General features: G+C 36.7%; 3 protein-coding genes and 1 non-coding gene across 4 annotated transcripts; 2 read left to right on the top strand and 2 right to left on the bottom strand.

Moving 5' to 3' along the window:
* Positions 1 to 18335: 18335 nt before the first annotated feature.
* LOC116250909 (transcription factor IBH1-like) lies at positions 18336 to 19437 on the bottom strand. Its single transcript, XM_031624896.2, has one exon. It carries the CDS (start codon positions 19114 to 19116, stop codon positions 18661 to 18663), a length of 456 nt encoding a protein of 151 aa, XP_031480756.1. The 5' UTR covers positions 19117 to 19437; the 3' UTR covers positions 18336 to 18660.
* A 21520-nt stretch (positions 19438 to 40957) lies between these two features.
* On the top strand, positions 40958 to 50405 carry LOC116249943 (MACPF domain-containing protein At4g24290-like). The gene is made up of 8 exons (XM_031623264.2): positions 40958 to 40987; positions 41140 to 41772; positions 47416 to 47654; positions 47819 to 48020; positions 48100 to 48177; positions 48549 to 48729; positions 49069 to 49241; positions 49346 to 50405. The coding sequence occupies exons 1-8, from the start codon at positions 40958 to 40960 to the stop codon at positions 50042 to 50044; spliced, it is 2235 nt and encodes a 744-aa protein (XP_031479124.1). The 3' UTR covers positions 50045 to 50405.
* A 2393-nt stretch (positions 50406 to 52798) lies between these two features.
* On the top strand, positions 52799 to 52871 carry TRNAK-CUU (transfer RNA lysine (anticodon CUU)). Its single transcript has one exon. It is a non-coding gene; the product is annotated as a tRNA-Lys (tRNA).
* A 2704-nt stretch (positions 52872 to 55575) lies between these two features.
* LOC116251332 (probable sodium/metabolite cotransporter BASS3, chloroplastic) lies at positions 55576 to 60355 on the bottom strand. Its single transcript, XM_031625533.2, has 5 exons — positions 59872 to 60355; positions 58148 to 58243; positions 57415 to 57721; positions 57079 to 57326; positions 55576 to 56207 (listed from the first exon to the last, which is right to left on the bottom strand). The coding sequence occupies exons 1-5, from the start codon at positions 60258 to 60260 to the stop codon at positions 55949 to 55951; spliced, it is 1299 nt and encodes a 432-aa protein (XP_031481393.1). The 5' UTR covers positions 60261 to 60355; the 3' UTR covers positions 55576 to 55948.
* Positions 60356 to 66178: the final 5823 nt, after the last annotated feature.

Raw genomic sequence — 66178 nt, forward strand, 5'->3', positions numbered from 1 at the left:
ACATTTTAACCATTCATCTACATATTTGTTTCCTGCCTCAGTTAAACTTTTGGCTCCACGTCTTATCTTAAAACGGTTAATCCCCAATCTTTATTTAGCGTATTGGGCCAGTAATCCCTATAAATTTGGAATTCTTCGTTTCTCTCTTTTCTTTCTGAGAGAGAGAGAGAGAGAGAGAGAGAGAGAGAGAGAGAGAGAGTGGAGATGATAGATATATAATGAAGAACATGTGAACTTATATTAAAACACTATAAATATTTCCTCCTTTAGATAGGTTTGCATTGGTGATGCTTTTGAGAATGGGGCTGATAGATATGTATGTCATGACGAACATGTGAACTTGTATTAAAAAACTAAAAGACAATCTTTTGCACATCTTTCTGTAGCCGAGATAATGGGCTTTTTCTTGTTTTAGACACACACACACACAAAAAAAAAAAACACCATTTGGATGTGCTCAAAATGGTACAATTAGAAGTGAATATCAATCCCAACTACATCAAGTACAATAATGAGATATTTTTTCATTTTGCCGACAAAATTATAGGCATCTCATGACCCCTTCCTTCAGAGATGGAACAATGTTGGTTTGTTTCGGCATGCTGGACCACTGAGATTGCATCATATGGGATTTTCTTTTAATGAAAAATCATGCTCAATAAGGAGTTCATACCAAACTTCATATGAGCTAATTTTCTTACTCCATACTCCTACACATTCCTAATTTTTGCATTAGAACTTCAGCATGAAAAAGCAAGACACGTGAACAATAGAGAAAAAAAAATTAGGTCTATTTGACTTACTGTCCTTTGATTCCTGATTGCTGATCGGCCCACTAGTGTTGAAATTCATGTGAACAACATTATAGAGATCAGCTTCCCAGCCATTTAGAATCTATGGATAAAAAACAACAGGGAATACACAATCCATTTTAATTGAAAAACTTATTCAAACTGAAACTAAGACCAAAGAGTTTAATATTGACCTAAGATGGGGGTTCTTCATATCCACCAACAGAAGTTAAATGAGAATTAACTGTTTGCCTAAACAAATATGATGGGCTTGTGATACCTGGCAATCCACTCTGAGCATCTGAAACAAGAGAGAGAGAAGAGAGAGAGAGAGAGAGATAAGTCTTTGTACATAAAAATGAAGGAAAATGAATTTTTTCTCATGTGAAATTTCAATCCATATATGCAGCATGGCACAAATTTGAGAATGTATACAATATTTTTTACAGTTCTCTGATGTGCTTACAGCTTGGTAGTTCTGCACACAATCGCTTAGTGATATGCTTACCTATATGTATATGTATATGGATCATAATGTAAGAATCAACCATATATAATACATGATAAGAAAAGCAATTAAAATCAATGAAAGTTTCTGATCTGTAATGTACAGGAAAAATCATCACACCGATTACACGAAAAACCAATAATAACAATGAACAAAAAGAAAAAAAATGTATAAATCACATTCCACATGCAAATTTTCTGCAAGAAGAATCATTCCTACGTTCCCTCTTCTATGAGGAGCTTGCATGAGAACTAAAAGAGGTCTGTAAAGTGTAAATTAGAAAATTATCATATAATGGATCCATCAATTATGAACCTTAACTAAAACTACTTTGAAGAAAAAAAATTAGAAATCAAACAGAGCAACAATTTCATGCAAGATAAATATAGAGGTACGGATCTGTTACAACTTCAGTAAATTGTGTAAAATATAGAATCACTTGCCAGTTCTGTACAGTCTTTGGAGCACCAAAATTGAAAATTATGAAACATATGAGTGAACCGTAGCCAAGTCTACGCCTAGAAGTTGATTAGTTCTGATGAAATCCGTGCAACTTGTTATCCCCCATTGAAATGCCACTTTCTAGGTGATGAGGGCCCATATAAGCCCTCAATTCCAGCTTCCTGCAGGTGATTGAGGTTAATGGATTTCACATGAGCTGCCATTCTCATAATCCATGCCTATTCAAATGAAACAGCAAAAGAGAAAGTTAGAGAAACAGCAAGTGGAACCACAAGTCACCATAGACTAGGGGATGATGATAATACCATCAGAAATTATATCACAATTAGAGCACATGAAACGAAATTCAAGCAAAAATGCATGAGTTGTAGAGACTGTGCAGATTAGCTTGAATCTCATCTTAAATCAGGTTGAGCTATCTGGCCCCATCCTGTTTCTGTAACAGAGTAAGTTCTCCCGTTTTCTTAGTTTGTCTTGTGGCAGGTGTGCCCTTTCAACTTGTCTTCCGGTACTTTGCAGTAGGTAATCCAGAGAAATGTCTAAAGACATTGTCTTCCATTCTTTATATATGAGTTTTCATACAATAAAATCAAATATTGCATTCTTATACATTTTTTCATTTGAAGACATGACTGACGCGACACGTTTCTGGAAAGGCAAAGGAGTGTGGGTATAAACTGCCCTTGATCACCATGACCCAAAGCTATTTAATTTGTGAAATAACATGCAATTCATACTACGTATCAATGTAATGGCCTGAAGAAGGCTCTCCCCTCATGGGATCCATTCTTCTAGAGACAGGAAGAGAGGACAGAAAAAGTTGACAAATAGAATAGTTATTGATCTCTCCACCATGAGGCTCCAGTTATGAGTGCCCATCATGTTTCTGATGTAAAAGGAGGGAACTAGATGTTATTACTAATATCAACATAAAGTAAGAGGGGGGATTTATACCAATGGGTTTCCTCTCAAAATTACCATTAACAAAATTTATTTTGGAATATAAAAAGCTGGTTATCGAAGAAAGTGCTTGGAAAAAAAAGATATTGTGTTCTTCAAACACATATTCCTAAAACAGTTCAAGAACATCGTGTTTTTATTTCAAAAAAGATACTTAGTCACCATTTTTTTTTCATTTGACAAAACAACACACTGTAAAGCTGTCTTGCACACTCAAGCTCAAAAAGGTACTTTTGCATATTGCTACAAGGATATGGACATGGGCACCCTAAATGCTTCATTTTCCTAATTTCAGGATTTTCATGTCTCACAAGAATCTCGATGCATGCCCTATTAGCCATTTTTGGACGTGTTATTCACAAGCCCAACCATGGTCCATCAAAGCTTTTTGCAAGTAAGCTCGGTTTATGACAATTTAGGTCTAGGAAATGACACCTCTTGGTCATTCCCATGAAGTTGGATATCTAGCTAAAGTGTGTAGATGAGATAGGACTGAATTCACTGAAATCAAACACAACCACAGTAGCAATCAAATTTTGAAAGATCGAAAAGACTTAGAGCACCAAAGCTATAAAGTATTCATTGCCAAATCTAATTGTTCGCACCCCACCCCTTTTTCAAGGAGGTCGAAATGCGAGTTAGCAAAATCTTTTTAAAATTTGAGGTTTTGAGAAAATTTTCAAGAGAAAGGGATCCGCCCACCGGTACGAGGTCCAACCATTCCTGCCGCCTTTAACAGGGGTAATTAGACCAAGGACTAAGGATCATTTGGATCATATACGAGTTATTGATGCAAATCCTATATGCTTATGCATTGAGGTTTTTGGATTCAAGAACCGAAACTCATTTTCTTGAATAAATGAATTTGAATATTGGGGGTTTTCAAGTTGGTTTAAAAACCTTTGTTTTGGTGTTATTTGAAACACATAATTCTTGAGGATTTTGAAGATTTGGAATTGAGTTCTTTGTTGTGAACTCTAGATGATGATAATCATCTTATGATCAAAATTGATTTTGAACTTTTCTTTTGTCAAATCATGTAATTTGTAGAATTCATTCTTTTGAAAGAACATAGGTTCCAAATGGTTAGAAAATATGTTGTTTTTCAAATACATTTTGGCCAAAAGATTATGAATGCATTGCTTGTGTTTTCTTTTGAAGTTAAGTGAGGTTTACAAATTCTCATTGCAATATGACTTGGTCACTTTTTGCAACTCAAATTTGAATCACTTAATTTCTTGCGAATGTGTATGTGGTGCTATTGATTTTGAGTGAAAGTGAATGCATGAAACGAGAAGGGAAACTATATGGAACATTCATTCTTCACTCTCTCATAATCCCTCAAGATTTATTCATATGAAACATACATTCTTCACTCTCTCATAATCTCTCAAAATCTATATTGCACGTCATACAATCTATGCATGAAGATTGCATAAAATGTAGGACTTTCTCTATATGTGCTCATTATATGATTAAGCACATGAATTAGAGATATAGTCCATAAGCTTGAGGCTTGACATAAAATTCTCAAAATGATGAAAATATATAAATGATGTCAAGTTCAAACTTTGAAATGGATGGGAGACATGGATGACGTCCACTTTTGTCTCAAAATAACTAAAAATCAGACCTTGTGTTGATTTAAATAGCTGAAAATTGTGGACATTGATTCCAATAAGGACTTGTTTCTTAGATAGAAACAATGAGTTTTTCAAATCTATTCAAATTTCAAATTTCGTAGTAATGAAATCATCAACTCCTTTGGATGATTCTAGGATGATTGGTATTTCAAATATATAAATGATGTCAAGTTCAAACTTTGAAATGGATGGGAGACATGGATGACGTCCACTTTTGTCTCAAAATAACTAAAAATCAGACCTTGTGTTGATTTAAATAGCTGAAAATTGTGGACATTGATTCCAATAAGGACTTGTTTCTTAGATAGAAACAATGAGTTTTTCAAATCTATTCAAATTTCAGATTTCGTAGTAATGAAATCATCAACTCCTTTGGATGATTCTAGGATGGTTGGTATTTCAAATATGTAAATTTTGATATTCTTAAACCAATTCCTATGAAACATGGTCTGATTTCAACAACATACATACATCTTACGTATGGGTTTGCTGAAATTAAGTAAAAATGAAATGAAAATGATTTCATAGCCTTGCACTATGAAAATCAATCAAAACGATCATCCTTCTTAAAAACCAGTTTGGAAACGTATTCCAACCTGATTTTAAGAGAAGAAAAATGATTTTCAACAAGAGATTGGACACATGTATGTATATATATAACAACGTATATATATATATACATACCTTACTCTTCAAAATGAAATTTTATCAAGGGACCGCATAACTCATGAATCATGATGATTCATGGCTGGGTTCTTTTATGTAGGAAGATTGAAAACTTGTTTCAAAACTTCCCTACTACCCTTGATCAATTAAATTGAAAGACATGAATCAAAATGACTGATGGTTGGTATTTCAAATATGTAAATTTTGATATTCTTAAACCAATTCCTATGAAACATGGTCTGATTTCAACAACATACATACATCTTACGTATGGGTTTGCTGAAATTAAGTAAAAATGAAATGAAAATGATTTCATAGCCTTGCACTATGAAAATCAATCAAAACGATCATCCTTCTTAAAAACCAGTTTGGAAACGTATTCCAACCTGATTTTAAGAGAAGAAAAATGATTTTCAACAAGAGATTGGACACATGTATGTATATATATAACAACGTATATATATATATACATACATTACTCTTCAAAATGAAATTTTATCAAGGGACCGCATAACTCATGAATCATGATGATTCATGGCTGGGTTCTTTTATGTAGGAAGATTGAAAACTTGTTTCAAAACTTCCCTACTACCCTTGATCAATTAAATTGAAAGACATGAATCAAAATGACTGATGGTTGGTATTTCAAATATGTAAATTTTGATATTCTTAAACCAATTCCTATGAAACATGGTCTGATTTCAACAACATACATACATCTTACGTATGGGTTTGCTGAAATTAAGTAAAAATGAAATGAAAATGATTTCATAGCCTTGCACTATGAAAATCAATCAAAACGATCATCCTTCTTAAAAACCAGTTTGGAAACGTATTCCAACCTGATTTTAAGAGAAGAAAAATGATTTTCAATAAGAGATTGGACACATGTATGTATATATATAACAACGTATATATATATATACATACCTTACTCTTCAAAATGAAATTTTATCAAGGGACCGCATAACTCATGAATCATGATGATTCATGGCTGGGTTCTTTTATGTAGGAAGATTGAAAACTTGTTTCAAAACTTCCCTACTACCCTTGATCAATTAAATTGAAAGACATGAATCAAAATGACTGTGAATAAGAAAGAAAATAAAACAATGCTCAAGCTTATTCGTCCATCATTTCGCCATGCAAGGGTGGATCACATTCATAAAAACGTATCCATCCCTTGTAGGCATTTTCATCATACATGGTGCAGCAAAATCACTCTCTCACCATGGGACTCTCTCATGGTAGAGAGTTCAAAATGGTATTAAGTGGGTTCCTTTGAAAGGGACGTGGCCTTGAGGCCCATTTCAAAATTTGATACTTGGGTTCATATTTAAGAAAAACCGACATATGTATGCATTATGCATTAACATGTACATTGAAGCGTAGATTTCCCTTAGCTGGACATCATTCCCAGCCGTAAGTAAATGAAAATAAACCCTCCCACGAATTGCTGGAATTAAAATAAATCAACAATAAGCTAAAGTAGAAGATAAGTGAGTTAAGATCACCTACCTTACGGTCGGTCTTGATGTTTGTCCTTCGTCTTCACTTGTTTTCTAACTCAAGCAACTCTAAGCAAGAATCCAACCGTGGATTCAAGTTTAGCAAAGCTAGAATAAGAAATAGCTTGCTTGCTGGAATTTGGAGTGGTAAAGAGGGCTTCTCACCACGAAAATCCTAAGTAAGGGTTCACTTAAGCACCCTAACTTAGCAAAATCAATGGGGAGAATAGAAGAAAGTGAAGAAAAGAATGGGAGAAAAAGGGGAAGAGGGCTTGGACGAACCTCTTCTCTCTTCCTTGACTTCTCCCTCCTAGCTCCTTGGCTGCAACAATTTGATAGAATGCTCCAAAATTCCCCCTTGGTGGCCAAAGGGAGGTTTATATAGAGGAGGAGGTGAGTTCAACTACCTTCTTAACTCACATTGGGAACTTGCTTAAGACCTTGGGGACTTGTAAAATGAGTTAAATAGGCTTTAAATGCTCTAATTGACCATTTCTCAGCCCATTTCTACGAGCTAGGTGGGCTGCGCTAGGTTTGGTCAACATGAGTTCAGACTTAGGTGACCATCTTAACCAAAATTTTGGACGAAAATGCCCTTGCATAGGGTTTTGCCCTTATTTTGTACTATTTATTTATTTTTTGTTTGAAATCGAGCTTGTAAGGTTAAAACCTAGTTACTAAGCTCCAAATGCCATTGAATTATGATAATTCAATTTAAATTTTAATAAAATTCAAAAATTTTATCAAATTTGGTTCGAAAAGGGTATTTTCGTCCAAAACTTGATTGAAAATGGATTTCAACTGAATCAAACTTTCACTTGAGAAATTCAATTTAAATTTGGTATTTGATTCATGCATTTGATAAATTCAAATGTTTATTTGTCTTTCATAAACCAATTTAGGCTTTTTAATCTTAAGTTGACCGCAGAAGGGCAAAATTGTCCAAATTGATCAAATTCGACCAATTGACCAAAGTCAAAGCTCATTTGCGAGTAATTTGACTTTATTTGAGGTAATTTGATAAATTTGGGTCAAGAAAGCTCTTAATTGAGCTAAATTGTACTTTGACTGAGTTTAGTCAAAGTGGGTTTGGTTCGGTCAAAGTCTATTTTCGTCCATTAATTGGATCATGAGATAGACTTACGTTTTGATTGTGTTGAGCCCGTGGTGACCGAACCTAGCTGGAATTGGCACCACATTTGAGTGCACCCGGGTGAAACCTACTTAGATTAAGTAGGTTATGTGAGTTTGACCAGTCTAGTAATTGCTTCCTTGAAAATGATTTTTTTTCTTTAAGGAGGACCTAGTTAAAGAAGAGAGAGAGACATAAATGTCTCTCTTTTCCTAGGTTTCTCCTTTATTTCTTCTTGAAAATGACTTTTCTTCAATTAATTTGAGAGAAAATATTTATTTATTATTTTTTTTGACATGGAGGGGGCGTGGCCCCTGGGGGTTCTTGACCACACAGGCTAGGTGGGGCCCACACGTGGGTCCCACTTAGCATTCTAGACTGAATTAGATCCAATTCTTGGATGTAAGTCAAATTTGCATTTTGCAATTGGATTTGGATTTCAAATGACATTTGCAATTGGATTTGAATTTCAAATGACATTTGCAATTGGATTTGGACTCGTAATCCTGCATTGGGATTCGTGTCTCGGGTTAAATTCATGATTTGAATCTAATTGTTCTTTAGATTCGAAATTGGCTTTGAAATTGCAAATTTTCACAATTTTTTTGTGAAATTTTCACATTGCTTCAATTTTGATGTGAAAAAAATTGGGGTGTTAACACTAATACACCAATCTTGAAAAAGAAAATATATGAACAGAATGGATACTATGTGACTTACATAGAGTGGCGAATCAGTGGACCATCCAGACAACCCAAACAAATTATGCCAAGAGATGTGCTCAACTCATGACCATCACTAACTTGAGGTCTTAGAATTAAAACAACATCCTAGCAGGGCATGACAGAGCACCAAAAAAACGAATGAACAGCATAAAATCAGAGTCAAAGTCCTTCCCCAAAACAATCATATAGAAAATCAAGCAACTGAACACAAGAAATGAAGAACAACCTCGTACTTTAACTGGTAAACAAAGAAAGTAGCACAAACATGTATGAATGTCCTGCAAAAGAAAATGAGATGGTAGCCAAGAGACCTGAGATGAAATTGGAAAAACAATAGCTTAACTTAATTTGTAGCACGAAGGATTAAACTCGAACCCTTGTAACAACGACAACAAAGCAACTGCAGTAGTAAATCTCGTGATACATAGGGCTTAGCGAGAGAGAGAGAGAGAGAGAGAGATGGCTTGTGAAATGGCGTATGCAGGCTTATCACGTCTTAATTGACCCACTGACCGTGTGGTAACACCTAGAAAAAGGGAAATATAACTGAAGGCAAAGAGCAAGAACATCGGCTACTCTCTCAAGGCATGACAATGCAACCAGATCATGTTGAAGATGGGGTACTTGTGGCTAGGACAACCAGCAAACTATTGCAGGTTCATGCAGGACATTTCAACATATGGAACACCCTCAATGCTTTATTTGGGTGTGGGGAGACATATACCCTCACGATCAGCATATACATGAATACAGAGGGAAGGATTTACTCACCAGGCACCGAATGAAGAGGATAAGGCGGCGGATTTAGTCAGCAGAACACAGGAAAGATGGCAACACCGTGCCATTTTTTTTCTTGAGCAGTGCACAAAGAGGAAAACCATCCGGTAGATAACGCTAGTTTCATGAAGAGGCACCATCGACCTAGGCATGAGTAGGAGAAGCTTCTGGATTGAAGAGAATGAGGCTTTGTCGCATCACCCTCTCCACTCACTTTCATTCTCTCGCTCCATGTTGCGAACTCTAGCTACCTCCATATCCCTCTGCTAAAAAGTGGCATTGCACTTGCAAATCGTTGTTTGATTTGCTGTTAAAAAAGAAAAAGTTGACAAGTGATCACATCTTCTTTGACTGTAGCTTGATTAGCAGTTAAAACAGGAGACTTGCCTCAAAGGACGTTCAATACCAACATAACAACTTATTCCACCATGACAACTAAGCTTAGAATGGTGGTTTGGCTTTAGCCTTTGCAGAGGATGGCTGACGAGATGTAGGATAGCGTTTTTCCATATGGTTGTTTGGAGCATTTGGATGACTTAAAAGACAGACTGCAGGGAATCAGACTTCTTCTTTGGTTGTTGAAGCTCGTAAGATATGGTGCATTTGTTTAATAATGTTAATTAAGGGGCTCAAATATAAAGATGAGAACCTTTTTTTTAATGATTACTTAGGAGAAACTGTCTTCAACATAGAACGTCTACAAAAGCATCAGCCTTATGTTTCTAAGGTTCTAACTTACTTTAGGGCCTTGATAGTGTTGTGTTTGCATTGGTGCAGCCATAGATTTCGAATCTCACACAATTGGTTGCTTCGTGCCCGGCTGAAGTTAGATATCAGAAGTAGAAGTCCGTGCATGCAGTTTGCCTCCACAGCTTTGTTCAAGGGGGACGATAGTTGTGTTTGCAATGAAATATGGTAAGAAAAATTGAGAACATATATAAAGTTATGAAAATGGTTGCAATCTTCACCGATGTACTATCAAATTAAGTTTGTTTCTACCTTTAGGGATTGGTGCAATGAACTAAGCGGGGATGAGAGACAGCGAAGCTTAATTTTGAGTTCATGGCGTGACAATTTCTTGTGTTGCAAAAGGAGTGCTGATATGCAGGTATAAGCACAATAGAGACATCATTTTTAAGTATCTAAAGCAGGCATAACACTCTAAGGAATGAAGAAAATGATAAGAATTTTGGCTCTCTTGTTAGGTAGTAAGATGCAATGTTCTTTCTCCTTGCCCAACAAATTAAGTTGGTTTTTAAATATAAAATTGGTCAGTGAAATACTCTGCAGAACCACATCAATGACGTCAGTGAAGCTGTCATCATTACTAACACTTACATTTTTTTTGTGCCACTGATTAGTCTTGTCTTCCGGATACGACAAAATTCTATTGAAACTAAGAGTATGTAAAGAGAGAGAGAAAGAGATATTGATTCAAGAGTGATTAGAAACCAAAGTGGTGCTAGAAGTTGTTTTCCCTTGTAAGCAGCGATAATGCATAGCACAACTCAAATTTAAAACCTTTAGAAAAATCCTAAAACCCTCAAATTCCTAATAAAATATTGATGGGCAGCATTACGTAATAGGCCAAATTATATAGCAAGGAAATTATAATTGGTTAACTACAAACATTTCAAAACAAAAGCCTACTTAACAAACTATGACAAACATTTTCATTTCCAATGCGACACTGCTGGGAGCAGACCGCCCCTCCTTACTATTGAAATCATAAAAAGAAAGAACAATGTTCAAGGAAACAAGAAAAAACAAAGAACGTAAAAAAAATTCATTTGACCAGCTATTTTACATCATACGAATCCATAATTGAAGCAACTAAATATGAAATTGCCATTCACAATTTTGTTCTTTATTCATTCAAAAAAATAAAAGTATTTCAAGAAAATAAATCCTATTAACATACCCAGATGGGTCATGCCAGCACTATTTTTTGAGGGAAGCCAAATTATAGTTTCAAAAATTTGACATGAATCAAAATATAATGTTTCAAAAAATTATATAAGATAAATGAAATTTTTTTACATTTACAAGTAAATTTTTTTAAAAAAAAAAATTGAAGTGGGGCCAAAGCCCCCTGCCGGACCCGTACCCTGCTAGGTCCAGCTCATTTCCAGTCCCATATATACGGTACCTTAGCGGCAGCTATATAGTATATATATTATGTGCTGCACATGGGGTTGGCTTGCCAAAGCACAAAAAGTTAAGCTCACCTAAAACCACATAAATGTTTTTTATATCACTTACAGAAAATTCATTCGATGGTGGCAATTTTATTTTAATTAAAGAGTTTGTAAGGCCCAGAAATCCTTCTGTTTCCTCACATATATGGAATAAAAAGACAAAAGAAAAAATTTGATATTTGAGAGAACCACTAATTGTCCATGTGCCTCTTGGTTCCAAAAAGTAGTGAGCCCACCAACGCTAGCGCAATCAACCCAGTTAGCAGAAAAGGATGGCCACATGGGTCTGCTTGGGTCCCAAGAATAAAATGGCACATGAACAAGTTTTTGATGTTAGTAGGATAGATAAATAGTACCTTTTTTTCTGAAAAAGGGAAATTTAAACATTGAAAGTTATTATCTCGTAAAAGTATGAAATATACTAGAATTAGGTGATGAAAGAAATTACAAAATGCCGCCCAACAAATGGACCAATGACAAAGAGCGCCCCCAATTTTAAACCACAATAAATAGCTGGGATTTTAAACTTTCCACCTAATTTTCAAAGAACCGGTGATCATTCACAGAAATGTTAAAATACACAAATAAATAGCAACATTGGCCGTCAAAAGCTGAAGTGATCTATTAAAACATAAAAAGTAAAAAAAAACATGTCGTGCCTGCAAGAGGTTTCTCTACTTTTAAGATTTGTGGATTGCTTGGCAACAATGATAAATTGTTATTGACTTATGAATCTGTTTAAAAATTAAAGCAGCTTGATGAACGAATGTGTTAGATTACTCCATGAATTTGAGCAAGTTTATCTAACAATTTGTTACTATTACCAAACGATTCGTCAAGGACATTTGTAGTATAGGGCGACAGAGTTGCTCAACAATGTCCTCAACCTTTGCCATTAGGGTAGAGGGCGATAGTGTCCCTGTCCCATATATACAGAATGCTACTGCTGGCGTTGCTCCAAAAATGAGGTAGGAACCGCGCTATCTGATACACGACGCAGCGCAAGACTCTGAAAGCTCGTGGATAGGATTTATAGTCCTCCAACATCTCCCAGCATATCCTGATGCATTGCATTAAGCGGCCAAGATTGAATAGATCTCAAGATGGTCGAAGGATTTGAATTTTGAACTGATTATCCTCGTGAAAAATGTTTCCTGTAACAATTTTAACTCTTGACTGCTTTTTGGCAGCCACTGTCGAGCACAGTGTGCCGTTGGGGGCTTTGAACATATAAAACTCACAAAAAATTTCGTGCTATTTTTTCAAGGTTTTCAGTTTCTCATATTAAAAGAATTATATTATATCTTTTCAAGCCACCTAAGTTAGTTTTCTTGCTGAATTAACAGCAAAACGTTGTATTTTTTAAAAGAAAGGGAAGTATGAAGCACTTTTAAAAATTAAGGCTAAAAGGTGGTCTGTAATGAACATCACAATAAATGATAGACTGCGATAGGAAGAAATTGAATTGCCAAGTTGGGGAGGCAACATCGGCATCAGTCCTTACAGGTATTTTGTTCATTTACTAGAGACTTATGTCACCTTGTTCCTACTTGAACTTATTATTATTATTATTATCCCTTTTTTCCTGCCGCCTTAGTGCCTCGGCGGTTTGCCTTTCTCCCATGCGGCCGTTCATGCATCCTAGAGTTGATGGCTGTCGATGTCATATATATATATATATATATATATATATATATATATATATATATATATATATATATATATATATATATATATATATATATATATATATATATGTATAGTAACTTCGATTTTTTAGAGACACCCAGCTATCTAATAAGGACTGTTCGAGTTAACATGATAGATGGTTAAGAGAAAAAGGTGATAGATATTTTTACCATTTCACATTTTTGTCTTCAAATTTTTCTTTCAATCATTCATCTGCATTGATGAACGACTTTGGTAAGATACATGATGCCAAGGCTTAGGAAAGAGGGGCCAATAGCAGCATCAGCCCCCCCTCAAGTCTTAAAAATATAAATTTTAGACAGTTAAGTTTTGGAGGATTTTAATTCGGCCCTAATAAAAACTTTTCAAAAAAAAAACAAAAAAGTGGCTCCAAATCTTATTATATGGTTGCAGGACTATCCGAGTATCCGACCCTCCTAAACAAGAAATCCTAGCTCGGCCCTAATGACCCCCAGTTGGATTGTTGTTGCGTCTCAATTCGATCGTATAATAACTTTCGTAAAATTTTCCAAACATGAAGGTCTAGTCTTTAGAAGGTCGAGATGTAGATGTTTTCAACATGAAACAAAAAATTTTGTTTTTAACAAAAGGAAAAAAAAAACGAAGATATTTTCCATTGAAGCATGCAACTTTTTTGTTAGGATGAATTTAAAACGCAAGTTTTTTTTTTTTTTTTTACATTTAACAACTTAATGTTGGCTGACACGGTTGACACTGTTGATTAAAGTTAAATAATTGAAGCAAATTAGGAGTCCGTAAGGGGCAAAGCCGCTCTTCTTTTTTTAACTTTCAAGTCGAATAATGTGCATGTTACCATAAACTTTTAAAAATAAAATTAAGGACACGACACTCATGTCGACCAACTATGCTATGCCTTTCGGGTGGACCATACGTTTAAGGCGCTAAAAGGTTGGCGGCTACATATAACAAGACATGCACATGTGAGGAGTTTATAATCCGGTGACGTCCGGTCACCTCCATGGCATTCACATGTGGTGGTTACGAGATGCGTCAAGCCATCAGAAACAGGGTCTTGTCTGGTTAGACAACGAAGCCTACTATTTAGCTACAGCATGTTTGCCGGCGACTTATTCAGTTGGCATAGTAGGAGTAAGGAGCACGACGTACGTCGTAAAATCGGTAGAACGTCGACCGTTTAAAATCCATGTAGAAAATGTTACCCCACATATATGTAAGGTTGAACTGGAAATACCTCGCTCCTTCAAATTTACCGTGGTGAATAAGTTTTGTTTCTTGGTGTTTTCTAACAGGAAAAAACAACTCGTTTTTTGAGCACATTCTGATCTCATATATATATATATATATATATATATATATACAATCTGGAGTCATTTAGCTCACTCGTAAGAGCTGTTTGATCAGAAGACTGAGCTACAAACTTTTCGTTGCGATGGCCAAACTTTAGTTTCAAGTTTTAATAGAAGTAGAAGCATCTTTTTTCAAATAAACTTTTTTATAGATTAAATTAAAACTTTTAAAATTTATATGTAAAATCTTTAATTTTTAAAACATGCAAGGACGGCCATGGCTGCACCCTGTCTCTCTTCTCGATATATCATAATAGATGGCTAAGAGAAAATTTTAAATAAATAGACAAGTATATATATATATATATATATATAGGAAAATTGCTCCTTTATGATGAGATATTTTTTTTAAAATTTTATGTTGTTAAAAACCATTGCAAAGGATTCATTCCGTCACAAAAAAATCGTGGTCAAAACAGCTGGCCATCACCAACGCACTTTTCATGATAATTTTTAATGACAAAAAATAAAAATTCCATAGGACCACCCTACACACACACACACATATATATATGTGTGAGTGTAATCAAGTTCTTTTGCGTCACGAGTTTTATTTTGCATCACGACCCAAAATATTTTCTCTATCAAAGAGATTGCGTCAAATATATGCATAAGATCTGACTAATTACAATAAACCTATTCCGTATGGAGTGCATGTAATGAACTTGTGTGCGTATTTGTGTGTGCATATATATATATATATGAATTAATAGTAAATAACTATAATGCTCTATCTTCATTTTGTTCTCCCAACTGTTTAGCTCAACTAAATTAATTAATGTCGAACGTAATTTTTAATGGAACTAAAACCTAGAAAAAGAGAAAAAGAGCGATACCAAGGCAGTCACCAGAAACATTTGCTAGCGTCTGCAGTGCATGTAAACCCGAAAAAGGTTTTGCCAACAAGACAGTCGAGCGACAGGTGCAAGCAAACTTTCACTCCACACACAAAACGTCAGGTGACAACCAGACTGGATGCCCGTTGTCTGCATGCACAATTATAAGATCAAAACATACACGACTCCATGTGCACTTCCACACTTCTTTCTTCTTGTGAATGCCATCCAAAAATGTATCCATTTTCCTCTTTCTTCTTCTTCTCCTTCTTCTTCTTTCTTTTCTTTTCTTTCTTTTTCTTTTTTTAAAAGAAGGGAAAACCAAGTTGATCGGAAAGAAACTTCATGCCCTTCACATACTTGCTAGTTTGGAGACAGCAGATTCCTTGTCCGTTGCCTCTGAAGTGGACAGTGGTGGATGGAACAGCCAAAGAAGAAAAAACAAAACAAGGAAAAACTACTGAAGATCCTGTTAATGTGGAGCACATCCATGATGACAATGGAGAACATCAATCTGCACTGCAAGGTCTTGCTGCCAATTCCTTTTCACTATAAGTGCATGAATCTCCCTCCCTCCCTCTCTCTCTCTCTCTCTCTCTCTATATATATATATATATATATATATATATATAGGATGAAAACCAGGCCATTAAAAATTGCTTGCATTACTCTTTTTTTTTGTATAATCTAACCTTACCTTATATATTTGATCTTAATAATATTTTAATGAGAGTCATACACTAAGTCAGTTATTTTTTTAGTTTACCATGTTTTCTAGTAATTCATAAAATAAACAACTCTTTTGACACCACATTTTTTATAGTACAAAAATAAGTGTTTTTCTTACAAATAATTTGAATATAAACATGTTGAATTAATATTTACAAGCATAGTATAATGCTTATACATTGTTAAAATTTATTTTTGACAAGGATTTAGAAGGTCTGGTTTTTGTCCCTAACTTAAGTGGTTCACAGTGTATATATATATATATATACACACACACACACACAATGACCATTGTTGAATGAGAGCCAGGAGAAGATTCTTGTGTGATGACATGATGTATAGGGTTCTACATGAGCATGTTTCAATGCCCAAACTGTAACAGGAAAAAAGATTAGTGAACTGTAATACATAGCAATATGGCTGACTAAGAGGAAATGCTTTGGCTGCATCGTGGGTTGTCGTATAATTATAATAATTTGGGACAATAGGTACCTGTGTCTATGCTTGGGTACGGCAGACTAAGCAGTGCCCAAGTAAGATATGTGTGTGTGTGTGTGTGTGTGTGTGAAACACGGCTTCACAAGGAATCATCTGCCAACTCAGTTTTACTGGCGGAACATATGATATGAGCCCTACAAATTATCTAATAATAACATGACCGAACTTCAATTATGTAATAATAACATGGTAAAGGTGAGAAGACAAGAAAACAACTTGCGCATTATAAAAAGAAATGCAAAGAACCCTACAGATTTTGTATTAGTTTCAGTATATCTTAATACTTTCACCATTGGAGAATTGGTTATGCGTGTATAGGTGAGGTTGCATGTGATCATCTCCTATTCTGATATTAAAAATTGAACAAGAAGCTCCTAATTCTGGTAATTAAACTCCTAAATCTAAATGCAGAAGATCAGTAAGTTCAAGTATGCATGGTTTGATCTTCGATCAAACATGACGGAAACCGAAAATCTGGCTTACTGCTTACATTTAGTTTCTGCATCAATGTCGAATAACGTGTTTGTCACTGCATTTTCTTTCGGCCCACTCAGTCCAAGGTGAAATGAATATGATTTAAAAAGGAAAAATCCTATAGCAGTATATATATATATCTTCCTCCCAACCCTGCAATTTACTATGAAGAGACCTTGTCTTTCCTGAATGGAAGCATGCATTCTGAGTTGCAGATACAGCTTAGGATGATTATAAACTCGATATTGATGCCCAACTGCCAACCAGCAGAGGCAACATTGAAGATCTAGAAATGAAGACGGAAATTACTGGTAAAATTGTGTTTCAAACCCAGTCATTCAATTTTCAAATTATAAATAAAATGTAGAGTAAGGGAAGATTTCACATTTCTTCCACAGGAATTGGGATTTCACGATGGCTTCTGTGAATAAAATTTTACACCCTTTGTCCTGAACTCTTGGTCTCTTAGGTATCTATCCAGTTTATCATAGTCCTGTGTATTTCTAAGGGCAGATCACTATAAAGACAGGTGCCCAGTCCCTGTCACACCATAACCGGCATTGAGTTCCTATGAACAAGGACCTGACAGGCTACCTCTAAGTTGTAACATCTAAACACAAGGAGAGAGAGAGAGAACACCACCCTGATCCCACATTATCCATTGTAGGTCAATGCAAAGATATCCAATTAAATACAACCAGAAATTCCATAAATTCTCACGAGAAAAAAAATTCACAGTTTTTCTTTCGAAAAGAAAATTACTGCTGTCTCTAGATCGATGAAGAATAGTGTTCTTTAATTTACTTTCAAGTAGAAACAGATAAAACTTCTATGTATTTCTTTAGCTTTCATCAAATTGGTCATATTTGGATGTTCCTTTCTCTAATAATTCTCATTTTCCACTGAAACGAACGATTCACGACACCAATCACAACTCTCTCTACATAAAGAAGAAGGTGAAGGGATTACTCAACCGTCGGCCGGCTGTTTTCCGGCGAAGTGACATATTTCTCACCTCACATAACTCTGATCCGCCATATGACCACCACAAATACATTTAATTAATTCACTTTGATCTCATTTTTTCCTGCAACACTAGGCCAGCAGAGAGTTAGTGCATTCCAACGGAAGAAAAAGTAATGGAAACATATGCAAATATGCAAAGCACCGGCCATCACTAAATCTCTACAAAATTAACTATTAATGATGAGAGCAGTAGCCAGTAGATATATATTTGGTAAAGAGCATACCATCCTCTTGATTTGCCTTTTTTGAGTTCAACGCTGTGTCACCAATCTGTAATACAGTAATTATATCCAAAGCAGCAACTAAAAATCTAAAACATTCCCACATGAAAAAAATATAAATATTCTGTCTCATCACCAGCTGAAAAGTAATATATATACTAACGTTCATTTATCCCGAAAGAAAAGCAAATATATCATTAACCAAGTATCACAATTTACATGAAAACCGAGAGAGAGAAAGGTAGGGAGTTGTATCGTGTTGACAGCACTAACGGCTGCCATTAAGATTTATTGCTAATTTACATGAACCAATCCAAGGATCAAAGATCTCTAAGTATCCCGGCCTGTATCCATATGTATACATATAAGTAAAATTTTCATGCTGTTCTTCTTCTTCTTCTTCTTCTTCTTCTTCTTTGCTTGGTTTTTCTTTCCTCTTTTTGATCTGTAGAAAGAGCAACTAAAATTTCAAGGGTCGAGTGAATCAGCAATGCACTGCATGACCTGTACCTGAGCCTTCAGGGCCCTGATGTAATCAGCAGCTTCCTCCAGCAACCTGCAGAAACCCATTCCCCGGCCGCCAGGCATAAGCCGGCGAAGCGCGTCGGCTCGGCTTGGTCGGCGGAACTCCTTCATTGGGACGGCCGCCTCTGCCTGCGGTTGCCGTAGAAGGCGATGGTGGCGCAAGGTGGCGTGGCTGCGCCTTATCACAGCCTTGCTCCACGCGTGCTTAGAGTTGCATGCCATGGCTGCAGAAGCCAGGCTGATATCTGCGGCCTGTTTGATCCTTCTGGCTCTTGCAGAGAAGCTGGACTTGCGCTTGTTCACTCTTTTGGAGGTGATCAAGGCCATGAGGAAGCGCCTTGCGAACAAGGGTCTCAGGGATTTAGGATTTATAGCAGGTTTCTCTCTCAAAAGAGACATGAAGATTGAGAGAGAGAGTTTTTGAGTTTCTTGTTTTTGTGTCAAAGAATGTCAGAGAAGATTTGGTTTTCTGACAAAGGGGACCAAATTAAGAGATAGAAGGACAAAAGATACCCAAAAAATGAAAATCCACTCTGACACAAAGGACTTATATGAGGAGTTTTTCTCTATCCTCACAAAGAGAGAGAGATTGGTAATTATTGGAGAGAAGAGGAGGAGAAAGCTGAGGAGAGAAAGGAATAGAGGTTGAGTTGCAGGTGCATGTAGGAAAAGAAGCACTTACACAGAGAGAGAAAGAGAGAGAGAGAGAGAGATGAAGAATGGATGGTGGGAGAGGAAGTAACTTGGGAATCAATGTTTTAGGGTTAGGGGAGGGATGGAGTGGACCACAAAAGTCCAACCTTGCACATGGTGGCACATGCTTACTGTGACCCACTTTGATGATGCTCACACTTCCCTCCCTGTTCTTTTATTCTTTCTGCTTTTTTTCCTCCCCTTTTCATTTTTGGGCTGATAAGGTTAAACTTTTTGTCTTCACACAAAGATCATAATCCTTTTCAAAAAATATTGTGTATATAATTATTATTAATTTCTTTTTATTATATATATATATATAAGAAAGTTAAATGATTAGTGTGGCTTCTAAGAGTCACCATAGTCATCTAACCTGTCTGATCCATCATGGTAAACAGGTAACATAAAAATAAGGGAAGAAAGGTATAGGTACGTTCGCCACCTAGTATTTGTTCATATATTTTTTGCATTGTTTTTCTGAGACACTAGTTTGATGGCAAGCTTACTTAGATAGCTAGAACCATTATATATATATATATATATATATATATGTATATATATATATATATATATATATAGAGAGAGAGAGAGAGAGCGAGACTCTTGATTGATTGACAGGTTTATTTTAATTAAAGGGCATATGTGACTAAAAGCATTAGGTTTGTTGTAGTATGATGCCCATTATATTGAATTGAGACATTTAACCAGTCAATGCCATGGTTGATGCAATCATGATAAAGCTCGTTATTACAAATCAATGTGTGGGCCTGTGGCCTTCCCATAAATATGCATGTGAGGTAGCATTAAGGGTTGGATGCACTGTGAATTTATATTAACTTGGAAAATTATCACAAAATTTAGTGAATTGCAAATCCTTTTATAATTTATGTCATTAATGTATGTAATTAATTCAGTGCAAGCAGGGTCCCAACTCATTTGATTTATCCTGGGCTGCAGAGCTTCAATCATAGCCTTAATATTTTCTTTTGGCATTTCTTTTTCAAACTAATACGCTTTCAATTAAGTCGAGAAATTATTTTTTATGTACTAATGTACAAGATTATGTATGAAATTAAGTATGCTGACTCTGTCAAGTATAAATTATGCATGGTTTTTTTTCATGGCACAATGTCAAATTTGTAAGTTATTATCATTCTAGACACTTGATTACACACGAAAGTGAAACTCTTCATATCTAGAACAGAGCGTGGCGTATTTAACTCAGTACTAGAGAGTAAAAGACGAAAATGCCCCTAAATCGAGAAAAAATCAAAAGGGAAAGGAACCCTCCTAAGGACAAAATTTGTGAAAATACCCTTAAGCAAGTATGTCAAAGTTACACATTGAGTCATTGTAAAATGACACTATCACGTCCTTCAAGCACTAATTAGATCTCAATCACACCTACCCAATGTAATGCTTGGAGTGGATGTGATTAAATACAAAGTTCACTATAAGAGGCAATAGGATTCTTTTATATATATATATATATATCTATCTATATATATATATATCTATATATATATATATAAAGAGAGAGAGAGAGAGAGGTCAAGGGAAGAATAGTTAGAAAGGTACAGACATATGAGATCATGCATGCACGAGGAAGCACAAGTGGTGGGGTCCAAATTTTAAAAGCAAAGAGGTGCCACCCACATGCATGCTTCCATTTCTCATATAATTAGGAGCTTCTAACAAACCCCGACATTATTATAATAACTTGATTAACTCACAAACCGCGCTATCTGCCATTTGTCAGCAATGCTAGCTGGCCACGTCATTCGCACCGCCAACCCTCATCGATGAGTCGAGATTCCATCCCGAGATAGACGTGGCACCAGCGAGCGCCGCACACGTATCACAAGGCCTTGTTGAGTGCATGTGATTAGTGGCCGGATTAGCCACAATATTGAGAACAATAATTCAAGATTAGTGGTGGGTGTTGGAAGCTTATAATGAAATCTGATGGCAGGTCTCTTTCCCTTCCCCCATTGATGGGCGTAGCACAGCAAAGAAGCAAGTGCCAAATAGAGTATGAAGGGGATGGAATCACGCTCTTCAGTCTTTTTTCCTTGGACAATCTTTGCATTGCAGTTGATGGTGGGTCCTTTTGGAATAAAGCATTAAATAGAATGAACAGGAATCTTGTTCTTCTTTTCTCACATACACAGAATCGTTCCTACATAACATACACATTTACTTTTTCTTTTATCTTATTTTCTATGAGAAATTATGTTATATGGGGTGCTATTTCACGAATTTAATTATGTATATAAGCGGTTTAATGTGGTCTATTTTGCTAATACTACATGTATTCGAATATCTTTACCCTAAATATAAAAAGGGTCTTGGATTTTGAATCCCTCCAAGTATTGAGGGGGGCCATTATAAAGTAATAAGTCAATTTTGTATTGGTCTATGCGTGTTACTGCCGGCACAACTTGGACCTTACCTACCATTACTAACATTGGAGGAGAATTTTCAATAAGAAGCGATACTTTAAAAGCCACATACTCTTCGTAATTCAAATTAGTGTTGCTCATATTTATATTCTTAATAGCTTCTAGATATCTAATTATTCCTTATAACTTACCTTCTTTTTTTACCTTTTTTTCTCTGACAGGCAAGCTATGGTCAGGTCTAAAGCCCACTTGGATATCATACTCTTGGCTTCCTTTGAATTGAAAGTTTCCAGCCTCTTTTAAGGAGAGTTTGGTAATAGTAACATATTGTTATTGTCCAATGAATATGACTCAAAAAATTTAGTAGATTCATGGAACAATTTGTTATAGGTACTATAAATCTGCCTCATTTTTTAAATGGATTCGCAAGACATACAGAAACAATGTGTTACTGTTGCCAAACAACCCCTTAGTAACACAGTTGGAGTACTATTTGCTAGTGATTCATTTTTAACATTACTGCATTATGTAAGTTAAAATGGGTAGAAGAAAGTTAACCCTTGTGTCGTCAAGTTTTAACTAGAATGATCCCATTTCAGATATGCATAAATTAATAAGTATTTTACCTATCTTACATAGAGTTTGATCACTTAGGTCTATATATAGGTTGGTACCAGACACTTCGGTGGTAGACCCTTGAGGAATCATGTTGATTATTGATCTTTACAAGATTTTAAGGGTCTATTTATTTTTTCTTTACCTTTTTAAAAAATCAACAACTAAAAGGATTCCTTAATGGTTTAGCACTGAAACATGTTGTATCTACCTATTTCTCTCAAACTATATATATATATATATATATATATATATATATATATATATATATATATATATATATATATATATATATATATATATATATGTATGTATACGTGTGTGTGTGAATATGTCTCTGCGTGGATTGGATCTGAATCTCACACTGCATCTGCTTAAACTTTCCTGAGTCCAACCTGTTTGCACTTATGTCCAGCCTTCCCAACAATCATTCACATATGCGCCATTCGTTTCCATTCCTTCCTTTTCTTTTTCCCCTTATTCTTCTTCTTCTTCTACTTATGGCTTGGTTTGGCCGTCCCTTCTGTCTAATCTCATTTCATATCCCGACACCAAATTCCTCCCAATGCATCTTCGGCGATCTGGATGGTCCAAATTAATGAAATTGAAAGAGAGAACAGATAAAATAATGCGACACAAAATCCAGTGGACAAAAAAAGATGCGGATATGAGATAGTAGCTGAGATGACTAGTCAAGATCTAAAAGACTGCCCACATTATGAGTTTATCTCCACTGTAACCGTCCATCAAAGATCATGGTATTCTGATGGACGGCTGCAGTGTTGACAAAGCAGGAAGATTCAGATAATGTTTGATGGCGATGCAATTAGGGCAGACAAATTTATTTTTTATTGTGAAACCATATACAATGTGATTGTGGGCCGGGTCGTGAATGTGGTCTCAGATGCGCCTAACTTTACTGTTTGGAAATTCGAAAGTTTCTGCAAGTCTCAATCTAGATAAGCTTTTCAATGATTCTAACATTATTAACGGTCTTCAAAGAATTAAAAATGTGGTCATCTAATGTATAGCTGCTCCACATGTTCCTTTGGCTTTACATGTTGTCGGGTTGGTGAAAGTTTAGTCATTAGTTTGATTCTTATAAGTGCTACTCTTTTGTACTGTAAATGGTAGCAGACACTAGTTTCGAGTTGAAATGAGTAATCGTAAGTTCTCCCAAGTCTCAAAGCAGCCCTGGACTCCAAGAGCAGAGAGAGGGTTTGTCCTGAGCAATATAAGGTAGTTGGTCGTGTTGGTGAAAGCTAGGTCATTAATTTGATTCTTACAAGTACTATTCTTTTGGACTACAAATGGTAGCAACACTAGTTTTGAGTTGGAGGGAGTAATCATAAATTCACTCAAGTCTTGAAGCAGCCCTGGACCCCAAGAATAGGGGAGACTTTGCCCTCTTCAAGGTATCTCTACTTGGCTTTACATGTCTACAACTTTATAAAAAAATTGAAAGAGAAATTTTCGACGGCATTCCTAAATATTTACCTTTAGTGGCAAGTGCACCTTACTGATTAATACACTCAATTAAGTTTACAAGTGGTTAATCCAAAAGGTTCATAGGATTATTCATGTTAAAATTGTGAAGTGTTGAACCGACCAAAAAATTACCATTCTTCCGACTCGAAAACAAACATGAGAAAGTTACACTAGATCTGATTAATAGTACACTTATGTTTCCCTTGAATAACTTTCTAATAGTGATAAAGGAAAATAACATGTAGTGAATACATGTAATTAATCATCCGTGAGTAATATAAGTTTCATAGTTTAAACACGATTTATAGCTCAAACTTAGCTAAGTCGAAACCTGAAGAATTGGCACCACACTAGGTCAACCCCAACTTGTTCAATAACGTGCATTTTGAAAGGCAAGAATTGGTTTGATATTGGCACCTCCCTATTTGATCAGATTGATTAAGAACAATGTAAATGTGAGAAAATTGTGCAATTATACTTTAGAAATTGGAATTAGATGGTCTTTCACATCATAACTATACTTTAGAAATCTAATGTCATGTTGATATATTTGGATTTTTCATACGTATCTTTAACAAGGATCCAAATTTTGATTACCTCAAACTCCAAACATTGCAACTTATTTAAGCATGCTTTTAAGGTAAGATTACTTTAATAACGGTATAGAAGCTTTTATTGTGTTTGAATGACACCTTCAGAGAAGTGATATTTTATGACCGGTGGTTTTTTTTTTTTTTTAATATCAGTTTCTAAACATGTTTAGGTGACAAACACAAAAATGGAAAATGTTTTTTATAATTAATTTGAGAGAGCCACGTTAATAACTCTCTTGTGAAATCAACATTTTACCAAAACTGGGATTTTTACAAACTCAATTTCAACCATCTCCCAGACGTACCTTAAACGTCATTTTAATAACAAAACCACGTCTTGTCTCCAAAACAATGCTTATGGGCCGACCGTTTATGTTATTGTCTTTTGCATCTAACCCAAAAATTAGTTAGTTTCATTGTACACCTTAAAAATGTTTCATGAATCTACTCCAATTTTTTGAAAAAATACATGAAATAGTTCCCTAGTAGCGACACAGCTAAATACATCATGCTAGAAAAATATGTTGCATTATAAAAAGTGACAAAAATTTCAGACAAAAATCTAACCCAATTTTTTGCAACTCCAAATAAAGGTATTTAGTTTATCAGGTTCTACCAAAAGTGTTTTTGAAATTTGTGTGCTTTGTATAGGAGGACTATTTTATCCTACTGGCCCGTAAAGAGTCAAAACCGTCACCCTTCCCCCTATTTTCCAAAGGTATCTGCCTGGTTTGGTGCTTGGAATACTATCTTTAGTATTTTATAACTTACATATCAGTGACCATTCTTTTCCAATACAGGAAGTTGATGCCCAGACACTCGAGCCAACCTATCCGTGACTTTTCTTTTCCAATACAAGGAGTAGATGCCTCATACACTTGAGCCAGGAATGGGCTGCCTACCAACTTCGGAGCTAAGTGCACCAACCAAGCCTCTAACCTCATCCTGCAATTGGCAGACTCGCACCTGTGATCATCTTCTTTGAATCGAGGTATTCTGCCTTTTGATATTTTTATTCCGATGGACGGCTGCAGTGTTGACAAGGCCATAAGATTCAGATAATGTTTGATGCAAATGCAGTTAATGCAGACCAATTTATATTTAATTGCAGAAACATATATAATGTGGGGGTCATGAATGTGGTCTCAGATGCGCCTAACTTTACTGTTTGGAAATTGGAAACTTGCTCCAAGTCTCAATCTATATAAGCTTTTCAAAGGTTCTAGCATTATTAACTGTCTTTAAAGAATTAAAAAATGTGGTCATCTAATGTATAGCTGCTTCATGTGTCCCCTTGGCTTTATATGTTATCTTGAGGAGGGGCATAAGGTAACTGGTCGGGTTGATGGGTTGGTGAAAGTCTAGTCATCAGTTTGATTCTCGTAGATGCTACTCCTTTGAACTGCAAACAGTAGCAGACATTACTTTTGAGTTGAATGAAGTAATCGTAAGTTCACCCAAGCCCCGAGGCAGGCAGCCCTTGACCTTGAGGGCAAGGGAGAAGCATTGGCCTCTAGTCTCGGTATCTCCCCCTAGCTTTACATGTCTGTGGGCTTTATAAAAAATTTGAAAGAGGAACCTTTGATGGCATTCATATAGTGAATGCATGTAGTTAATCATGCATGAGTAATATAAGGTAATAGTTTAAACACGATATGTAGCCCAAACCTATCTAAGACCAACATGGGTGAACCCTAATTTGTTCAATAATGTGCATTTTGAAAGACAAGAATTGTTTTGATATAAGCACCTCCCTATTAGATCAAATTGATTAGGTATAAGGGAATTAAATGGGAGAAAATAGTGCAATTATACATTAGAAATTGAAATTTGAGATGGTTTTCCAGATCATAACTACACAAGATGTGGCCTGACCAGTTCAAACCCTAGAAATTCACTGTTAGGCTTATATATGTGGATGTTTCATAAGTATCTTTCCACAATTATCTCAAACTCCAATTAAGTTTCTTATTTATACCCACAATTTACATCAACAATAATTAAACGATATTTATTTACGTGATTACATCAACTATTATCCGTATTTTGCCTACAATTTACATCAAGCTAATTTAACCCTTAAACGTCCTTTTGATAGTGAAACATTTATAAGTGGTTCGAGAATAGTTACTATGTATGTTACCATAAATCTCATGCATCTAACCGAAAAATTGATTAGATTCATTATTATAGGCATTAAAAATATTTTATGAATCTGCCCCCTCAAAGATGCACTCAAACAAGCCTTACAAATTTTGTTTAGTGTCAACGTCAAAAGAAAAGAAAGCCCAGTCATTGGTTCTGGCCCGGGTGAAACTATACATGTTCGTTACTGCTCCCCAGGTGTTGAGTTTGGCGGAACAGCTAAATACATCATAAGTCACGTCAGAAAAATATGTGACCTTATAAAAGATGACAAATTTTCAAACAAAAATAGTAAAGGTATACAGTTTATCCAATTCTTATGTATTGGAAATTCAGGCCCACCTAAGGGTGTCAAATATCCTATTTAAATCAGATATCCGATCAAATTGATCCGAAAAAAATCATATATGAAAAAAAATATATTTGATTGAGATTGAGACTTGCATTTTTAGACCAATATCTTATATCCAATGCTATTATATTTTAAAAATTGGCAAAATCCATTTCAAAGTTCGGATGCGGATGTGGATTTGGATATAACTTTTGTTTATTCCTATTTGAATCCGAATTTGAATTCAAATATGTGAATAACTGATCCCTTGACATCCCTAGACCCACCGACCCATGAGGGCCTAGCAGAGCTGACCAGCACTGAGCACCCAACCAAGCCTGTGCCTGGTTCAGAGTTCTGCTTGGGTTTTATCCAAGCACTAACCTGTTTAAGTGCTCGGGAATTATATCCTTAGTATGTTTTAACTTACATATCAGTGGCCCTTCTTTTTTAGTAGAAAGTTGACACCGAGACACTCAGCCAACATATCATTGACCTTTCTTTTCATGTATAGGGAGTTGACGCCCCCACACCTGAACCAGGGACGGGCTGCGTACCAACTTGGGACCCAAGCCGTTGCATTGACCCTCAGGAATCCGAGCCTCTAGCCTCATCCTTTGTTTTTGGAAAAGATGCATTTGGTACGTCACACCAGGGACAGAGTTAGAGCGGGGTCCGCAAAGGCCATGGCCCTATCTCAAATAAAATAAAAATTTATATGTAAAATTTTAAAAAATTTCACTTGTCGTATATAAAAATTTTGAAAAATGATATTTCAGCTCAGGTCAAAATTTAGAAACTTTAATTGGGTCCTCCTCATAAAAAAAATTCTAACTTCGCCCCATATCACACTTGATCATGTATAAGATGGTCGTATTTTTATCACATTTTAAATCAGTTCCTTGGGTGATGTACAATTGAAACAGTATGAGTAGTGAATCTGAGTAGGTTTATACTTTCAACTGTATTTTAGGACAAAAAATCTTTGGATTTTTGCCATGAAGCAGGTGCAACGCCAGGAAATCCCTCGCTACATGATGCTCACAAGCATTCTGATCTTAAATAGTCATGTGAGTTTCTTCAAAGTTCAAGCAAGATTCATTCTTACACATGGATTTCATTGTAGAGCTCATTTGATAATAAACACCCACTCAGAAAAAGTAAATTTACTTCCAAACGATTAGAGAAGTGATTGATCATTTTCACTCGCAAAAGAAAAAAAAAAACGATGAAATTATCATATTGTCATATTTGAATCTATTTGAATCCAACTAATTACCCAGAACAAGGAAATACTAGAGGAAAGATATGAGATTCAGCATTTACTGAATTCAACGTGATTGGATTGTTGTAATTGGACTTGGTTTTTGATTCAGACTGAGATTAAGACTCCTATTTTCTGCTAGTGAATTCACATCCAACTAGCATAAAATCAAACAATTGCATGAAATCAGGTCGGATACTTAGTAAATCCCGGTAAGATAATGAATTCAGATTTAGATCTGGTTATGAAACTGCATACCACCTCCAAATCTGCCCAATAATTGGATCTATATTCCTTAAAAGAACCAACTAAACGAATCCATAAAGAGATTAAGAATTGGACAATTTTGACCGTCTGCATCCCTAATTAAACCGATCTTTGCATGTCTGTAATTGTATTTTTTTCATAACACAATGTTACTGTTTTATAAATCTTCTGCTTTAAATATTGTGGTTGATTCATAAAAAGTATTGTGACAGTGTTTTATGAATCTACCTCAATTTTTTGAGCAGGTTCATCGAATAGTAACAAACTATTGTCATTGCCAAACGGCCATCAAGGTAAGATGACTAGGGCTTTCAATTTATTGAATGTTAATATCGGGCAATTTCTTCCTGAGTTGTTCAATGTGGTAGCACTGGTCGCATTGTATCTTCAGCTAGAAGGTATTCTTGGGGAGCCTTTCCCAAGAGGTAGTGTTCCATGAATCTGTCTTAAAAATTGAGACAAATTCATGGTAAAGGGTCAGATTTTGACCTATTTTACTTTGCAATGTGACACAATGAAGACGGTAACTGGAAAGCTTTAATACAAAGTCTGATGCAGTGAATAGGATTTTTAGTTCCTAATTAAGCTCTACCCAACTGCCTAAGGAAAATCAATTATAGGAAATTAAAACAAAAAGAAAAAACAGAAAATAAAGGAAATAACTAATAGAGGTTTCAAAATTTCGTAAATATCTTATAAATGAGCCCTGGAAACCCTTCAAAATAGAGGAAAAGTGGATCTATGGATCCGAATCTAGTTGCGTGGATCTACCAACATAAATATCTTGGCCATAAAGATCAGATCATTGTGTACGGATCCTTACATTCTAGATTGAATCCAGATTCCCAAAGAAAAAAAAAATGTCAAAAGATAACTCTAAACAATTTCCTAAATGCAAAAATCTTCTATTTTATCTACTCTAACTAAGTCTAATATTAAATGGATCTGAGTTTGCTCTTTTTCTGCTCTATGAAAGATACCAGACAATAAAAGTTTTTAGTTCGTCCTGATATATATATATATATATATATATATATATATCATATGTATTTCTTTAGCAATTCAACGAGGGAGCGTTGTATGCCCTTGGATGTGCTCAAAATATTTGGAATTTGTGTTCATCATGCATAACAAATCGAATTAAATTCTTTGTCAAAATGCTTAAACTATGTTGCTTTCCATGCATATTCACCTTCTTCTTCAGTTTCCTTCCAAGGAACTGACTCGATACTTAATAGATCATTATGGCTTTGTATTCCTGGTTGCCTTCATCCGGGTGAGAGAGAGGTTAACAACTCACTCCTTACGAAAGATGCTCAAAGGGTCCCCAATTGATTGCAGATCTCCGTGCATCCGTGGCAAATCAAACGCAACCATATGGATCTGACGATCCATTTGGTTAGTCCAAATCGAGTGATTTGAAATCGAGAGCCGCACAGAACCCGTATGACTGCGTCGTGACACTTCTGTTCTGGGGTGTTATTTTTCTAAGTTGCAAATAATGGCAAGCACTTCACTTGAATTGAAAGGTGTACTATAAGTCCACCCAACACTCGAAACAAATCAAGATCTTAGAGGTATAAGGGTATGGGCGTGTGTTATTAATTCTTATTTTTAGCTAAGAATTTTTATTTCCTAAGTTAGTAGAAGTCTAACTTTAGTGCTTGATAATATTTGAGAAAGTTGTGACCTTTATTCAAGTATTTTAAAAAATGGATTGTCCTTTCTTTGTAAAGTAGGCAAAAGCCATGCTAGAAATTGAATTTCTTTTTTTTTTTCTTTTTTCTATGAACCACATAACCGTTTTTCGGGTTCACTTTAAAATGTTAAATGTGTGGCTTTCATTAAAAAAAATTATGAACTACGAACCTTTTCTTGAAACTATAGGCAAAGGGTAGGTCCAAGAATGAAACTTTTTCAAAAAACAATGTATTTAAATTTTTTTTTTAAAAAAATAAGTGGCCCAACCGTTTTGTACCTGCTCTAATGCACTGGGAAAACCTTTCAAGCTAACCAACGCTTTACAAGGGGCTGTTTGATTACCTTGGATTTTACATCCATGGATTTGATATGGCATGCCATCCTTTGCTGATACAAAAATTCATGATTCACCAAAATAAGGACACTAAATCAGGCCTGAGATATACCCTTAAGATCCTTCTTTCAAAATGTTACCTTAGGACATGGTCTCAAGTAGAAGGACTAACCTAATTTATAGGTACTTGAATCCTGATCATCTTATATCAGAGTAGATAAATGATATATATATATATATATATATATATATATATATATATATATATATATATATATATATATATCAACCATGCCTTTTAGGGATTTTTATCCCTTCATTTTTGAGACTCATGGATATGATATGCATGTGTATGCTACTGTGGGAAAAGATCCTCCATAAAATGTATGGTTCATTAAACTAAGGTTAGACTTAAGATCCACGTTTTACTCTTTTTGCATTGAAAAAAGTTTTGATACAAAAAAGTTTTGTTTCTCGACAAAATGCGAAAAATATCACAACTTAGCTAGCTTGTAAGAAATGCTGTGTCTAATTCTTCTCTTAAATGAACTCAGCCTTACCCTGACTTACAGTTCGGTAACACTTTCAGCCAGTACCTTCTCACAATCTGGCTCACATATTAGCAGATCCATATCTTGAACGTATTTCTGGTTTTGGATTTTGGATCTGGCATGGCCCACCGAATCTGATCCATTTCCAGTCCTACCTACAAAAATATGAACCATTTTTTGTGCATTTAAATTGTGTTGGATTAGCATGGTTAGAGCGAAAGTGGCTTGTTCCTTAGCACTTACCAAGACCCTCTTTCTTCTACTGAGGTAAAAATAGTAGAATTGAGTTGCATGCAACAAATATGCATAGGGAAAAAAAAAGAAAAGGGGAGTTGGGTATTTTGAGGATTTTTAGATAATAAATATCTTTTTTTGGATTTTTAACTTTTTCACTACTGGTTTTTTTTTTTTGTTCCTTTTGTCTTTATCAGGGAAAATCCCTTGCGATATTCTGGCCATTAAACTCACAGTGCACAAATTTTTTTACAAATTGGGTGTGCATACAATATGATGTATAAATGCCAGATCAGATCCATGTATAATTTGAGAGATCGTAACTCAAGGAGTTCTTTCGTTCAAGCATTTCGTAAAGGATGGTGGTTTGTGCCCCTGTACGAGTGGAAAGAATAGGCGAATAGTTTCTGTTTTGAATTCTTTCAGTGTAAATCCTTTGTGCTGTGAAAAGGAAGGCACCAATAACCAAGTTAAAGCATAGTGAGCGCATCATCCCGATGCACCAACAGCGGCCCTAAGCCATGGAAAAAGCAGCTTGAGGGGAGGGAAGACTTCAGTGTTCGCTTGAGTGATAGGAATAGCTTCTCGCTCATCCAAAAAAAACATTGATCAAACACTTCGAGCCAAACACCACTTCAAAAGAGTTCCAAACAAATACAAATCTTCTTAGCCGATGTGGTCTCATGAACCTTGATCTAGTGGATCCAAAATTCAATAATAATGGATACTCTATCCCTCAGTCTGAGTCCCTGTCCTGTAAACCCCACCTTGCTAGGTGGATTCTGAACGGGATCATCCAGTCCTGTGCGATCAATCTGAATCCCCAAAGTCCATAAAAGGTAGTGCTACACAACAACAAGTCCGAGCCAACTCGGGCTCGACTGAACTCGCTCGAGAAAACTTGGCCCGTGCTCAACTCGTTTATAAATGAGCTGAGTTAGTGCTTACGAAGATACTCAAAATGATAAACAAGTGGAGTTCGAGTTTCAAGAACTCAACTCAACTCGACTCACAAACTGGTGGTCTATATAATAATGCCAAAACCGGTTCGTTGGTTTTAACTTTCAGGGTAAAAATAAATTTTCACAATTTACACGAATTACATGGGTTAACGCTTACACGACTTAATGTCAAATGACTTGACGTCTAAATGAGTTAAATGGGTTAAACGAGTCATGTTCGAGCTCGATTTTGTGTAGTAGAATCGAACTTGATCTTGCTATGAGGAGCTTGAATCAAGTTCGAGCCGAGTCGAGAGCTCGGACTGGCCAAGCTTGTCTCAACTCGGCTTGTGTGCAGACTTAACAAAAATGAGCAACTTGATGGTCTAGTGGGACCTATTAAGTGATATAAACCCGATCCATTAAGGGGGGCCCGGCTCAGGCTGCCTACCTGCCCCAGTCTTCTTCGATTCTTCTTCTCGTGTTGTTATCCAAAAGAAGAGATGGAAGGAAGAAACAGCCGTTTGTGGACAGACAATGGAAGACCCTTGAGTCGGACGTTCGGCATGGAATTTTATACAGACCTCTTGGATAAAAGGCAAAAACTAGGCCTTTAAAATTAAATATTGAAATAATTTCTTGCCTTAATAAAATTTAAGAATGACTTAACAAGAAACATGTATTAAATTATATATATATTTTTAATAATTGAAACATTTTTTATAATAAAAAAAACAAACCTTAAAAAAACAACTTAAACTAAAATATTATTCACACTTTTTAAAATATTTGCTTTTATAAATTTCAGATGTCTGTCACTTGTTGGCTCGCCTAGTTGCCCTGCCGTTGTTGACGAAACGCTCCAACTTTTTTGAAAAAGTAAAAAAATAAAAAAAGGTAAAAGAAAAAGAAAAGTCTTGTTTTTGTCGCTTTAAGGCTGTGTCCCTCGCCGACTAACCCTCGGCCAGCTACGAAAATGAAAGTCAAAGTCAAAGTCAAAGTCAAAGTCTGGTCGTCCTGCCTCTATCGGCTCATTCACCAGCGGCAGTGGTGCAGTCAAACCATACGGCATGGGCTGCGGGCTAATGTCATTTGACTTCTCTTCTTCTTCTTCAAAATTTGTGGCTTGTGAGCCCAAGAGTTTAGGCTTGCGGTTCTTGGGTGATTCTGTCCATTTCAAGGTTTTTATGAGGAAGGTCGAATTAAAGTGTTTAAATTTTGACTAAAGCCGAAATACCATTTTTCAAAATTTTTATATAAAACAAATAAAATTTTTAAAATTCACATGTAAATTTTAAAAAAATAATTGAGATGAGGTCAGTTATTCACTTCGATCACTCAAAGTACAGAAATGGCATCCTATTTTATGCTTTAACAATAGCAAGATTGTGCATATTTTCAAATTATTCACTTTTGCTTGTTTGAGTGAAGTGCAGAAATTGAAATTTATCTGAATGGTAGTTAGAATGAGTGGGAAGAGGCAGCTGATGTGAATTTTAATTTCAAACTCTTTAGGTCGCTTGGCAAATAAAATAGTTTGTGAGTGTTTCATGAATCTGTCCTAAAGATTGGGTAGATTCATAAACATCTAGTTCTAGTGCTTCATGAATTTGCTCCAATTTTTAAGGTAAATTTACGGGAAGCTAAAAAAAATATGTCTAACTAATCAACAATTGTTTATAGGTCCGCTTTATTGATGATAAGGTCATAGAAAAAATTAACAATCATGTGCTACACAGTATTGTTGTTTATTACATGTACACCAAATTCTGTTGCATTTTAATGCATAAGCATGAATAAGCTTTTGATATAAACCAGTCTCTGATCAATATTTTTCGAAACATGAAAATACTAGAGCATGTAAAGAACGAGAATCAAGACAAATTCGTATGTATAAAGTTAATGGAATAGAGCTTCCTACAGCATTTTATGTTCGTATTCATTATCATCTCAGCATTCAAGAAAGTGTTGGTATAACATAATGGACTGATAATATTAGTTACTTTTGCAAAGAACAACTATAAAATAAGTGAAGTTGCACTAAATAATGCACTGCTAGCTAGTTGAAGTTTCGTGATAAACAAATATTATCGCATTTACTTGATTTACAGATCGATTCTTATATTCTTTTGATCAATCTTATATTCTTCTGGTTATATATATATATATATATATATATATATATACTCTACGAATGACATGTATGAAATTTGTTAAATTCATGGATTCTTCTGTCCGACCCTTTTGTCGGTCAATGACTCAATACAACAAACTTCTAACGATTATAATCATCTGGTCATTATCACACGAAAAACAATATTTTTAAAAATGTGATTTGTAGTTCATATTTTATGTTTTGAAAATGCTTAATACACTCATCAGCCCAAGATCATGTCCATCAACTTCCATATGAATCTTGGCACATTTTGTATCACTTTTCTGTCCATCAACTGCTACACCTTTCACTGTTTTAGTGACTGCCAATATCCGAGCCATGCGACCGTTTGGCAATAGGAACAGTAACATATGATTCATGTGTCAGTCTTGAAAATTGAGGTAGATTCATATAGACTACACAGTGTTTTACGAATATATCTCAATCTTTAAAATAGAAAATCGTTAAGGTACTTTTAATGGGTATAGTGTAACTAATCGGGCTGTCATTCTCATAAGTCAATGGCGTCGAGCATGATGCCACTTCCCAATCGGCTTAGACCCTATTAAGAGAGGCTTAAGCTCTAGTTTGAGTCCCCATGAATCGACCTGGATGGGCTCATATAAAAATTTAAATTCTTATTTTTAACTTGTTTTTATATATTTTATAAATTTAATTTAAAAAACAAAATTTAAATATTTTTTTGAGTAACTCACAGCTCTTTCAATTGAATCAGTCGGCCTACCAACCCATTTGAAGGGGGGTTAAAATGAAAATATCGTTTTCACTCACTTCTACAACCATGAAAACTCATCTAATTGTAGCAATAAGACAATTTTGTTCATAAATTATTAGATAAAATACGTTAATGTAAATAAAATGCAAAAGCCATTGAGTCACCTCTTCAAAGCACCTAAAAATAAAATATTATATATTTTTTTAAAATACTCTAAGTAGCTATGATGATTTTGGGTTTAATGAGAGGCTTGCAGCTCACAGCCCATAAAGAAACAATGGCAGCAGCAGCAGCCCATTATTCAACTTGAATCGGCATGGGCATGTCCCCAACTCAAAAAAAAAAAAAAATTTAAAAAAAAATCACTTGTTTTATATAAAAATTTTAAAAAATAACATTTTGGACCTAACCAAAATTTAAAAACTTTAATTCAACTCATCTCACTAAAAATTTTAGGCTCCGCCCATGGGCGCTATCCCGCCACCAGAATCAAACTAAATGTGCACATTTTCATTGGGTACCTCTAACCCAACCAAATACGCTACGCCCTTTAAAAGACATTGCATCGATTCAATATACTTTAACTTGAACCGTGCCATGGTATTAAGCCGATACACTAAGTCCAACTCGGCCGCACAGTCAATCAAATTGGAGAACCCATTTTTGAAAAACTATTTGCCGAGTGATGAGGGGCGGAGCCAAAGGTAAGGACCCTGGCCCCACCTCAAAAAAATTTAAAATATTTTAAAGAAAAAAATCACTTGTCGTATATAAAATTTTTTAAAATGATATTTTGACCCATTTCAAAATTTAAAAACTTTAATTCGAGCCCCATCATAAAAAATTTCTGGCTCTACCAGTGATACATGAAAGTGAATATATGAGTTGGCGGGTCAACATCTCCAAAACCATTAAACAATGTGGACCTCCCGGGTTACCCATATATATGGATGTGTACATGTCAACCATTTACTCTAGTGACCTAAACATTAGGTATTTTATGCATCATAAATGCTCATTCCTTTGCCAGCTAGATGCATCACCATATGTTTATGTAAGTTGTTTTTTGATAGATGCAAAATATATGTGAAAATATCCAAAACAAATACCAGTCAGTCAGATCTAAAGATTGGACGGCTCAGATCTGTTTTCCGTTTTAGACAAAGAAATGCTGAGTCATGGTTCTCTCTCTCTCTCTCTCTCTCTCTCTCTCTCTATATATATATATATATATATATATATATATATATATATATATATATATATATATATATAGACTTGGTTACTTAGAGCCGGATGGGAATACATAACGGTTTTTTAAACTCAATATATATATATATATATATATATATATATATATATATATATATATATATATATATATATATATATATATATATATAGACTTGGTTACTTAGAGCTAGATGGGAATACATAACGGTTTTTTAAACTCAAAAGTCCATAGTCACAAATAATCTAGAAGTTTTAAACAGTGAAGTTTTTTAAGAGTAGAATACATAAACATAAAAAGATAACTAGCTTGCAAGAAATAAAAAATTAAAAATTAAAAAAGAAACTCTTTGGCATAAAAACAACTGAAAAAAATTTTAAAAAAAAAGTGAAAAAAACGTGTTAAAAACACTTTTTTCATTTTTAACTTTTTTTCAAGAAAAACGTGTTTTTTTTTTTTTTGCAAAAAAACGTGTTTTTTGTGACTATGTCAAAACCCATATGTATTCCAGTTTGACATTGAACTCAGCTTTAGTAACACGAGAACTGGATTTGATCCGTGTGACTTCTTGTCAGATTTTTTACCCAAACATCACTGGTCCAGGTACTCAAATTTGTTCTCAAATAAACTTATGTTTTTTTGAATATGTAAATGTGGGAATATAAGGTTGATTTGGTACCAAACATCCTTTGTTCACCAGAAATACTTAGATTCAATAGTATGGTACTTGATCCAAAGTAACAAAAAAAAAAAGCCTATCAAATTAACTGTTCATATCATATTTACATGTCCAAATCTGATCCGATGGATCATATTTGGGGACTGCTCATTTCTATAGTACCAAAGATATAGCTAGATCCAATGTAGTTGAGACAAATCTTTATCGGATTTGCGCTGGATCTTGAACTCGAAATCAGATTCAATTACCGAATTACCGGAAACCGCCTCCATGATCCAAAGTATGAGCAAAGTCCAGTCCTCACCAACCAGCGTTTGCTTGTGAATCAAGCTGAGCTGCAGGTTGGCCACATGTTGTCTGGATCTAATATAAAAATATAAACTTCAAATTGGATCTTATGTCGCAATTAGTCATGAAAACGAAGTTCAGGTGACAAGTCAGTATCCAGCAGGATGTTTGCGGAATTAGCAGTTAGTGAGACCAAAAAAAAATCGAGAAGTTTACAATTACTAAAATAAGAAATTATCAAGAAGTAATATTATTATTATATTTTTATGAGATATTACCATACTAAAAAATATGGAAAACCAAGACAAAAGGTCCACACAAACAATCATAAGTGATTTAATATTAATATATAAATTTATGATTAAAATTTGATGACTTTTCCAACAAGGTACTTTTAGAAAAGGTTATTTTTAAGAAAAACAGGTGCCAAGTCAAGCCATAACAAATTTAGAAAAGAGGAGAAGCAAATGGAAAGAAAGAAAAACAAGTGTGGATGGAAGGGGAGGGATTGCTGCGCTTTCATTTGGATCCTTTTCTTCTTAAGCAAGCTTCAGTTGCTTCATGTAGGGGTAACTAAGAAAAAGAGTTCCATGGGATTGAATTTCCAATTTAAGTAAGGAAAGCCAAGGTTTAATTTTCCTAGGAAAATGACATCATTTGTCAAATCGGCTCGCATTAATGCTGGCCCCATTTCGGGAGAGCAGTAAGTTATTCTACCACCCGAGTGAAGGCCGAAGGACTTCCCCCAACCTCTTCCTACCATGTTTAGCGCCACTTGTTTTTCAACACTTTGGTGTTTATTATGTCGATTCCATTTTGTGGCCAATTCATGATTGCCATGTGTCAAAAACTAATTTCCGTGATAATGTTTTGAACGTGCAAGTTGTCTTTGATGTCCGCAAAGAACTGGTGGCAATGTGACTCACATTTAAGGGATCTGAGGTTTCAATCTCGTTGTCACTATCATGTGTTACTCGCACACAGATTTAGATCCATGTCCAAGAACTAATTTATTTTCACAAACCCCAAACGATGTAATACAATAAATCTGGATTTACATTCAACCATAAAGCAAGCCCAAGAGCTGAGGTCGAGCTCAGGCAGCTCGACCCCCCTTACTCACTTAGATGTTGCTTGGCTTGAGCTCGAGTCAGAACTGGACAAGGTGAACTAGAGCTCAACCTCGGCTAGATAGTTAAGAACTTAAATGAGTTTGTCGAGCTTTAATCGAGTTGAGCTCAAGCTCAACATATAACGATAAATATCAATTTTATTCAAACGAGTTTGTCCAGCCTTAATCTAGTCGAACTCAGCACGTAATGACGAATATTAATTCTACTCAAATGAGTTTGTTGAGTCTTAATCAAGTCAAAATCAAACTTAACACGTAACTACCGAGTCGAGCTCGAGCTGCTTCCGTTGAGCTATTCTCGAGTTTGAAGTTTTATCAGTCTAGCCGAGCTTGAGCTCAGGCTGAACTCAACTCGTGTTCACCTCTCCTCTTGTGTCTCACACACCTCCAAACCTTAGTGTTTGCTGACCGAACCCGACGAGATTCAAGACACCGTGTGAAAGGGCTTTTATTCTCCCACGTGTTGCCCTTCTATTGGTAGCAAATCGCGGTAAAAAAATTTTAAAAAAAAAAGTGTACTCCAGTCTCCGGTCATTCCCCGCTTCCTGTTTTAGAAGATTTCACAATATGCGGGCCATGACATCAAGAAATTTCAGAAAGGTGATCAGATTTTTTATTATTATCAATGACGGCTTATTCTCACTCTTTTCGCGTTCATGGCCTTTTTTGGCGCTTGTGAGGTTTCACCTCTGCCTTTTGTCAAACCAGGAGCTCCTGCTTTTTCGTTTTTCAAAAAAAAAAACGGTCATTTTTAACTTTTTTCGTGAACAAAAGTCAAATATAACGTCATTTTCTCATCGAATATAACGTTTTTTTTTTATGGATAAGGGAGTCATCAATAGCTGGTCGGGTTCATAGTATCTTCCCCCACGATAATGCCAGTTCATAATAAATTGAAACGCAAGAAAAACCTTTTTATGATTAATATAAATTTAATAACTTTTATTTGACATTGCTTTTTTCACCCATTCTTTTACTGCCTCACTTATTTTTACTTTTTGTATATTATTTTTTCTACCCACTCCAAGAAATAGTACATTTTTTTATTTTTATTTAGGAAAAATTAATATCCTTACTTCAAAATATGGATGAACTTATAATACATTAATTCAAAGAAGTAACACACAAACGTTTTGACCACAGGATTCGAACTTTGAACCCTTATATCAGGCACCTTACCACTCATTTACGATACATTAATTATGAAAAAAATAAAATATATATATATTAAAACTGAGAAAAGACCTGAAAAGCGTTTAGTTCACTTTCTTATATGTGTAACTATATTGTAAATGCAAAACTTTGTAAGACGGTTCATGAGTTGTGCGATGATGGTTTAGAAGGTATTTTATGTGAAGTTGTTTTTGTTAATATAATATTTCAGTCACCTTTATAAGAAAATAGTTTTACTTGTAGTATTTTGTGATTTATTAATCAATTTATACTTCACCCAAAAATGTGGATTGAATAATCTAAAGGCTGCGTTAATTTACGAACTGCCTAAGAAACTTATGAAAGCTCATAGTAAAAGTATTTTTAACTCATTTAATTTGATTTAAATTTTCATGTAAAATTACATGGTATGGTGTCTAGCAAAAATGAAAATGGTTTTATTAGAACTTTTTTTTTTTTTTTGAAAAGTTGTTTTTTTAATCGGTTTTGAGCAAACTGCTTATATGTTTAGATAATAAAACCAAAACACGTTTTTTTACGAACCCTTCTTAAAAATAGATTTTGACAGAAGCGACCGTTGCAAAAATTATTCTTTGTATCGTCCCAACGTTCATGAAACGGTGGTTTTGAAAGCAAAGAATCATTTTTTTTTTTCCAAAGGCCACCTTCATTTTTTTCGGCACATATATATAGGACTTTTTATGAGAAACTTAAAATTAAAATCGAACTTGGAAAAGTAAGATGGTTTGATATTTTTTACATTTTTGGCTAATGGAAATCACGAATATGTCGTTATTTTCTTTTTTAAATAAAAATGCGGTCAACATGAGCTGATTTAAGCCTGAGTTCGGTCAGTTTGAGCTTGGTTTGACTAATGAAACCTTGAGCTCGACTCGGCTTGAGCTCAAGAACAGGTCGATAGAAGCAGTTCGAGCTCGACTCAGCAGTTATGGGTTGAGCTCGGGTTTGACTAGATTAATTTGAATAGAATTGATATTCATCATTACGTGTTGAGTTTGAGTTCGACTCGACAAATTCGTTTAAATAAAATTGATATTTGTCGTTATGTGTTGAGCTCGAGCTCGACAAATTCTTAAACTCGTTTGAATATATCGGCTTGATTAAGACTCGACAAACTCGATTAAGATTTGAGCTCAACTCAATAATTACGTGTTGAGCTCGAACTTAACTCTATTAATTGAATCAATCAACTCTGCGAAGCGTTGTTCACCCCCAATCCCCAATTACTTATCATTTTTATGTGTGGGAAGAAGGGGTTGCATTGGGATGCAAGCTGCTTCCTATGATATGAAGTCGGTATTTTGGGAAGATATTTTATTGGACGGCTATCAAGGGGAGCGTTAGAATGTAATAATGGAAATCTTGGGGGAATTTTCGCTTAATTAGGAGGAGGAGACTGACTTCATGGAAGCTTCCCGTCCCTCTCCCCTCACCTGCCGCTGTGAGAGAGGGCAGTCAAGTGCTCTGCTTTTGAACCTCTGACCAGAGGAGAGGAGAGAAGGAATGGAGGAGGAAGAGAGGGCCACCATGACCCATCACCCTTTCCTAACTCTCTCTCAATAGCAAATGCTTCTACGTCTCTGTTTCTCTCTCAACCTCCCCGTTTCCAGCAGCCCCCAAGCATTCTCTCTCTCTCTCTAGAAAATTTACTCTTCCCAGAAGAAGCCAAACTCACCCAGCAGTCCCTGCAACGACGCGTCCATATCACCTTATATAATAGCCCTCTCCCCCTCTCTCTCCCTTTGCTACCCCTCTGCTTCTCCTCTCTCCCTCTCCCTCTTTCTCTCTTTCTCTATCTTTTGAGCCTCTCTGGGCTGGACGGAATGGGTTCGGTCGGCGAGGGGGTCGCCGTCCGGGCGGTGAAGACGCTGGGGCGGGGATTCGACCTGACGTGCGATTTCCGGCTGAATTTCTGCAAGGGAACCGGATCCAGCGGCGGCAGGCTCGTGGAGTTGGACGAGAGCAACGTGCGCGACGTCCACATCGCCGGGGTCGGAAGCATCCCGGCCGTTCCCAGGGACATCGGCTGCGACAAGGGCGACCGGCTACGGTTCAGGTCGGACGTCCTGGAGTTCAATCAGGTGAGTGAATGAATTCCTCGATTTCTTTCCCCCTTCTCGGGCTTCTCATTTTCTCCGTGCTCTGAACAACTTCACCGGATCGGACGGAAGAAGATTCCGGTTTCGACAATCAGAACGCGCGTGCTACGGGCTCGCATTCGGATTCCTTCCTCTTCTTCAACGACGATCGGATCAAACTAACTCTGCGATTCGGTTTTGGGGCGGTCGGCATCATCACTCCGGCGGATTGATCCCTTCCCGGCGGCTGGGCTCCTTGCCGCCCAGGGAAACGCGTAGTATAAGGGTAGTTTCGTAAATAGGATTACAAAACGACCCAAAACTTTCCACCATTTTGACAAAATCGACGGCGAGGGTCTCACAGATTTTTTAGTCCACGTGAAATTGACTAAAATGGTCCCCCTTTTTAAGGCGGGATCGTTGACTGCGCAGGTGCAATTTCGTCATTTACTCTCCACGGCGGTTACGAGGTCAATTTCGGATATGCTCATTTCCCCTCTTTAATGAGTTATGACGGAATCAGGCCCGTCGTACTCCGTAATTGACGCATATATCCCTTCGCCCTTGGAGAAATGCAGCGGCCGGTTCCTCCCTTGGCGAAATTAACCTTTGAGAACGTGAGATTGACAAAAAAGGATCTTCTCCCATTGTTTGGCTACGAATATGACGAAAGCATATTCCCGATTGACGAAAACTGACCCCTATTGATTGCCTTCAAAATCTTTCTATTCTGAGTCTTCGAAGCGAGTTCCCTAGTCCAAGTGAACATTAAGAACAGTCACCATAGCAAGTTAAGCCTACCTCTCGACTGAGAGCATTGACACCAGCGGGTGGAATGGAACCACAAATTTGTGGTTCAAAATCAACAGTTGCAGAGCCATTATATAAATAAATAAATTGCTACCAGTGATACATAAAAGTGCTTTGTTTGGTTTTGTGTGGGCAATTGCCTACACAAACTGACATGTGTATTTGTCATTGACATGCATTTTAGGTGTTAGACTCATGCATGGAGCTCCCCTTCTCTTTTAGCAGAAGTTGGATTCATTGGCAGTTGCTTAGAATCGAATTCCATTTCACGATAGGTCTTGAGCAATACTCATTAAACCAGAAGTGCCCAATTATACTCTAAAAATTTAGTTTGTTTTTATTTTTTGAATTTTTTGTGCTTCCACTGAACGGGAAAAAGGAACCAGCGTTCGAATGAAAGCCAAATTTTGCACTTAGTGTCTGTCTCACAGACGTAGGCCTCATTTGGATCAAACTGATGACTAGGTGCAAACTTGCTCAACCTTTTGGGCAGTTTGAACTTTGAACCATTTACTTGATATTTGAAATTTCTGACAACTGTGGGTTTATGAGTTCTGACCCATGGAGATCACATTTTTCTTGGTTAAAATTTTGAATTGGGGACGAGAATTAGTGGCTTTAAAATATAAGTGCATCGGATTCCTGCTTCATGTTTTATGTAGCTATAAAATGATAAAGCTGTCATGCCAGATTCGAACGACGGCTTCTGGTGCACACGGTCTTATTGGAAGCAAACAATAGAAATCCGACGCAACTTTTGCACATAGAAAGTCAGATCCAGAGCCAAATCGTCAACTAAGAAAGCGGCGACAACTCCAGAGTCCAATCTCTCGGTTTTGCTTTTGGTCATGGGTGGGCTCAACCAAAAGAAGAAATTTGGGATTGGTTTTGGTTGCATTAGTTTTGTACTTTCCCTGCAATTCCTCTTGGTAGGTTAAGTTAGTGGCTTCTAGTTGCGTACACGTTGTCCTACCAACTAACTCTATTATTACCGTATAATAATGGCATTGATTCTATGCCAATTCGGTCAATTTTGGTTTCATTCAATTAGAAACTTATTGGAGACAGGCAGCGGTTAGTCAGCACAGCAGAAATCCCTCTCCTTTCAACCTGTCCTTTTCACAGAAAAATTTCAATACTGAAACATTATGATAACACTTATTATTTCATCTTTTTCAAAGTTATTGGCCCCATATATATTATTATTTCTTCTTTGTCTATATATATATATATATATATATATATATCACTTGTTCCAGCATTTAAAACAATAGAAATTATTTTTCAACAAAAGGTACTTTTCCCTCGCGCTATAACATCGATTAAAGATTATCAGAAATTTAGTTCTGGATCTCACCGTTGTTAGACTTTGACTTGGTTTTCAAAGGGGAACTGGAAAATACATGGGGAGCCAATTTTGCTTGCGTTGGAACCTTGCGGAAGGGGCAAGTATTTTTCACAAGTTCTTGCATGTTAAGCCTTTTCTAAATCCAGTTTCAACTATGTCATTTGGTTGATTAAACTTTTTTTGGTATTATCAGCCTGAAGATTAGTGATAAGAGCTATCCTTAGGAGCTCTTTAAAGGGAAAAGCGCAAATAATTTGTGTACCCTTATAAATTCTTTCCTGCGTCAATCTTTAGTATTTGGGATCCAGCCATTAGTCAACTGTACAAAAAGAAATCACTCACAGCCTTGTTCCAAATAAGTGGTTCCAAATTTGTTCCCGTTTTTATAAAAAAAATAAAAAAAACCTCAAAAATGGATCACACAAATAGGTACATTCGCTATTCTTTGACGTCCACCTCTTTGTTGTTATATTGGCCAATGAGAATGTAGTCGAGCATTATTTCTTTTAGATACTTCCAAGTACCAATAAAAGATTAACTTGAAGACGAAACACAAGGCCGACCATCTCTTCTCGCCACCAACTTGTAGCCAAGGTTCGACAAATGACCCAACTGCCCTTAATCTGCTTTTGATATTGAACCGCTACCTTCTCAATCATCTATTTATTCTCGTGGGAGTTGAAGATTCCAAAGAAACGGATCCATCCATATGAGAACTTTGTAGTTTTGAAAAATGAGGCAGTTTTCAAGTTACATGAAATTATTTAAGAGTAAGTAATTAGCTAATATGGGTGGACGTCCCGATGATGGCCGAGGAGCAAATTTGAAGGGTGCCAAGTTGAATACCAGAAATCAGGCTTTATCTCGGCTTGACTTTGCTTTTTCTTTTGATGCTGCTGTCCTCTTAAGAGTTGGTAGCCCGTGGCTGCCCACAAGTCAACAAAAAGTGAAGACTTGTAGTGAATTCCTAGTCTCCGTGGAAATGATCCCTGTTTTTGAACACCCAACTGGTTGACACAAACATGCGATTGCAGAAAGCTAGAGAATTCTACGCAGTTGCTGAATGTTGCTGATGAATAAAAATTAAAAATTGACCACCGCAAGTACAATGAGTCATTGCTTGGAACATCTTTATGCACCATATACTGTGGTTAATACTAACGTGACAGCTATTTTTTAATGATAAGTTTTTTAATTTTTGCCTATCCAGCAGTATCTGCGAAACGCTTTTTGATATTGTTGGTCATTTGATAGCAATTATTTTCCAGAACCTTTCTAAGAGTCATTGGCATATTTCCTGAGTCATGCTTTTTTTTTTTTAACCATTTTCAAGATCCGCCTTGTTTTTGAATAATAGAACATATCCTTCGTTCTATCTATCTGACGCCACTCAGATCTCTCTCTCACACACACCAGCCGGCAATCTAGGGTTTTACCTCAACTAGTACGCATCATTTGCATACACGTAAAATCTAAAACTCATTGCTGCAGTATAGCACAAAGTTTTTTCCTTTCCTTTTCATGGTCATGTCTGCCTTTTCCCTTTTGTCCAGAATTATGTTTGAAGAAAAGACTAGCCATCTTTGACCTTTTAATGTGGACGTAGCAATTTCTAGTATCTTTTCCATTGTTGAATATCGAGGGCAACAGCGGAGTCTTTTTCTATTTCTTTTTCTTTTTCCTTTTTTTTCTTTTGTTTGTTGTAGGGGAACGAGGGGAAGGGCTATGTTTTTTCAAAAAAAAATTATTTTTCAAAAATCTTTGGGAGGCCATGACCCCGGCTGCCTGAACTTGGGGGACATAGAGAGACCAACTCGTGTGCCTGCGTCACGTGCATCTGATGCTCATGCCCCCCGTCTTGTGCCATGCCTCGCCCAGTGAGGGCACGTGACAGGCCTTCCCATGTAAGGGAGGCACACATAAGCTGCTCTTGGAGACCTGGGGCGGTTTTGGAAAACAGTAAAAATGAAACCCTATTTGATAATGTGCTAACAATGATAGAACTATAGCGAAAAAGTTGGTTTTCTTTCTAAAAGCAGTCAGTCAACCGCCATAGCTGGTGATCAGAGGCATTTAAGGCGAATGGTGCACCATTTGGTTGTCTGCGCTTTCCTAGGGCTTAACAGGGTACGTTATTGATGACTACAACAATGACCCTTTAATATAAAATATCAATGGTGGAGCACTGGAGCCATGAATCTGCTATAGTTGGCAGATGAGATGACCCATTCACTGATAGCCTTAAATGGGTTCCTTTGATATTGTGCGGACTTCTCTCTGGAATGGAAGTCTGTCAATGTCAAGTTGTTCCTACATACAGTGCTTCACCCTATCCGGCGGTCTTCTCTTCTACTTGACCATCGTTTTGATCACGCTCCCCTGACTTGGTGAATAAGAGCTTCGTCCTCACCTGACTAGTGTTGTTGGACTTCAGCAACTTCAAGTTGGAGAATGTCATTTATTCTAAGGGATGTAGAATTTTTGCCTTGTCTTAGGGTAGGAAGAAGACTTGCTAATGGCAAGGGGTGAAGGGGTGAAGGCAGGGGGCCGCCTAGGCCATGGCCCCACCCAACTAATTGAAAAAAAAAATTACATTTAAAAAAATAAAAATTTTTAGTTGCGTTGGATTCGGGTTTAGTTTGGCCCTACTCGGATAATTTGTTGGATCGTTTGGCCCGCTCCTAAAAAAAAATCTCCAACTAATAACTGGTTGACCACCACTATAGTGATTTTAAATTTGACTACCCTACAACAACTTGTCCGATTGATTAGAAAAGGGCGAATTCGGTGGGTCCAGTTGCAGACAAGTTGTGATTAAGTAATGGCCCTTCGGTGGTTGATCAGCTAAATCATGAGGGAAACCTGCTTCATGTAAAAATTTTAAATTTTTCTTCTTTGTTGTTTCTGTGTATGATAGAACTTAGAACTTGTTTCTTTTGTAGCTTGATAGTGCTCCCTTACTTTCTTTGTCTGGGTTCTTGCGTCCGATTTTTTAAGGTTCTTCTAAAATATTCGTGATCCTTGTCATGTGTTTGCATTGGGCACGATAAGTTTTTGGATCCTGTGCATATGCTGCATCGTGTTTCTTAAACTAGTATTCATTTAAGCCCTCTATGAATCTAGCTTATTTCTTTATAAGTATCTCTCAATTCGCCTGTCAAGTGTTATGTGATGGTTAGATCCTTGGAGATAATTATTATTGTTTCACCTTAGGGGAATTGTGGCTTGACCTTTTTTACCACAGCTGCATTTGCCTTCTTTAAACATTCAATGCAATGGCCATCAATAAAACGGCAATATAATGAAAATCGACGGATCAAAATCTTCCAGTACCAAAAAACTGTCTGGCTAATTTTCAATTTCATGCTAATTATCAGATTCGCGTGGAAAAAATACATTCTCAAATCAATGCCTATATATGCTGACAGCTTTGCCCTGCTATCTGGAATGTAGTTCAATAAGAAACTCGTTCGCTTGTTGACCTGCAGATGTCGGAGTTGCTCAATCAGAAGTCGTCCATACAAGGGAAGATCCCGTCTGGATATTTCAACGCAATTTTTGACCTCAGTGGAGCTTGGTTGGATGATGCTACAGAAACTAAACATCTCGCATTTGATGGTTACTTCATCTCTCTCTACAATCTACATCTAACCGGCTCTCCTCTGGTTCTTCGAGAAGAGATCAAAAAGGCTGTTCCATCAACTTGGGACCCTGCTGCGCTTTCTAGGTCCAAGCTGCTCTTCATCTTATTCATTTAGGAAATTGCAATAAACACTGTGAGTCTGTGACTCGATCAGTCCTGCTAGAAGAAGATGGCCTTGTACACTTGCATGAAAGTAGATAGGTTTTGTAGAGGATGAGGTTATTGACCTTCTTTTGGTATCTTTTCAGGTTTATTCGTTCATATGGTACGCACATAATTGTTGGTTTGTCTGTGGGAGGCCAAGATTTGATCTGTGTGAGACAGAGTCCTTCCTCACCCATTCCGCCTTCTGAACTCAAGACACATTTAGAAAATTTAGGCGATTTTTACTTCTCAGATGGAAGGAACCTCTCTCCTCTGCACCATAAAACGAGAGAAAGCACTCACAAAGTATTTCACGCCCGTCTTCTTTGTCATAAAACCATTCTGATTATTGGATGAGTTGTCTGATCCTCCTAATTGTTTCCAGGTTCCTGAAGTGTTTAGCAACATCCTGCGTTCAAACAACATGCAGCTTGCCAGCTTTTCAGAATCTTCAAGCAAGGACGTAAGCTCTTATTCTGTGGACCAAACCTTTGAAATTGCTAATGACATCGTTGGTGGTTATTCTCAGTTATATCACAAATCATATCGTGTTCTTGGTGGGCTTTTTAGGGGTGATTTGGTAACAGTAACAGGGTGTCACTATCCCATGTACTGCCAAAATTTGGGCTAGTTGTTCCATGAATAATCTGCCTAAATGTTTGAGGCAGATAAATGAAACAGTGACACTGATGCCAAACAACCCAATGTAGCAGTTGATATAGTATTGAGTTCCACAAAGTTTTTCGAAATTGTGTTGTACAACATATTTAACTAGTCCTAGTGATGTGTGCCGTGATTTGTTGAAGTAGTTGATGACCATCTATTCTTGAACAGGGTGTTACCATCATCTGCTCAAAGAGAGGAGGATGTTTCTCAAATGGTCATTATACATGGCTACACTCGGTATCAAGTAACCCAGACGCGATCCTCTTCAAGTTTGTCCCAATTACATCTCTTCTGAGCGGAATACCAGGAAGTGGATATCTAAGCCACGCAATCAACCTATATCTACGATGTATGTCTCAAACCTTCCAGAAGATCACATATGCTTACCAATGGTCTTGTTTTTGTTTCTTATTCAATTCAGATCGGTTGCCTTTATGTAAAATTATGTCCATTCCAAAAATAAGCTTGTACACGGGATGCAACGATGACAAAAAACTGCATACCTTTCTGCCTCGGCAAATTCTGATTCAAACATCTCTCATTTCTCTCCTTTACTTGAGTTTGGATAGCGTCCTTCATGGCTTTGACGAACTAAATTTCTTGTTTCCATGGTTTACTGCTTCAATTTCATAAGAGATTTTTTCTATTGATGCTGCATGTTGATGAACCCAAGTTATTTGACAAACAGATAAACCACCTCCCGAGGAGCTGCGGTATTTCTTAGAGTTTCAAGTTCCCCTGCAATGGGCCCCTGCATACAATGAGCTACCTCTTGGTCTCACGCCTCAATTTAGGAAGGCTTCTACTCCATTCGTGCGGTTCAGCTTCATGGGTCCAAAGCTTCATATTAACACTACTGAGGTAATCACCTTGAGACTCCTTTCTCTGAACCACATTTTGGCTCTTTCTCATGTGAATCCATGGTTCATGTACAGTTAGTCTAACTTTCATGCTTTATAAACAAGGTCGTTAGTGGCGGAAAGCCCGTGGTCGGCCTCCGGCTGTATCTTGAAGGCAAGAATTGCAACAGGCTAGCGATCCATGTGCAGCACCTTTCCAGCCTACCTAACATTTTCAGTGCCACCACGTCCGAGACATCGCGGTGGCAAGGCTCAGAGGACGTAGATAGCCAGTATTTTGAGCCAGTTAAGTGGAAGCACTACGGCCATGTCTGTACTGCACCGATCAAGCATGATTCTCAGTGGCTTCATGGCACCTCTAGAACTAGACAAGGGGTGTACATAGTCACAGGAGCCCAGCTCCAAACGCGGAGTAAGCGATCGAAGAAGGTGATCCATCTGAGACTCCTTTTCACATGGCTGCCCAACTGCACCATCCAGAAGACGATGTGGTGCCAGGCACCTGCAACACTCCGCAAGTCAAGTTTCCTGTCAACACTGAGCACCACTTTCACTGCTAGTGCAGCAAAGGAGCAACTACCTAAACCGCTGCCTAACGTGCTCAACTCCGGCGTCTATGCCGACGGACCACCGGTGCCGGTTCAGTCCCGGAAACTGCTGAAGTTCGTAGACATGGCAGAGGTGGTGAGAGGACCTCATGACCCACCTGGACATTGGCTTGTCACTGGCGCCAAGCTAGTTTTGAACGATCTCGGCAAGATCTCTTTGCACGTGAAGTTTGCGCTGCTTAATTATGCAAGTTGAGTTGATGACTTGATGTTCACAATTTGGTTTTGTCCATTAAAGGCCGGGTGGTGCGTTTGTGTATCACGTAAAGTCCTGTGACCAGGATCGTGATCCCCATGCTCCGCATTGGATGGAGATCACGAAGTTGGTCGCGTTTTCACGTGACGCCCTAACCTGCCTGAACTGATCAGGATATGTGTTGGGGAAATTCGTGTCTATAATGTCCATTAAATTTGTACATGGTTTCGTTTGAAATTTTTTTCCTCATCAATGACAGGGAACCGTGCCGGCTCACTGTTACTGTTGGTTAACTTCTTGTAGTGATTGAACATGAAAACCCAAACTTGTCAACAGGAATGGAAAAAATATTATTTATTTATTTTTCATAGTGCAACCTCTTTTGGATTAGCAACTTTCGTTTATCGTTCTTTGGTATTTTTTGTCTTTTCCTTTTTTTTTCTTTTTTTTTCTCTCTCTCTCTCTCAATCCCCCTCCCCCAACCCGCCATCTTATTCTTTTTTATTGTGTTGTTATCTTGTATATTTAATTCTTATACTTTATTTTTTGTAGCTTGTTTTTGTATCGAAACTTTTTGTTTCTAAATTTTGTTATGCATTTTCATTTTATCGACTATTTCTCTCTCTCCTCTTTCTTTTCACGGATGTATTGGGCCCCATGTTTTGGCAGTGGTTGGGCGGCAGTGTTAAGCTTGTGCAGATACTGCTACATACATCGGCTTGATGGTTTCTAACTACTTGGCCGATGCTCTTTTCCGTAACCGGAAATGTGAGCAACCTTATGTATATTTAACATCTCAGCCACCGAACTGAAACCATTCAATGGTTGGGAGTGATCGGGGCAACGCTATGTTGGGGGATATTGTCCGAGGACATAGCATAGCTAGGACTGGCAAGTCAATGAAAGTTTGGTTGTTAGTTTTGGTTTTGTGGTAGCTATTTATATGGACTTAAAAAGGTAGTAGTATGTGTTACTCTCAAATTAAAGGAACTAACCATAAGTTTACCTAATTTGTAAAGTAGCTCTAGACCTTGGGGTTGGGTGCTTAAGTCTTTCACCCAATGGTAAGTTCACTCAGTTTCTAACATAACTCTAGACAGGAGTGGAGCCAAAAAAAATTCGTTAGGAAAGCAGAACTATAGATTTAAAATTTTAATAGGAACTGAAGTCTAATTTTTCAAAATTTTTATATAGATTGAAAATTCCTTTTAGCTGTCCGGATGAATCATATGGTCTTAATTAAATGGTTAGGTAACCCTGAAAAGTCAGTCATCATTCAATAAATAAATAGACATCACTCATTCTTTCTCCCTCCTTCCCTTTTTCCTCCAAGTCCCTTCTTCCTCCCTCTTTCCCTTTTCCTCTTTCCCCTTCGTTTTTCCTCTTTTCCCTTGGTTTCCACTCATTCCAACTTTTTTTCATCAAAGGTTGAAATTTGTTTTCAAAAATATAAATCCAACTGACAAACACAACATACTTTTGGAAAAATAAAATTTTATTTCTCATTTATTAATTTCAAAAATAAATTTCTCGAAACTTTTTTGTTTCCATTTTTCCAGCCATCGAACGGCCCCTTAATTATAATTACAGGTTGAAACCTTGGACATAGATTTTTCACATGGCGTCATGGTTAGTATTTCATAGGTAGATCTAGAGGTGGGCACCAGGCCGGGTACGTTATACCTCCTGGCACGAAAAAACCTGTTTGGGGCGACTAGATGGGGACTCGATTCAGCCCAATAAATTTTAAATATTTTTTCATTTTATTAATAATATTTTTTATTATTAAAAATATATTTTATATTTAAAAATATATTTTATATTTAAAAATATTTTTTTATTGTAACCGAACCGGGCTGGGCTCAACTTATAAGCATCGAGCATCAAGACCTGGCTCAGGTTTCGAACATCCAACCAACCCAAACCTGATCGGGCCAGCCTGATGCCGCAAAACATTCTCTTCGTGACCTTCCTGCGCTGGTTTGAAGCTTGAATTCCTTGAAATTTATGATTCACTTTATCTTTTAACAAGTGATGCCCAATCGTCATCCTGCGACTGCGAGTCGAGACTGTGTTATTATAATTAAAGACCGGACTTCAAAAGGAGAAAAAAACATAGAGAAAAGAAAAAGCAATACTTCTAAAAAGTAACCACTTTTTTGCTAACTTTCTTGGGGAAGACCGATTTTTCATAAAAAAAAAATTCATATACATAAGGCCCTGATGTAACTTAGTTTAACTTAGCTAAAAAAAATAAAATTATTTGCTGTTTTTTCATCAATAATATCGCCCATTATATTGCATGCTTATCCTTCTTCTCTCTTTATTAATTTTTAATATGCCTATTAAAAGAATAAGAACATAATTTAGTGATAGCGTAGGGTAATCAGCTTAGAAAAATAATGAAAACTTTCTTCAGGCCCTTACTAGACAGTTTTCTCAAACAAATTGCGGCCCTCACTAATAAAATTGCCAAAAATGAGTGTCTTAAAATAATGCAGAAAAAGTAAGCCAAAAATAAAGTTTTCCACACAAAAAACAAAGTCCTTGATTAATTTATATAATTTTTTTTTTTTGGTGGGAAACTAAATGGAAAAGAGTAGAGAATGATGTCCAAAAGATTTTCAGCATCCCACTAATCCAACCAAACTACCCTATCCTTCTTGGGTGGGGGTATGGATATTTCAAAGGGAAGCGGCTCAGGTTTGCTTAAATTTTAACATAGAATAAATCATTGAACCTACTTGACAACCAGCCCGTCTAGCTCAGTCGGTAGAGCGCAAGGCTCTTAACCTTGTGGTCGTGGGTTCGAGCCCCACGGTGGGCGTTCTTTTAATCTGCCTTTTTCCTCTCCCGTTCTTTTGTTATCTCCAACGATTGTCAGTGCTAAATTCACGATTGTGGTATAAGCATAAAAGAAGATCAAAATGAAAAGAAATGCCAACAAAATGTATTTTTTTACATTTTACACGTTTTTGTCACATTTTTTAATGTCAAACTGCTTTTTTCTATTTTCTAATTTTTATTTGTTACTTATCTACTTATTTTTTGATGTCATCTTATTAGTTTAACATTATTTTTAAGAATTTTAAAATTTTAAAATTTACCATAATTTTCCTGTTTTTCTCCCATTCTTTTCATGCTAGCTGCATTTATGCGAGGAAGACCTCGAATGTGAAAAATGAGATTTGTGACTATGCCCTAAACTAATACTTTCTTAAATTACATAAAATTTAAGAAACAATGTTGAATTTTATCTTCTAATATTATCCATATACCATTGCTTTTTTAAATTTAATAAGAGTTAACTTATTGGGTCTTTATCGGACTCAATCAGAAATTTTGGGTTGATCTCCATGAACGGAATGCAGTGCAGTCATATGCAAATATATCTTATTTCATGCATTTTGATTATATCAAGAGATACTCTTGAAATTTGGAACAACCCTTCCACTCCTATCAAAGAAATAGATATAACTTCAATAGCAACTTCTGGCCCAGCCTTTCAAATAAGCATGGGCAACGGGCTCGAGTACCCGATGAGTACCCAATACCCGGCTCGGGCTGGCCCAATAATATATCGGGCCAACCCAAATCGGCCAGGTGGGGCCCAATTCGACCTGATTAAAAATATATTTTATACGGGTATTGGGTATTGGGCACATATTTGGGTTTCAGGCGTTGAGCTTACCAGGACTAGACTCTTATCAGGCCAGGCCGAGCTGGCCCGATGCCCAGGTCTACTTTTAGTCGTATGAGAACGTTTAAATCACAACAATGAGCATTGCTTTCTCCAAAGTCCAAGCCCCAAGGATGTTAATGGATCGAATTCCGACCGGATATTTGACTGAACTGCTTCAAAAGAGTTGGATATAGAAAAAAAATAATATTTGATTAAGATATCAGATCGATTTGGATTTATTCAGATTCAATTTTAAACAATTGTCCTATTGGGTTCGGATTCGATCTTAAATGAGTATCCTATATCTAATATCCATACAATTTGGAAATCAGTTCTTAATATATCAGAACGTGGTTCAGATTCAGTTGTATATCTAGTAGTCAGATACAGATTCAGATGTGAAATTAAAAGCCGGATTTGGATTGGATCCCGATTATGAATTTAAAAAACACATTCGGATATGGTATAGATTTTTGTTCAAATGTATTTGGATTCAAGTTCCAATTCAAATTTGTGAACATCCGATAAATTGGACATAGTAAAAGGCACATTCGATTCGAGTATGATCTGTTGACATCTCCATTTGAGAGCACCTCAAGGGTTCTAATTACTGAAGACCATTCGAATTGCAAACACTAATAGTGTTCTCTCTCAAGAACAAAAACTACGATTGTTAAGTTCCAGCCCCAGTAAGAATGAGTCAACTCATCACCTGTGTGTGTTATCCAACATCGTCAAGATAGTTCACAAATAACTCGGACAAGCTCTTAGATTTCAGCGCTATGAGAAAGTGAAACTGGTGGTTAGGGTTGTACAAAGAGTCGAGCCAACTCCAGCTCACTCTGTTAAGCTCTACTCAAGCTTGAGTTACATGAACTCGACTCAATTAAACTCAAGTAAGCTTGTTTGATCTAAGTTATCTTATACATATATATATAGTCTTTCAAACCTAAAACCAAAGAAAGAGATCCAGTCAAATGAAGGGTAGGTAAATGAGTTTAAAAGAGTAGAGCTCGAGCCAAAGCCCGGTCTATCAAATCAAGTTCAAGGCGATCTTGTACAGCTCAAATCGAGCTAGAGCCGAACCATATATGAGTCGAGTCAAACTGACTGAGCTCAAGCTCAACTCTGCTCGTGTACAGCGCTATTGATGGTGACCTTATCTCTATTTTTTTGCTAATCTTCCTAACAACTTTTATGTTAGTAGACAGAAGGTGGCTTTCAGTTGTAAAATTGAAAAGGACACTTTTGTATTCTCATGAGAGCAATCATATTCATAAACTCAAAACGAAGTTAGCAGGAGGTATTTACAGGTTCAGAGCCACCAAATGTTCTATCATCAATTTAATGGCAATGCTTTTTTTAATGAAGTTTTTTTTTTCCCTTCAGAAATGGCTTTTCTTCACAAAATATTGCACAAACCTTGGAAGTTTTGAAACATAAAAAACATATGGGAAAAAAATCACTAGAGAAATCGTTTTCTTAGAAAAATGTAAAGAAACAATCCAAGAAGAAAAAACAAAAAAAAACACATCCTTAAAAATGTGATAAAAACCTCTTTGAACGTATTGGGAAGGTAATGGGCATATCTTAGCATAGTATTCTGGCATTTTCATTTTTGGCTGATATTTTCAAAATATTGCGATATTCTGATGTCATTGGCTGGCATTACAACTGCAATAACAACCAGAAGTTTTTAAAACATTTGAGATATTTGTGATGATGACTACAGAGGTGACAGTTGCCAATCGAACTGAAATCAGAACCTAACAGATGTTTCCATGCTTTTCCTCTCGTTAGATAAGCCAAAGAAACTGCCAGCCATTCAAATTCCCGGTCGAATCTAGCCTTCCATGTAACCCATCACTAATTAACATCAATCAAAGATGATATATCAAATCATCAAGACCAAAGTGTATGTTAATATGCTGTACATTAAATTACACTGAACTGCACCAGCTGAACCTTCTCTGGTATCACAGTCATGGTGTGATCAAAATTCTTGTGGCATTCAAGCATCTAGTTCTCAAATACCATGAGCTGGCTCCTTGCGACTCAAGTATGTGATAGTATAGCTTAGACAGTATATTGCATGTCATATCATGCTCCAAACCTTTCAAGTCTCTATTCACAGTGCACGCAGCACGCTTAACTGTACATGCACTTCCTGAGAGCGTCTGCTTCAAGCTCTCACTTTGTAGCCAAGCTGGTATCCCAGTTCCTCATGAATAGGCTTCAGATCCATGGGAAGTGAAGGTTGAACTGATTTGTGAGACTGCTTGACTTGGTAGGTCAAGGATTCGTAGTCCGCGGCCCCAAAAGGAGGCAAGACAAAGGCCCATGATAGCCATTGCTACTACAGAACAAGCAGCCGGGACTGCATGAGTACCTCCAAGGAACTGGGTAGCAAGGAGGCCGGCCAGAGTGGAGCTTTGCATCCCTGTACATAATGATATGGTCCTGCAGACACTCTCTTTTTGTCTGCCAAAAATACAAGAGAGGAACCATGAATAAGGTGATGTTAACAGCCACAGAGAATTCCCTTCTACAAAATTCAGGAAATACAGGATAGCAGCATTCATGACAAAGCAGTTACAATATGCAGAACCCTGTTATAAGAAGATCATTCAGTGACACCCGTGGACCTCTTGTTCTGTGTTCTTAAAATATGAAGAGCACTACCACAACCAAACAAGTTCATAAACTGCTAAAGTTTCCTTTTAAGGGAAGCACGTTAAAGACACATTGCAAACATTTTTACCTCTGTCCAGATGACTAATTTCTACATCTGGGACCTGGACATCAAAATGGGCATCCAATCGAGTTACCTTTCGAATGGTACCACATTGAGTAGTCCTAACTAGTAATGAACAAAGATTGACTCACTTAATATGCCAACAAACCTTTTCTAGACTTTCACAGATAAGAATCATACAGTCACTCAATATTTGCAATTTTTTTTATATTTGTAGAGGAACTGAATTGTGAAAATGACCAAGCATGAGTTAGTTACTAGCTTCAGAGAAATTTTCAAGAAAGTGCAAGCTTCAATAGCAGAAGAATTGCAATCTGACCCATCGACCACCAACACCCCGACCTGTTCCACATCATACACAAAACAACAATGCAGACAGAAATGGCCTTACTCATTCCAACGCTTAGTCTTATCAACAAAGAATTTTATTTCTTATGGAATGCAATCCAAAGCTACAGGTGCTTCTTTTGCAGGAATGCACATTATGCTTCCACTGTGAATTAACAAAACATGTTATCATCGAATAGCAATAGTCTCACATGTTACATCTAACTGGATTGAAAGAACGAGAGCATCAAAACGAGCAAGCAAAAGTACCTTAAAACAGGAAGTTTAGATATCCAATATCCAATGATGAATGCTGACATATGAAATGCCAAAACTGGTAGAAGTAAGCGAAGACCCTCTCCAGATAATAGCTGATCACGATTAATGGCCAGGGGGCTACCAATACATAGTGAAGTGCAAACCATGGCAAGAAATGGCATAACCGGTCTAATAGCATTTACAAATGCCTTGGCATATGTGTTTAGCAAGAGTCCAAGAGTGACAGGAACCAGCACCACCTAGGGACCACATGTAATACCAAGTTTGAGATTTTCAAGTAACAAGAGCATGCATTTCAGTCATTGTAAAATTGGGAAGTTACTGTACCTGTAATATTGATTTCGACATGGCAAGGCCATCAACTGGAACCACAGACCCTATTAGTAAACCAGTAAGAAGTGGTGTAACGATCACAGAAGATATTGTTGTATAACTGGTCAAAAGAATGCTCAAAGCCACATCCCCTTTTCCTAAATAATTGGCGTAACTTGAGAGTTGTGCACCACCAACACATGCAGTCAAAATGAAACCAGCAGCAAAAATGGGAGGTGCCCCAAAAACTCTAGCGATTAAGAAGCCCAACATTGGTTTGAGCACATACTGTGCCATAAATCCAATAAATAGCGGTAAAGGTCTGAAAACAAGTAAGAAATGCTAACTTTTAGTCAGGAATTCCATGAAAATGGAGTAAAAATCAAGAAAATCAATGTGGAAAGCATTATTCACTGATCAACAGAAAAATAACAAAAGAATGTGACAATATAAAAAGAGTCAGAAGTTCATGTAAATAATGAGCATGAGGGTTTCCTTTTCCAGCTTTCCTTCTTCTTGTCCTTTCTCTTTTTGAACCATTGAAATAATCAAACATGTATACAACTATATTAATGAAGAGGAGATTAAAAAATAAGCTATAAACATTGTACAGAACTTCTTTTCAAGACAAAATATGGGTCTCAATTTTCAGCATCAATCCTCCTGTAGCTCTGAACAAGTATCAGAAAGGAAGAAAGACAGTAATTCAGGAATGAAGAACTTCAATAAGAAAGGAAAAACAGTGCACCTTTGAAATGCCAGAGCGAAATCACTTATGGACAGTTGAACACCAATTGACAGCATAATCCCACCAAGAGCAGGGGCATAGTACTCCTTCGATACCCTAGAAGAAATCATTGGTTACACTTCTAACAATCGTTGGGAACTGAATCCAAATATATTAGAAGGATGGACAGATAGAATTCAATTCCTAACACCAAAATTTTTCCGTATGTTTTCATTTATTCTGATAAATTATATTGAAGACTGAAAACTGCTATTCTCATTTTCTGAAGTCACTATTTGTCGCAATAGCAAATGCCACTTTACATTAACTTCAATTTTTTGTTTCATAAACATGATATGTGGAGCAAAAAAATACTTTTCTTTGTTGAAAAAATGCAACTCAATGCTGCAAAAAGTGACATGATCAGACAAGTAGCTTAGGAGGTCTACACTCTAAGAGTATGGATTCCATCAGGTTTACCCCTGAGTTTGCCCACCAAAATGAATAACAGCAAAATACCAAGTGTTTTTTCTGCCATGAGAAAAATCAATATTATAAACCGGACTGACAGAGTTTCATGCTTTTCAATTTCAAGAAGCAGAACCCAGCCTAGTTTTTGTTTATAAAGGTCATTTTGGAATTTCAGATGCTCAGACAAAAAGGACAAAACATAAAATTAAAGCAAGACAAGCTATTAATAAAAACAACCCCGCATTTAAAAATTGATTGTGGTTCTAACCAGATGTTCTCAGTAAAGATAAAACAAAAATAATCTCTTATCTTTCCTATTGAAAGTGGCCGCAAGATGCTGCAGACTCTGGGGGAAAAAATACACTTGGTTGTAATTTGGTGATCAACCAGAACATCTGCACATGGTCAAGCCAGCTTAAATGAAAAGTTACGGATATAACATGTTTACAAATATTTGAATCTTAACTTTCAAGCAAAACTTCCCATTTGCACTGCCATTTATAACTCCAATAATTACCCATGACAATGTATGTCATTCTTCTCAAAGAATAACGCCTCGAAAAACTATCAGTCATATATCCGAGTCCACACCACAAAAACAGACAGTTAGATCTTGTGATTTCTTTTATAGAAGATTTATCCAGGCTAAATTCGTGATAAAGAATATAATTGTTCTTAATCAATTTTTTGTATGTGAAGATAACTGAGGAAGAACTCAGTAATGATGATAATGACCAACTCATCAAACTTCTTACCAATTATGTCTTTCCCTTGCATATCCCGAAAGAGTAAATAACGTTCAACGCGAGTTCAATAAAGTACTCTGTTTTCAGGCCAACCACCAAAACTGGAACACAGTTAAGAATTCCCCGTTAATTTCAGTGTTGCTCTTCCTCTTTCAGAAACTATACTAGGCTGAAGCCTAAAAATCCGCGATGGCGGAGTTCACAGTCTCCACTCTTTCTACTAATGCAAAGCTATGCTGATTACTCATGAAAACATTCTTTTGCATATAGATTCAGTGGTTACTCCATATCTCCGTCTTCCATTTGCCAGGCAGTGGCCAAGTTGCTATAAATAAATTCAGAAAAGAAAAGTAAAAAAAGAAACTGCGATGCTCTTCAAGATTTCCTTAACAATTAAACAACTCATGTGCGTGTGCGTGTGCGTGAGAGACACACACACAGAGAGAGAGAGAGAAAGAGAGAGTTCCCAAGAACAGAGACTGGAGAAACCAAATACGAAACCAGAAAACAAGGTTTGCGTATTCTCACCAGGAGAAGGTGCCCGGATTGACAAGTGCGGCGGCGGCTGTGGCGGCGACGATGTAGGGGAGCATTCCAGATAGAAGCTTAGACGGGTCCGTCTTCCCTGAGGCCTGCGGACCTACCACCCCAAAAGAAAGGAGGGAGACGTTTCCCTCCCTCCTCTGCCTGCCCACCCTGCCCAAGCATGGAGGAGGGGAACACGCGACGACTCCCCACTCCCCTCCATGAGACCTCCTTTTCCTGCTCCCCGTCTCGAGCTTCAGAGGCGGCAAGCCGGCGCATGTCCTGCTGGAAACAAGGAGACACCCTTTCACGCGACGAAGCCCTTCGTCCCTGTACCCGCTCGCATTCAGTGGCCGGGCCAAGCATGACGAGGAAGAAGCCATGGCGGCCATCCGGAGAGAAAGAGAGAGAGAGAGAAAGAGAGAGAGAGAGAGAGAGAGAGAAGGGAGTGGCTCCGAAGGGAACGACGATGCTCTATCACTTCCACTGGTCTGGCTTCAACGCTTCAAGCACAGTACTTAACTTTTGTACTTTTTCCCGTCTGTCCCTCGAACATTATCTAATTGCTGAAAGGCTGTTTCATCTTAAGGGAATTGTCGCTTTTGTAACTTGTTTCGTACGACAAGTGGCCGCCAGGTCATCGGCCGTGCAAATAAACTTTCTTATGGAGCTCTGCCGTTTTCCAGGAAGAACTTCATGGGAAATATCGACAACCATGCGACAAAATGTCACAAGCCAACGAAATACTTTTTTTTTTTTTTGCATAGATATTTTCCTTTGTAAGGTGATTTTACATCTAAAATACTATTTAGCGTTTCTGAATGTGGGTTGAAATTGGGTTTGTGAAAAACTCATCGAAATTTATGAGAAAACTTGAACAAACGTTTTTAAAAGGGAGTGAATGACCTCCTCACATGTTATTTACAGAAAAACTTGTTTTTATTTATCATCTAAACACATAAACTAGGTTTTAAAACTTGTTAAAATGCCCAAATGTCACAAAACCTGATTTTCATTAACTGCGATTTTTTGATGTGTCAACCAAATGCAACTTAAATTTACTTAAAACGTTAGTTTGTATTTAAATTCATTTTGTTCAAATTAATTAAGTTTTATAACGAACCTTTGTGTTTAACCAGTTTCTGGTACATAGATTTGTGTGTGTAGATAGCAAGATCAGCATTTTATGAAAAAAAATGTGCATGAACGTAATAATCTAGCAACATTTGATAGCTAGTTTATTTGAATATATATATATATATATGCACATCAGCTTATTACTGGGCTAAATAATTAAAATTCATTGCCAAAGTTGTTATCTATACGAACATTAATGACAAATTATCGTGTAGCAACAGTTAGTGGTACTTTCAACGGCAGTGATGATGTTTTTCGTAATAAATTAATTATTTAGCCATCGGCAACATCCTGTGGCCAAGTAACTTAAATATATAAATATGGCAATCAAAATCTGCCATTGCCCATATGGCCAAATAATTTAAAAAGTGTTGGTAAAAAAAATTTCCCATGGGGTGGACAGTTTTTAATGGTTTCAGCAATGGTTAATGATTTTTTCAACAATGGCTTTAGATTTTTAAAAATTGAATTGTGACTATGTAATCAGGTTGTTCATCTAATATCATATAATATGATGAATGATTAAAAGAACTAGCAATTAGAAAAAGGGTGATGAACATCTTCGTCATCTAGTATTAGTTTCCACATTTTTCGCTATGTTAGATAACAAGAGTCACCATTCAATCATTCATATATTAAGGCGCTTACTAGTTTAAGAATTGAGAGAAAATATATCAAGCCTAGCTACATCAAACTGAAGGCGACACCAAAGGTGAATTGACCAGGTGGCAACGTCTTATTGCTTTCATAATTTTATCATATCTTCCCCCCGAGTGGGATCAGTCTCAACCAAATAAAATGTGCTATAAGATATTTCGGGGCGCAGTCTCAAACAAATAATTCGGGACAGTAGCGGAGCTACTTGTTGGCTGGGGTGGGCCACTGCCTGTGCCAGTTCATCAAAAAAATGCTTTGTAATGTCTCGACATCACATTACTATACTATAATTCTAAAAGTTATATGCAGTGCCCACACCAGATTCGTGTCACCAATGAAAGTGTCCTTTTGGCTCCCCACTGACCCGGGGACTAATTTATCCATAATCCACGGAATATGATCCTAACCGCATTATATGAACAGACTCAAACTTGCACACTAGGTATACAAATTTATAATTTTTCAAAGCTACAAACAAAATTACTCAAAAAAATATCAATATACAAATAATTTTTTTTGTTGGGGTACATGTGGGCAATAGCCCACACACCTGCCTGCGCCCCTTCTCCCAGTACCCTTCGTGTTGGGACTTCACCATACTACTCCACGAGTTTTGGGTTCCATTCTTGATTTGATCGGTTCAGGTCCATATCCAGGTTCATTTCCAAGATTCATATGCATGTATGTCCGTCTTGATTAGGACCCTTGCCAGATTCATTTGGTCTGCAGGTCCAATCGCACAATTGCAAATAGTTAAAGGAACTCACTTCAATGCATCTTGGTTTGTCCTTATCAGAACTACCAAACATGCAGAATGTCCTTGTTAGATGAAAGCATATTCTCTTATTTATAGTCACGACTCCCCAGCATCTTTCATGGGCCCTGTGGCCATTGGCTCCCCTCCTACTGCTTAACCGTATCAACGCCGTATCGGTTTTGAACCGGTACATTAATGTGCCGGTTCAGCCAATATGGACTGACATGCTTTGAAGCCGGCAACAGATATGCACCTAAAAGAAAAGAAGGGGGAGTTGAGTTGGTAGTACTTTGACTCATGGGATGTATACATATGGGTCCGTCTCGGCCGATACAGTTGGGCATGGCCCATATCTGGGAAAGGGGGTCTATTTTGTGCATTCATTTTTATTGTTTTGTTATGAATATGATTGGTCTGGGCCGATATATAAATGATAGTGACAGCATTGGTGTCTTTTCTTCCCTAGCAAGGCGAGAAACAATTTGACCCATACCCAGCCATGAAAGACAAGATACAGAGCTTGTGCCGTTCAAACTCGTTGGTTTGGATCAGGGTGAGGGCAGAGCCAAAATTTTTTTATGAGAGGGCCGAATTAAAGTTTCTAAATTTTGACACGAGCCGAAATATCATTTTTTAAAAATTTTATATAAGACAAATAAACTTTTTCTGAAATTTATGTATAAATTAAAAAAAAATTAAAGCGGGGCCAGGCGGGCTCCTTATGACACAATATCAACGACCAAGATTACTTGGGATCCCAATTCCCAAGTCGAATTACTTGCACTTACGTCTTCAATGTGAACCAAATCAAGGACCCAGATTTGAAGGATCTAAGACACGTAAGAGCCTGAAACCTTTTGTTTGTGTGTGTGAAAAGAAACTGGTAGATCCTAAACCATTTATGGTCTAATTTTTGCTAAAAAATCTGTTATAGACAAAATAAAAACAACCTAATATGTTTATAAAAACTAATTTGATACATAACATGCTTTAGTTTAAGTTGTTTTTTTTGAAAGATTGTGATTTCTCCATCATCAAAATTTCGATGTTATATGAGCTGTTAAATTTTAGTTAGTATAAAAATACAATTAAATCTAAAAATATAATAAAGTTAATATATGTTTTCCATCTACCGATTCCTAAGATCATATCTGTAAGGTTAAATCACAAAGAATACAGCATAATTACTGCATCTAAACAGTCTAATTTTTCTCTCTGACCTAATGGTCAGGGACCTACCAATATATATATATATAATCTATTAGACTATTCTTATTTTAAAACTTGCTTGACTAGACTTTATTTATCTTTTATTTTTTAAAAACAGCAATTTTGCATACATGACATACATGTTTAAACAGACGCAAATCAACATAAAAACCACGCATTTGAAAGACAAAAGGGAAATTCGGACCATTGATTTTAAAACAGTATAAAACTTCATATTCAAACTAAGAAAATAACATTTTTGATATATTTATAACGTTTTATATGACATGATTACGCCCATAGTGCGGATTGCAAGAAATAAAAAAAGAAAACATGTTAAAAATGTACACAAGTCTCAAAATAGGGTTGCTTGAATTCACACATGCATTGCAGTTCAAGATGTCAGATGCATGGAAATGAGACGGTCTTAGGCCCTTTTTCCGAACAATAGTTAACCTCTTCTTCACACGAAATACGCATATAAAAATAAAATAAAATGAAAGCAATTAATAGTAATGGGTCCCTTCAGTATGTCCTTTTTTAACTTTTGTGCTTGAAAAGCAAACACGATCTTGCTTTCTCTGCCTTCCACGTGGCAGCAATTCACCTCGTCTCCGTTGGAATCTCCTTGCTACTTGGAATTCACTCAATATCTCAAGATCCGGATGGATTTGGCCTTGAAATAAGTTCTGGCCAATAACTGGAACTGATGTATATTCAACTGTAGCCAACTTTTTCAGAAGTGGCAAACTAGTGGCCAAGATAAAAAAAAACACAGACACACACACACTGTTCATGTATATATATATATATATAAACAAGGCAATTATAGAGCAAGAAGTTAGCTGAGAAATATTCGAAATTTAGATCAGGACAACTATCTGTTCGACATAAGTCAAATAGCGTTTTTATATTTTTCCATAAAGTAGTTTCTTTCTTTGCTGCAAAATTGCCAACAGTAAAAAGTCAATTGTCATTGGTTGAAGACAGGGTACCCCTTTTGACGTATGAATAAAAACAACTTTGTGTTTGTTTCAATGCAGATATGAAATCATTAGGATTTCAAATCCACCGATTTCAAATCCACTTATTTAAAGTCAGACCCTTCATTCCCTCTTCTCCCTCGCAATCCGACCTTCGATTTTTTTTTTTTATATACGTCATGAATTTAAGATCCAAAATCCTTAGTTTGTTTAAACTCATGATTTTATGAGGATCTTCCAAGTACACATTTTTGTGCAGGTTGGTATCTAAGATTTGAGGCTATCAAATCAAACACAACATTAACCACACTACTAAAAGTTAAAGAGCAAGAAGAGGAAAAAGATGGCCCGATCTCTCGTAATGAATCTTTGTTTTCTCAAATCCTGCACTACAAAAAACTTTTGCCCCACCAATGGCCAGAAAATGTCCTCCAAACAAAGACTCGTGTCGACAATGGTTTTCTCGATGTTTTGTGATATCGTTGGAGAGTATATTAGTAAAATCATCAGCGACACATTCGAATGGCGCATCGTGTAGGATATCACCAGGGGCGGAGTGGGGGGGGGGGGGGCACCTAGGCCATGGCCCGCAACGAACTAGCTGAAAAAAAAAAATACATTAAAAAAGTTAAAAAAATTTAGTTGTTCAATGTTTTTTTTTTTACTTATGTTCATTTTGGTCCTACCCAAATTTAAGGTTGGATTATTTGGTCCATCCTTAAACAAAATCATGTCTTCACCCACTGGATATCACTGACATTTTATGATATAGTTGATGAAGAGTGTATTAGTAAAATCATTAGCGACACATTCGATCGGCGCATCCGTGTAGGATATCACTAGGGGCGGAGGGGGGGGGGGGGGGGCACCTAGGCCGTGGCCCGCACCTAACTAGCTGGAAAAAAAAAACATTAAAAAAATTAAAAAATTTTAGTTGTTCAATGTTTTTTTTTTTTGTTTTTTTTACATAGCTTCAGCTTAGCCCTACCCAAATTTAAGGTTGGATTATTTGGCCCGTCCTTAAACGAAATCATGGCTTCACCCCCTGGATATCACCGACATTTTGTGATATCGTTGGTGAAGAGTATATTAGTAAAATCATCAGCGACACATTCTACCGGGTGTAAGATATCACCGGCGTGGCGTGGCCTACATGTAGGATATCACCCTTAAATCTTGAAGGGTGAACTTATCCCGTTTTAAAAAGATTGATCTCTTTTAGCCCAACTGTCCATAAGATTCTGCTCTTCATCCTCCCATTTCAGCCTCATGAGGACATCGACACACAATTTCCAAAACAAAGGTTCCAAATGCAAAGATAAGTATCAAAAGCATTTTTATGTTCAATCAAAGATGAATCTCGTGGTATCCAATTATCCACTCTACACAAGCGCGTCACATTATATGATTATGATTATTTATTGCCTTATCTACGGGAGTAACAAGGTGCACGTAAGCCTCCCAATTCTTCCGGCGTCGGGAAATCTTGATTTAAATAATCTTCTGCATGTAATTTAAAAATGAGTCTCAATTTTAAATGTTCTTAGTAGCAGCCTTATTTTTGGCC

This window comes from Nymphaea colorata, chromosome 3 (genome assembly GCF_008831285.2).
Source record: "Nymphaea colorata isolate Beijing-Zhang1983 chromosome 3, ASM883128v2, whole genome shotgun sequence".
NCBI lineage: Eukaryota > Viridiplantae > Streptophyta > Magnoliopsida > Nymphaeales > Nymphaeaceae > Nymphaea > Nymphaea colorata.

Excerpts from the sequence above, each read along its gene's own strand:
- LOC116251332 (XM_031625533.2), bottom strand. The coding sequence starts at position 60,260 with ATGGCCGCCATGGCTTCTTCCTCGTCATGCTTGGCCCGGCCACTGAAT. Across the intron at positions 58,244-59,871 it reads AATCCGGGCACCTTCTCCTG|GGTATCGAAGGAGTACTATG; the intron begins GTGAGAATACGC and ends GATTTCTTCTAG. Across the intron at positions 57,722-58,147 it reads TTCGCTCTGGCATTTCAAAG|ACCTTTACCGCTATTTATTG; the intron begins GTGCACTGTTTT and ends ACTTGTTTTCAG.
- LOC116249943 (XM_031623264.2), top strand. The coding sequence starts at position 40,958 with ATGCAAGCTGCTTCCTATGATATGAAGTCG. Across the intron at positions 40,988-41,139 it reads CTTCCTATGATATGAAGTCG|AGGGCAGTCAAGTGCTCTGC; the intron begins GTATTTTGGGAA and ends CCGCTGTGAGAG. Across the intron at positions 48,178-48,548 it reads CAGAATCTTCAAGCAAGGAC|GGTGTTACCATCATCTGCTC; the intron begins GTAAGCTCTTAT and ends ATTCTTGAACAG.
- LOC116250909 (XM_031624896.2), bottom strand. The coding sequence starts at position 19,116 with ATGTCTCTTTTGAGAGAGAAACCTGCTATAAATCCTAAATCCCTGAGA.